Source organism: Carettochelys insculpta, chromosome 7 (genome assembly GCF_033958435.1).
Source record: "Carettochelys insculpta isolate YL-2023 chromosome 7, ASM3395843v1, whole genome shotgun sequence".
NCBI lineage: Eukaryota > Metazoa > Chordata > Testudines > Carettochelyidae > Carettochelys > Carettochelys insculpta.
In genome coordinates this window covers 7,056,861-7,128,029 of record NC_134143.1, presented here as the reverse complement: position 1 = coordinate 7,128,029, position 71,169 = coordinate 7,056,861, and the positions used below count along the sequence as shown (strand labels likewise).

Below are 71,169 nucleotides of genomic sequence, written 5' to 3'. Positions count from 1 at the left end.
TAGATATGTGAGCAGAGACGGCAGCGAGGTTTGTTGCAGGGATTGGTTCCAGGTTTAGAGTTACTGTGTTGTGGTCTATAGTTGCTGGTGAGAATTTGTTTAAGGTTGGTGGGCTGTCTGTAGGCCAAACACCAACTATACGAACAGGGGCTCCTTTACCTGCACATCTACTAATACAATATATGCCTTCCTGTCCCAGCAATGCCCCACTGCAATTTACATTGGCCAAACTGGACACTTCCCTCATGCGTGCAGGAGATGGTTTATGATGAGACTGCTACCCATGCAGGGCAACGGGTAAAAAAGAATTTCTTTCATTGTGGGCACTCCGTATATTTGCACACCTGAGCACTGATGAACTCAAATTCAAATTTAATCCAAAATTCACAGGCTTCCTGTGACCGCCTTCCTGCGCACCTGGGTGGAGAGCGGTGGAGAAGGAGGCAGCCATCCTTGGCAGGTAACCATGTAGCTTTGTGGGATACACACGGGACACTTCTGGAGGCTCATAAATTCAATGTAAAGACATGGCGCTTCCACACTGGCCTTTATTTGAACTTAATCCTGCACCCGCCCAGTTCTGACGATATTGTATCGATATTAGATTGATATGAGTGCTTTCTAAATCAAGCGGATGGTATTTATAGTGAAGAGAGTCACTTGGTACAGTCATGCTAGCTGGCTTAAATTCAAGTTTATCTCATAGTGTAGATGCAGCCTTAGAGTCACAGATTCCAAGGGCAGATGGCGCCACCGTGATCATGTAGCCTGAGTCCTGAAGAACACAGACCAGGGTAATTTTAGAGCAGAATTTTTAGAAAAACCCTCTCAATTTATTAATGTGCTGCTTGAATTAGGGACATCATAACCGGTCTCAGGATTCCAGCAGCTGTCTCACCAATGCAGAGTACATAGATAGAGTCACCTCTTTATGACTATTCAAGATTCCCCTGTTACTGCATCTCAGGATCACATTAGCTCTTTTGGCCACAGTGTGGAACTCACGTTCAGTCGATCCTCCATCAATCTCCACAAATCTTTTTCAGCATCACTTGGTGGATGGCCTTGAGCAAAGCAATGTATTTCTTTGGCCTCAGTTTGCCCATCCGTACAATGACAATTGGACCTTCACTACCACGCAGTTTCGAGTGGTCTAGTTACAAACCCCAGTTAACCAGCATTGGAATCCTTGGATGAAATCTACTACGCAAGTGCAGACTGAGTAATATCAGTAATATGAATAGGTCAACCCGGGTATTTGAGGTTAGCTTTGTATGCTCATCATTAGGCACCCACTGGTTTGGCAAAGCACCTGTCCTTGGAGAACTTCAGGAGTTTGCCTTCTGAAAATTAGGCCACTTTTACTTATGTGCCTAAACGCAGAGTCGGAGGATCTCACGTTAAGCACCCAGGTTTAAAATGTTTGGCTGTAGTATATTGGGAGAATTATTAACATTATCTGGGTTTTAAAATGTGCAAGATTCCAAAGAATTTATAAATTGAGTGAAATCAGGTGGGGCCAGTACTCAGTTGGAAGTAAATACACAGAATAGCGATTAGCTGGCAGAGTGTTTGGAGCAATTCAGGACACAATTCCTTTTCCTCTGAGCCGAGAACCAGTGCTCCTGGCTGGTGGTAAGGGGTGCCGTACGGCAGAAGGGGGCTATCTTTTGGGCAAGAACTAAAAAGACAGGCTGCCGATGTCTTGCAGTCGCCAAAGATTCACATGACATGGTTTTATAAAGGGGTTTTAAACACAGCACTTGGGTGAGAATCATTTGGCCACTGCTGCTCTGCTTATCTTAAATCTGTCCCGCACTTGCAATGGTAAACAGCATTCTTCTTGGTTTCCTTCCTAACCATTGTGTAGCATTGCTGTGCTCGGCTATTGATTTAGGAAGAGTTCCTGTAGGGTTTTTGATGCTAGGTTAGATGATAACTCAACAAACCATCTCAATGGAGTAGCTGTGTTTGTCTGTAGCTACACACACACACACTCCTGTCATACCTAAAAGACTAACAAGTTTCTGTATTAGGTAATGAGCTTTCGCAGGTAAGATCCACTTCATCAGATTCTGGAGCAGAAATGAACAAATGCGGTACATATATAGCAGAAAAGATGAGCAAAGAGGACTAAAAAGGTGGGGAGAATCACCTAGTATTCCAAGTGAGAAGTGGGTCTGTCCCATGAAAGCTCATTACCTAATAAATTATTTTGTTAGTCTTTCAAGTGCTACAGGACTGCTGTTTTATCATTCAAAGGAAAGAGTAAATGCAGTGAAGTGCCATTCCTGAGACTATCAAAGCTGGGGAAATTGTCCCTGTCATGGGTAAGATAACTGAGGTCTCTGTTAAGCCCCTGGTTAAATGCGTCAAGCTCGCAATTTTTAAAAAAGAAACAGAAGCATCTTATTCCTGGTCCACCTGAGGCCTGACTCTGCCTCTTCTATTTCTCCTGCATTCCTTGCATGCTGGGGTATAAGGCAGGCAGAACCCCATTTATCTGTCTTCTCTGTTATTCTATTTGTGGGAGTAGGATGCACACACCTCAGAGAGCTGGATGGGACCTCCAGAGGTCATCAAGTCCAGCCTCCTGCCCAGACCAAGAACCATACTTTTCTTAAGGAGAGAAAGAACCCACCTCTTTGCCTCAGATCCCTAAATGGCCTTTTAAGAGTGAACTCACAACTCTGGGTTTAGCAGGTCAAGGCTCAAACCACTCAGCTATCCCTCTTAGCCCTTCTAGGGTTGTCACTACATACATTCCAGTTTGGCTCCTGCTGCTGCCCCATTTGGGAAGGGCCTTGCCAAGCAGGTGGACTGCAGAAGCCTAATTTGAATTTTGTGGCCCGCAGGTGGAAGGGATAGCTGATAACATTAACATATCCCACTCAGCTTCTTGTATGTTATCAGGGGGAAGAGGGAGGGGTCAGACCATTCAATGGAAACCCTCAGCAAGCCCGACGTGAATCAGCAATTTCAGGAAGGTTCGTGTGACTGGGGTGACAAAACCTTCTTTCTCCTGCCCAGCCTGTAACCCCTTCCCTATCACATCCTGTGGGTGTTCAGTGCCTGTTGGGGCGAGCCTGACAATTTTATTAGGTGATCAGCTTTTGTAAGAGCCATGAAAGCTCATTACCTAGTAAATAAAAGTGTTAAGCTATGCCTACACTAGAAGCATCTGTCCACGGAAGGTAATGTCGACAGGGAAAACGCGACAGAACCTCTGACGACAGATTGCAGCTACACGCAACTTGCTCCTTGCACCAAAGCCCGCTGCCAGCTTTGTCCACATATCTTTTCTGGAGATACCATCACTGCACCTAACCAGGCTATTCACAGAATCACCGGCACATTCTCATGCTCCTCTACTAACATCATATATGCCATTGTGTGCCAACAATGCCCAGATGCTTTGTATATTGGACAGACGTCTAACTCCCTCAGACAAAGGGTCAATGGGCACAAAACAGACATCAAAACACTCCAGATTCACAAACCTGTTAACCAGCATTTTAAGGGCGTGGGCCATTCAAGAGTTTGCGTGTTACTGAAGAAAAATTTTCACACCACTTGAAAGAGAGACTGCCGAACTGTCTTTTATATTCACATTCAACACTTTAACACGTGGTTTGAACCGGGATGGGAATTTTCTGAGTCACTGTGGCTACGTCTACACGTGCACCCAACTTCGAAATAGCTTATTTCGACGTTGCGACATCGAAATAGACTATTTCGATGAATAACGTCTACACATCCTCCAGGGCTGGCAACGTCGATGTTCAACTTCGACGTTGCTCAGCCCAACATCGAAATAGGCACAGCGAGGGAACGTCTACACGCCAAAGTAGCACACATCGAAATAAGGGAGCCAGGCACAGCTGCAGACAGGGTCACGGGGCGGACTCAACAGCAAGTCGCTCCCTTAAAGGGCCCCTCCCAGACACACTTTCATTAAACAGTGCAAGATACACAGAGCCAACAACTAGTTGCAGACCCTGTATATGCAGCACGGACCCCCAGCTGCAGCAGCAGCAGCCAGAAGCCCTGGGCTAAGGGCTGCTGCCCACGGTGACCACAGAGCCCCGCAAGGGCTGGAGAGAGAGTATCTCTCAACCCCCCAGCTGATGGCCGCCATGGAGGACCCCGCTATTTCGATGTTGCGGGACGCGGATCGTCTACACGTCCCTACTTCGATGTTGAACGTCGAAGTAGGGCGCTATTCCCATCCCCTCATGGGGTTAGCGACTTCGACGTCTCGCCGCCTAACGTCGATTTCAACTTCGAAATAGCGCCCAACACGTGTAGACGTGACGGGCGCTATTTCGAAGTTACTGCCGCTACTTCGAAGTAGCGTGCACGTGTAGACGCAGCCTGTAGGGGCTCGTTTGCATACTTGGCTTAATCCTATTCTTGACCCCCCTGCCCGCCTTTCTACCTCTCTACTCTCTGATTTGCTCACCTTGATCATTTTTTTTTCTGATTAGTCCACCTTGATTACTGTGTTTGGTTCTCTATGCCTTAAATATTGAGTCTGTTCTGGTACAGCTACGGGCTGAAGAAGTGGGTCTGTCCCACGAAGGCTCCTCACCTAATAAACTATTTTGCTAGTCTTTGAAGGGCTACTGGACTGCTTTTTTGCTTTGACTACTTGCTCTGCAGACAGAGAGCTGCCAGGCTGTGCTGCCCTCTGGTGGCAGAAAGTGGAATGGCAGCCCTGCAAAGAGGGCTGCCCGGCCACCAGCGGTCCTATCTGTTGACAGAGATGGCTACGCTGCATTTCTGTCGACAGCTTGCTATGCACCAAATTTTCGAGGGCTAATAGTGTTGAGACTAATGCAGAGTTCTGTTGAGACTCTGTCAACAGAATGCTTAAAGTGTGAAGTCACTGCCGGAGTTAAGTCAACAGAAGGCCCCTTCTGTCGACAAAACTCTCCAGCGCAGACACAGCCTTAGTCTTTAAGGTGCAACAGGACTGCTTGGGTTTTTTTGTGAAGCTCCAGACAAACGCGGCTCCCCCTCTGGGAATAGATTGCCCAGTCGTGGGTGGTCCTCTAATGTCTCAGACACCATGCCTGTCTATTTCAGAAGGGTGCAGGGGGTAGGACTGAGGGAGAGCGTTATTCAACATCAAAAAGAAAATTATTGAGTGGTAGTGGATCGCTGTCCCAACAAGGAAAGCACAGGAGGGAATATTCCCAGGTTTCTCCTCCAGGTCACCAGAACACACTGCTAAACTTGATGGCCTGCCCCCGTCTATCACATGTAGGGGAAAAACTGCATGATCATAAGGGCCATTGATGTGAGCAAGGTGGGAGGAGGCCTTAAGCTGCCTGCACGAAAGCATTTTGAGAATGTCCACTAGAATGTATTCTAATTGGCAATTTCCTAGCTCAGAAAATGTCAGGTCATACACAAGGAATTCTGTGTTGGCGCTCAGCTTGCTACATCAAGAGGAGAGGAACTGTTAAAAAAAGAAAAACACCACAAATATGACTGGATGCTTAGGGAGACAGGGTCGTCTCTTGACCAGATTCGGTATGTGCAAACAGAATACAGTGCAAGCCAGTAATATGTACAGACAGAGAAAGTGTCTTCAGTTCGCAAAACAAGCTTTTTAATGCAGTTATGAGCCAAATCGGTTGGGAGAAAGAATTTAACCCAAAAAGTGTGAATGCTAATTATTAGGCATACAAAAAGACACAATAACAATTGAGAAAGAAGGCCACATTGGTTACACAAAACAACCTAGCTTAGAACAGAAGGGAAGGTAGCTACAAAAAAAAAAATCCAGCAAATGTGGGAGGGAGGGAAGCTAAATAAGCAAGGGGGTATACAGAAGGTAGGAACCACAGAACATCGACAAGGTAGGTAAAGAGATGCAAGGGAAAACCTGTGGCCACCTGAGTTGAGAACGATAAGGAATTTTTAAAGTATATTAAGAAATCTTATTTTAGTATTCTTGAAAATCTTAAACCTATTGACTGTTGGGAGTGTCAGAATTGTCAATAATAATGCAGAAAAGGCAGAAATGTTCAATAAACATTTCTACTCGATTTTGACCAAAAAGGCAAATAATGTATTTCTATCATTGGATTATAATAACCTAAATTCCATTCCAAGAGTAACTTGAGAGCAGCTAGATAAAATAGCAGCCAGATAAGCATGTCTGAATAATTTATTCCAAGAATTTTAGAAAAGGGATGGTCAAGGAGCAGTCTGCCCCATTCCTGTTTCTCAGTAAGACTTGGAACCCTGTCCAAGTTGCAGACGAGGTGAAGAAAGGCTGATCTGCCAAAAAGGGGAACCAGCGTGACCTGTGTAATTACAGGCCTATCAGGTTGATAACAAGCTCCTGCAAAATAATGGAGTGGCTGATACAAGAATTAATAGAGAATTCGAGGATACTATGATTAATACCTATAAGAATGGGTTTATGGAAAACAGAATGTGTCTAACCTCTCTTTTTTGTTGGGATTACAAGTTTGTTTGAGAAAGCTAATAATTCTGGTCAAGGGCCCCTCTATTTTTTTTCCATCCATGGGCAGAATAAGTTTTGTGCACAACCAATAGAAACACAAGTTGCCAGTTACGGTCGCTCTGCTAATCTTCTGGGCCGCATTTGACTCTCTCCTGGGCGGGCGCCCAAGCACTCAGTTTACAGGGAACACTGGTTGGTGATGAAATAGACAGTGGCTTCTGGGATGCACGTGACTGGGTACTGCATGACATTTTGACTAAAACTACAATAGTACCAAGTCAACACTACACATTAAGTCTACGTCTACACGTGAAGCCTACATCGAAATAGGCTATTTCGATGAATAACGTCTACACGTCCTCCAGGGCTGGCAATGTCGATGTTCAACTTCGACGTTGCGCAGCACCACATCGAAATAGGCGCTGCGAGGGAACATCTACACGCCACAGTAGCACACATCGAAATAAGGGTGCCAGGCACAGCTGCAGACAGGGTCACAGGGCGGACTCAACAGCAAGCCGCTCCCTTAAAGGGCCCCTCCCAGACACAGTTGCACTAAACAACACAAGATCCACAGAGCCTACAACTGGTTGCAGACCCTATGCCTGCAGCATGGATCCCCAGCTGCCGCAGCAGCAGCCAGAAGCCCTGGGCTAAGGGCTGCTGCCCACAGTGACCATAGAGCCCCGCAGGGGCTGGAGAGAGAGCATCTCTCAACCCCCCAGCTGATGGCCGCCATGGAGGACCCAGCAATTTCGACGTTGCAGGACGCGGATCGTCTACACAGTCCCTACTTCGACGTTGAACGTCGAAGTAGGGCGCTATTCCCATCCCCTCATGAGGTTAGCGACTTCGACGTCTCGCCGCCTAACGTCGAAGTTAACTTTGAAATAGTGCCCGACGAGTGTAGCCGCGACGGGCGCTATTTCGAAGTTAGTGCCGCTACTTCGAAGTAGCGTGCACGTGTAGACACGGCTTAAATGGATTAAAAACTGCCTAACGGGTAGGTCCAAACATGTAATAGTAAATGGGCTCCTGTCCCCAAGTAGGTGTGTTTGTGCATGACTTGGAAAAAAGCATAAAATAATTACTGGCAAAGTTTTCAGGTAACACAAAGCTTGGAGACGTAAATAATGAAGAGCGCAATCACAGATCCTCAGTGATCTGCATTGTTTGGTAAACTGGGCTCAAGCAAAGCATATGTTTCAAAATATTCAAACAGACAGTCATCGGACACAGCATTCCAGCTACAGTCTGTCAGTGCCAAATGCAGAGGGAAAACAATCTCTTTGCTCCTAATCAACATTCCCCCATTTTTGCCTCCCGGGATCATATTAGCGCTTTTGGCCACAGCTTTACAACTGGAGGTTACACTGACCTGATTATCCGCCATAAATGCCAAGTCCTCTTCAGAGCGACTGCTTCTTAGAATGCATGCCTCCCTCCTGTACCCATGGCTTACATTCTCTGTTCCTCGTCTGGGCTGTCTTCTAGACCCAGATGCAAGCTTGCTAAGGTTTGAGCATTGACCTGCTAAACCCAGGATTGTGAGCTCAAGCCTTAAGAGGGCCATTTAGGGATCTGGGGCAAGTAGATTTTTAAAAATAAGGGATGGTGCTTGGTCCTCCCGAGGCCCTTTCCAGCTTTATGAGATGTGTACAAGTGACCAGTGATTTAAGAGTTGTGGAGTTTTGTTCACTGCCCCAACATCTAAGCAGGTGAAACCAGACACCTGCTCTGCTTTCAAATGAATTCACACACAAAAATAATAAAGGAAAAAACCCTAATGATCATCATCATCTGTCCCTTGACCGAGGTTGTTGGAGCGCCTTGAGGCGTGTCTTGGGCAGATTTCAAACCTGGCACAGCCCATCCCTCTCCAAGCGCCCAGAGCCCCATTAGCCTGCCTTTTCACGGAGGCCGTCTCCAGTCTGCCCCGCGAGCAGGTGGGGTTGACTTGTGTGGACACGGGTCATCAGCAGGCTACAACTTTTCACTCTCCCGCGGTGGGAAGAGCGAGCTGATCCTGACGCTGCTGGCTGCAGGGCCGAGCGTACACCCCACCTTGCAGACCAATACTATTAGATACGGTTAGTTTAATCAGATCACCGCTGGGCAAGTACTCTTCACAAAGTGATCCCTCCAGATCTGACCGGCCGCCCCGTGTCCTCAAAGGAACCTGCCTCGCACCTTCAAGCGAGGAGCCTGGGCAATTAAATCTGAGCACCAGTCAACAGCTAGCCTGTGGCAGCTCATGCTGGGCTCTCCAAAATGGAGGCATCCAAGCCCAGTGTTGACTTCTCCAATGTTGCCTTTAATCCCTCAGTCCTTCAGCCTCCTCCTCTGTAAAATGGGAGCAATAGCGCCCTCCATGGGCAAGTGAAGCTCAACTAAGGAGTGTGCTGAGCACCTCAGAGAGAAAGTTCTCTAGGAATGTAAACAAGGGATACCGTCTTAGGGGTTTACACCATGGCCTGTCCCTGCAGGACCTAGGCTCCTTCCACACAAATTAATACACACCGAAATCAGACTGGCAACCAGCTTTCAGTGCCCTTCCCATTTCTGGACATTGCCCACAAGGCTGTACCGAAGCCAAGGGAATAGAAACCTCAGCTCTCCACAGACAGACATCCGACACAGCAATTACACTGGGGCAGAGGTTTCACTGCCTAGGCACAGAGGCTGAGCCTCAGGCCTGCGGGGCCTGTGGCGGGGACCCAGGGTGGCGCTAGAGAGGCCTGGCGAATGTGTGCCGGGCAAGGAGCGCTCCGAAGGACGTGTGCGTGTGCGAGAGGGAGAGAGCGCTGGAGAACGCCGGGGCGTAGGTGTACATTCAGAGCGTCTCCAGGGCAGGGGTGGCCAGGCAGTTAGGGATGAAGACCCAGGGACAGAGTGCAAAGAGCCACGTATTATATATTTATTTGTATTTATCTAGCTAGCGAGAGACGTTTTATCTAGATAGATCAGATGTGGCTTAATGTTCTTCTCCAGAGCCGGACACCCCCAGCCCCCTCCTCTCCCCCAGCCCCCCTCCCCTCCTCCAGCCCCTGACACCCCGAGCCCCCTCCTCTCCCTCAGTACCCCTCCTCTCCCCCAGCCCCAGACACCCCCGCCCTCCTCCCCTCCCCCAGAGCCAGACACTCCCAGCCCCCTCCTCTCCCCAGTCCCCCTCCCCTCTTCCAGCCCCAGACACCCCCAGCCCCCTCCTCTCCCCCAGACCCGCTCCCCTCCCCCAGAGCCAGACACCCCCAGACCCCTTCTCTCCCCCAGACCCCTCCCCTCCCCCAGAGCCAGACATCCCCAGACACCTCCTCTCCCCTAGTCCCCCTCCCCTCTTCCAGCCCCCAGCCCCCTCCTGTCCCCCAGCCCCCCTCCCCTCCCCCAGAGCCAGACACCCCATCTCCCTCCTCACACCCAGCCCCTCTCCCCTCCCCCAGAGACAGACACCCCCAGCCCCCTCCTCACCCCAGACCCCCTCCTCTCCCCGAGCCCCAGACACCCCCAACCCTCCTCCCCTCCCCCGGAGCCAGACACCCCCACCCCCCCTCCTCTCCCCCAGCCCCCTTCCCTCCCCCAGAGCCAGACACACACACCCCTCCCATCCATGGCGTGAGAGCGCTGGAGGGCATGGGGTGGAGGGGCCTGGCCTAGGTGGGGGGATGGTTTGGGGAGGAGGGGATGGCTGTGCGTAACATGGGCCAAGCTGAGCAGAAGGTGGGGGGGGGGTGCAGTCTCCAGGGTGGTGCCCCACTGTGACCTGTGTGGTTAGAGGTGGGATCGGTAGCAATGCGTGCCGGATTCAGGGGTGAGGCCCGGGGGTGATTGCTTAGGGTGTGCAGGGCTGTGGCTGATCCGAACAGTGTACGCTCATCCCGCCCAAGACGAGCACGAGGGGTTCCCACCTTTCTAGCTCGCAGGCGAAAACTCGTAAGAGGGACACTGAATTCCCATCCAAACATGTGTGAAAGGCTCTGATCGGCGAAGGAGTGGCAGCTTGCGGAGCGCCTGTTGAAAGGAAGGAGACCCTTGGGTTGAAGGGGGGGAGTTTGAAGGCTGGGGGCTGTCTGGGGCCATGAGTGGGAGGGAGGGTTAAAACCCAGTGGCGGGTAGGGTCCATGGGGCAGGTGGGGGGGTTCAGGCTGCTGCAGGTTGTGTGGGGGGGGGAGGTCAGGCTGCGGTGGGTTAGGTCTGAGGGCCAGCAAGGGTCTATGGGGCCGGTGTTAGGGGGGTTGGCTAAGGCTGCCAGGGCCACAGGGCCGGCGGGGGTCAGACTGCCAGGCTGGTCTGTGGGGCTGGCGGGGAAGTCAGGCTGCCACAGGCTGGGGCCGTGGAGCAGACGGCATCGGGGGCGGGGCCGGACTGCGGTGGGTTGGAGCTGGGGGGAGGGGGGTGAGGCTCGTATTAGCGGGGGAAGTCCAACCATCCAGTGAACAAAGGTAAATCTGTGTCCCCCTTGTTTCAGTGAGCACTTGTAAGTAAAGGACTCGTTCAACGAGGGCTGAGTGCAGACAGCTTTCCGCAGGGCTGTGAAGGGTTGCGGTGTGTGCCTGACGGGGTGCTGTGCGCACAAAGGGGGCCAGAGCGTACGGATGAGTGCGCAGGGGTAAACAGAGGTGTGTCTCAGGCTGTGTGTAAACCTGCTGGGGTGGAGATGTTCAGAGCTGTGAAATGGGTACATGGTGCATGCCGGCGAGCGATGAGGCATGGTAGGGCCGGGGGCTGCCATAAGGGGCTGCGTGGGTCGGGCAGGGTTGTTAGGGTGTGGGGGAAATCTACTGAGGGAGTACAGGGCTGGGTGGGTCGGGCGGGGTTGTTAGGGTGTGGGGGAAATCTACTGAGGGAGTACAGGGCTGGGTGGGTCGGGCATGTGATGCGTACAGAAGAGTTGTGAGCTGTGGGCTACAGATAGTGGTGTGAACCAGGATGTGGCTGGGGTGGAGGTGGTTGGTCTAGGCCGTGGTTCCCTAATTGTTCGGCTTCACACACCCCTTTTCTATTTCTGAGACATCCTCACACCATCCCCGCCTCTTCTTTACCATCGTCCCCCCCCCAACAAGCAATTCAACTCATCATTTAAAATAAACACAAAAACGTGATGTAAAAATGTTGCTTAAAATGAAAAATAAGCACAAATACTTTTTCTTGGCCCCTTGCAGGTGCTCAGTGCAGCCCCAGCTGCCTGCCTGCCTGAGCCCCACGCTGCCAGAGAACCGACCAAGCCCCGCGCTGTTCAGGCCAGCCACCTGAGCCTTGTGCTGCTGGGCCCAGCCGCCAGCCGCCAGCCGCCAGCCGCCCACCTCAGCCTCTCCTCTCCTCCAAAACCAGGCACCACCAGCCCTCTGCTCTGATCCCATCCCCCTCTCCCGAGCCAGGCACTCCCCAGCCCCCATCTAACCTATGCTCCTCCCCCTCCCTCAACCCACACTCACTCACCTTTGCAGGAGGCACCTGGCTCCATGTGGGTCTTTGCTGGCTGCCTGCTTTTTATAGCGGCTGTGCTGGGTTGCCCATGTAAAACGGCAGGGGCTGAGATCCAGAAGCAAAGACGGACTCTTTCTCGGGGTGAGGGGAATAACTGGGGGGGGGGCTGGGTTGCCTCTCACCCCCCCCATAAATTTCTTCATACCCCCAGAGGGGCACGTCCCCCAGTTTGGGAAACCATGGCACAGAGGGTGAGCCTGGCTCTGTGTCTTGGCATTGGGGTGGTCACCCTGTGCAGGGCTCTGAGTGAAGGCGATTTGGGAGGGGGTTATTTTGGTAGGCAGGGCTGTGTGGTGGGGTACTCAGAACAGGCATGGGGGGCCTGGAGGGAACGCCTAGGCTTGTGTGGGAAAGGACAGGAATCATGTGGGTTTGTAGGGCTGTACGGGGTATATGGTGGTTGTTAGGGGCATGTAGGTCTGTAGGTACAGGTGGGGTAGGGCTAGCAGCTGGGGGCAGGGAAGGGTGCACCTCAGAGGGGTGCAAGACCTGAGGGTGTCTCTCGGGGTGGAAGGGGGCTTAATGCGGGAGGGGTGTAGCTCAGGGCGCAAGAAAGGTCTGTGCACCAGGATGGGTGGAGCCAGCGAAGACCTGCAGGAGGCAGGGCGAGGGGTGCGGCTGGGCGCGGGGAAGGAGCCAGGGCTCGCACAGAGGAGGGGTGTAGCCGGCCGCGGGGCGGGGCGGCGGGGCGGGGCCCCAGGGGGCGGTACTGCGGCCGCGCTGGGCGCCCAGTCCCCACAGACACAGACGAGCCCTTCTGCGGCTGGTGGCTGCGCTCCGGCCGGGCCATGCCGTCCTACACCGTCACCGTGGCCACCGGCACCCAGTGGTTCGCGGGCACCGACGACTACATCTACGTGAGCCTGGAGGGCACGGCGGGCTGCAGCGAGAGGCACCTGCTGGACAAGCCCTTCTACAACGACTTCGAGCGGGGCGCGGTGAGTGCGCGGCGGACGGCCCCGACCCTGCGCCCCCGGCCAGCTCCAGCCGTGCGCCCCGCGCCGCGGACACTCCAGCCCTGCGCTATGTTCCCAGCGCCGCGGAGAGCTCCAGCCGTGCGCCCCCTGCGCCGTGCGCCCCGCGCCGCGGACACTCCAGCCCTGCGCTATGTTCCCCGCGCCGCGGAGAGCTCCAGCCGTGCGCCCCCTGCGCCGTGCGCCCCGCGCCGCGGACACTCCAGCCCTGCGCTATGTTCCCCGCGCCGCGGAGAGCTCCAGCCGTGCGCCCCCAGCCCCGGCCCTGCGCCCCGCGTTGCGGACACTCCAGCCCTGCACCCCCTGCGCTATGCGCCCCGCGCCGCGGAGAGCTCCAGCCGTGCGCCCCCAGCCCCGGCCCTGCGCCCCGCGTTGCGGACACTCCAGCCCTGCGCCCCCAGCCCCAGCCCTGCACCCCGCGCCGAGGACACTCCAGCCCTGCGCTCTGCGCCCCGCGCCGCAGAGAGCCCCAGCCCCGGCCTTGCGCACCGCGCCGTGGACACTCCAGCCCTGCGCCCTCCGCTGCCCCAGCCAGCCCCTGTCCTGTGCCAGGCGCTCTGCTCTGGTCTGGCCTGGCCAGCCCCAGCTATGTGCCTTGAGAGCCGAGCTCTGGATAACCCCTGCCAGCCCCTGCTCAGGGTCCACTCTGCCCCCTTCTTTCCTCAGCCAGCCTGGTGTCCCCTTGCCCCAGTCAACCCCTTTCCACAGGGCAGCTCCTCCTTCATGGGACTGTGACCCTTTCCCATAGCCCCCAGTACCTTTTCCACGCCCCTTTCCTGTTGTCCAGGCTGGGGCCCTCTGCGCCCTCCCCAGCTCTGAGACACCCACCTCTTGGGACAGCGCCCCCAGCTCTGCCTCCTGCCCCTGGGCCAGTGCCCTCTGCCTGCTCCGGCTCTCAGGACTGTGGAAGGCATCCTGTTCCCTCCCCTGCCATTGGTGCTAGGCACAGTTGCAAGCCAGTCGCCCTGCCTCAGTTTCCCCAGCCTGCAAAAGATGTCAGAATGCTTCACTGGAGCGCTGTGGCGACAGATTTGTTAAGATTTGCAAAATGCGCTGGGAGCCTCCAAGGAAGGTGGACATCAAATCTTCCCATCTGGAACACACAGCATCTTCTGCCCTTGGGCTAGAACTTCAGCCTCACTTGAACACGGTTTAAGCTGCCCTCCAGGAAAAAAAATAAAATGAGATGTGCTCTCGGTGTGTATCATTTAATTCGGGACCTGGAGCAACTCAGTAGGTGTAAGGGTGTAACTTGGTCTATGTAAATATGAAATGAGACAGTTTGTGTGGTTTTTATCCAATTAAATAATCTCTTGATGACTCTTGGAATTATGTTGGCAGGTGAAGACCAGTCTTGGTACCTCCCTTGAGGTACCGGTTGGTTCCCTTGGCTGTTCCTCTCAGGAGGGCAATGGGTTTACCTGAGTACCCCTTCTGGGGGAGAGCCATGTTAATACAAGCTTTCAGGCCAAGACAAGGGAGTTACCTGCCAAGAGAGAGATTTGCGGCACCTTCTGGGGAACTAAGCCATCGGGGGAGGTTTATTTTCCGGGAATTTTCACACCCCTCTGTGACGTAGCAAGGTCGGCCTAATTTGTTAGTATAGTCCAGGCACTTGACACTTGTGCCTTGAGTGATTTAGTTGCCAAAGTCCTATTTTCACCCGTGATGTGGGCACATGGCAGCCCCAGACTCATACAGAGCGAATGGAACTTGGATGCTTTGGAAAACGTTACTCTCCGGTGTGGAAGTCCCATAGACTGCCAGCAAGATCGCACTCCCAAAGTTTGAAAATGCGACTCAGTCACTTAAAAAAAAAGGATCTGGTACTTTATGTCACATACATGGTTTGGTAAGTCATAACTTTCTGGGGCAGAAGCTGCCTCATTCCACATACCTGTGAGCATGCAGCACCAGCATTGCCTGTAGTCTGAGCGCTTGGTTGGCTAGCCAGGAGAGATTCAGACACTGCCCCACTGACAAGCAGCATGCCCACAGCCAGCAGTATGTGTTTCTACTGGAGGTGCACATCCGCACATCCCTTGCTGAGCATTAAATTTATTCTACCCATGGATGGAAAAAGTTAGAAGGAACCCTGCTCAGCACAGGGGCTCCCAGACTTAGGGGTCTGGACTCCAACTGAAATACAGATAAATAACTTAATCGTCATTAATCTCCTCCAGAGGAGACCCTGGCAATTACAGACCAGTAAGTCTAACATCAGTAAAGGGCAAATTAGTAGAAACAATAGTAAACAATAAAATTGTCAGACACGTAGAAGAACATGATTTGTTGGGCAAAAGTCAGCATGGTTTCTGTAGAGGGAAGTTGTGTCTTACTAATCTATTAGAGTTCTTTGAAGGGGTTAACAAACATGCAGACAGGGGGGATCCAGTGGACGTAATATACTTAGATTTCCAGAAAGCCTTTGACAAGGTCCCTCACCAAAGGCACTTATGTAAATTAGGTGGTCATGGGATAGGAGGAAAGATCATTTCATGGATTGGAAACTGGTTAAAAGACAGGAAACAAAGGGTTGGAATAAATGGTAAATTTTCACAATGGAGGGGGGTAACTAGTGGTGTTCTCCAAGGGTCAGTCCTGGGACCAATCCTGTTCAACTTGTTCATCAATGATCTAGAGAAAGGGGTAAGCAGTGAGGTGGCAAAGTTTGCAGATGATACCAAGGTGTTCAGGACAGTCAAAACCAAAGTAGATTGTGAAGAACTTCGAAAAGATCTCAGCAAACTGAGTGACTGGGCAGCAAAATGACAAATGAAATTTAATGTGGGTAAGTGTAAGGTAATGCACATTGGGAAAAATAATCCCAATTATACATACAATGTGATGGGGGCAAATTTAGATACAACAGATCAGGAAAGGGATCTTGGAATTATAGTGGATAGTTCTCTGAAGACATCCGCGCAGTCTGCAGCGGCAGTTAGTAAAGCAAATAGGATGTTAGGAATTATTAAAAAAGGGATAGAAAATAAGATAAAGAATATCTTACTTCCCCTATATAAAACTATGGTACGCCCACGTCTTGAGTACTGTGTGCAGATGTGGTCTCCTCACCTCAAAAAAGATATACTGGCATTAGAAAAAGTTCAGAAAAGGGCAACTAAAATGATTAAGGGTTTGGAAAGGGTCCCATATGAGGAGAGGCTAGAGAGGCTGGGACTTTTCAGTCTAGAAAAGAGGAGACTGAGGGGCGATATGATAGAGGTATATAAAATCATGAATGGTGTGGAGAAAGTGAATATTGAAAAGTTATTTACTTGTTCCCGTAATATAAGAACTAGAGGACACCAACTGAAATTAATGGGTAGTAGATTCAAAACTAATAAAAGAAAGTTTTTCTTCACACAGCGCACAGTCAACCTGTGGCACTCCTTGCCGGAGGAGGCTGTGAAGGCCAGGACTCTAACAGAGTTTAAAATAGAGCTTCATACATTTTTGGAGGTTAGGTCCATAAATGGCTATTAGCCAAGGGTAAGGTATGGTGCCCAGCCTTTGGTCAAAGGCTGGAGACAGATGGCAGGAGACAAATCACTTGATCATTGTCTTCAGTTCACCTCCTCTGGGGCACCTGGCGCTGGCCACTGTCAGCAGACAGGATACTGGGCTGGATGGACCTTTGGTCTGACCCAGTATGGCCGTTCTTATGTTCTTATATATTCACTATCCCAAATGATTTTATATGGTTCATGTGACACAATCGGTAGGTTGCCATTTTTACAGCATGCATTTGCTATATAGTACCTTAGAGTAAATATAAACCTAAGTTCCTACAGGCAACTGTATTGTCAGATCGTTGCAATAGGATGTGCTCAGGTTTTGTGGTTAAAGTCAATGTTTTCATGCCGAATACTTGATATCTGTCTAGGCACAGGCATGACAAACTGTGGCGAAGGCTGCAACATTTATTAGGTCAGTGACTTGCAAGGTAAAAAAGACCAAACAAAATCAAACAAAGCTGAACTGACACGGTCTCTCTGCATGTTATGCTTTTCCATATGGCTGCTGACGCCAGTCCTTTGCCAATGGCTTTTTTTCACAGTGGATTCCCCCGAGTAATTTTTCACCCCGAACGATGCTGTCTCAAACGCAGGCTGCACAAGGCAATCCGTTCTGTACTTAAAACAGAGCATCCACTGTGGAGTTTGTTAATGAAAACAGCTTTATCTACTGGTGTAGTCCCTTTCCATGTGTAGGCCAGGGGAATTGTCACTGTTACCCTGACACTTTCTTCCTCTGAATTCATTCAAATCAGGGTTATTGTGCAGTACAATGACTGAAGTCTTGGACAATTTCAGTGTAAGAGGTTTGCATGGCAGATGTGCTGTGAGGGAGGGAGATGGAAAGCAGGAAGAGACGTATACGGTGAAAGCCCCAACTCTGATATCCGTCGGACTCTCTCCTAGTATCGGACACAAACTGTTTAGAAAGTGGGTTTTAACAGGTTGCTTTTGAGTAAGTTCCTGTTAGTGCATAGATGTGTCACAGTTAAGTGTTGCAAGTTCCCCATTTGCTTCCAATTTCTCAATTAAGCCCTGTCTGTCTGTTTGCTGCTTGTCAAGTCTGTTCCCTGCTCTGAGTACAGAAGCTGGGGACCCACAAGAGACCTTAAAAATACCTCACCTCTATAGGGTTCTGCTTCAAAAACTTCCCAAGGTCACAGAGTCCTTGACCTGGGAGGTAGCAGCCAGGACACAAGTAAGAAAACACCCTTTAGAACCCACAAAAACATACTCCCTGTGGGGTAACCACAAGCTCTTTAAACCTCCCTTAGGAGAGAGCTTTAAAACAAACAGGAAGAAAGTAAGCTGCACTCTGATAGTGGACCTTGTGGTCTTAAGCAGGAATATACACAAATACTCCTCTAGGACACAGGAATCAAATCATTGTCTTAAAAAAAAGTAATTTATTAACAACACAAAAGATAAAGCATACTGGGAAAGTGATAAAGCATAGCTGGTTGTTAGGTGTTACAAGCAACAACAACAAAAAATGTTAGAACACAGAGAATTACTTCCGTTTAGAAGTTACAGTGTAGGTGGGGGTCCATCAGCCAGCCTGAGAAGTCCCACACCATACCCAAAATAACAAAGAACCTGATTGCATCTAATTAAACATTTACTTTCTACTTACACATCTGTATGCCCAGGTCATGTTGTGGCCTGAGCATTTACTGGATTCGTTAAGCCTGCTCAGGACTAAACATCTCAGGCTCCCTGCTTTAGCCAGAAAGAGCAAAAGACATCCTCAGCAGGTAATTGCTTCAGTTTAAAAGATCCTCTTCCCATTGGCTCACCCGGCTGCTTGCCAACAGAGAACTCCCTCTCTCTGGGTTTAGCCCTAAACAGGCATTCATTCATGACGTGCTTCCCAAATTACAGCCTTGATGGAAGTAATTCTCTGTGCGTTAACCTCTTCCGTTGCTCATAACACCCAGATCTGAAATAACATTAGTTCTGTGCTTCAATTCTGAGTCTTTCTGCGCAAAAGCTTCCTGGCTCAGAGCAGCGTCTCCTGTGGCAACAGGCTGAGAATGGCAGCCCCAGCCTGTACAAGCAGGTTAATTGCTATATGCACTGTGAGCGCTTAGGCCTACGTTTGGTAAAACATAAGTAAGGTGAACGTATGAACTCTGTCAAAAACTTTGAATTAAAGGCTGCTTTTCTGCATACAAGGAGACTGACAGAATCATAGGAGCTTAGCAGTAAGAGGGCCTACAAGGGTCAGCTAGGCCTGCCAGGATGAAGGATTTATTGGGTCTAACCCATCCAAGACAGAAAGCTCTGCAGCTTCCTTTGGAAAACCTCCAGTGAAGGAGCTAGAAGTTATGGTGGATGAAAGGCTGGATATGAGTAAACAGTGTGCCCTTGTAGCCAAGAAGGCTAACGGCATACTAGGGTGCATTAGGAGGAACATTTCGAGCAGATCTACAGAAGTAGTTATTCTTCTTTATTTGGCACTGGTAAGGCCAAATCTGGAATATTGTGTCCAGTTTTGGGCCCCCCCAGTATAAAAAGGATGTGGATGTGCTGGAGCAGGTTCAGCGAAGGGCAACAAAAATGATTAAGGCTCTGGAGCACAAGACCTATGAGGAGAGGCTGAGGGATTTGGGCTTGTTTAGTTTACAGAAGAGAAGACTTAGAGGTGATTTAATAGCAGCCTTCAACTTCCTGAAGGGGAGCTCTAAAAAGGAGGGTGAGAAACTGTTCTCAGTGGTGTCAGATGGCAGAACAAGGAGTAACGGTCGGGAGTGGAAGAGGGAGAGGTGTAGGTTAGATATTAGGAAAAACTCCTTCACCAGGAGGGTGGTGAAGCATTGGAATGCGTTGCCTAGAGAGGTGGTGGATTCTACATCCCTTGAGGTTTTTAAGTCCCAGCTGGACAAGGTCCTGGCTGGGATGACTTAGTGGGGGTTGATCCTGCTTGAAGCAGGGGGCTGGACTAGATGACCTACTGAGGTCCCTTCCAGCTCTGTGATTCTGTGACCTGCCCATGCAACCTGTTCCATTGTCCTACTGGTCTTAGAGTTAGGAATTTTTTGAGGTTTAATCTAAATCTGCTCTACCGTAGTTTGAACCCACTGCCTCTTGCCCTGCCCTTGTTGGCAAGAGAACCATTTTTCTCCCTCTTTTGTGTCAGCCTTTCAGTTATTTAAAGAACACTATCATCTCCACCTTGTCTCCTCTTTTCCAATCTAACCTATCTAGTTCCTTCAACCTTTGCTGACATGGCTTGTGTTCTATCACTTGAATCATCTTGGTCGTGTTTGCCTGAATCCTTTCCAGATTTTCTTCATTCGTCCTACACATCGGTGACCAAAACGGGCTGCAGGACTCAAGCTCAAGCCGAGCAGAGCAGTACTATCACCTCCCATGCCATGTAGGTTATGTCTCTCTTAATACTTCCGAAAAGATCATTTGCCGTTTCATGACCACATCTTATTGCTGATGAATGTTGAGATTATGATGCACCACAACTCCCACTTCGTTCTCAGCAGTGCTGCTGCCAAGCCATTTACCTTCATTCTGTGTTTGCACATTTGGGTTTTCTTCCCTACATGTAGCACTTAATTCTGTCTTACTTGAATTTCATTTTGCTGTCTGTAGCCCTGTTCTCCAGGTTATCAGGATCCCTCTGGATCTTAACTCTGTTCTCCAGAGTGTTAGCAACACCCCCAGCTTTGGGTCATCTGCGAACATGAGCAGTGTGCTTATTGCTACACCCACTTCAAACAATACCACACCCAGAACAGATCACGGTGGAAACACACATGAGAGATCCTTCCACTCTGACATCACTCCATTCATAGTTACTCTTTGGTTGCGGTTGGTTTTTTTTACCAATTCTGTATCCACTTAATGGTCATTCTGCCGTGCCTGTATTTCTTCAGCTTACATATCAGAATATCAGCTTGTGATGCTGTTGCAAAAAAAAAAAAAAAAAAAAAGACCAAACATGATTCTAGGATGCATTAACAGGTGTGTTGTGAGCAAGACACAAGAAGTCATTCTTCTTCTCTACTCTGCGCTGGTTAGGCCTGAGCTGGAGTATTGTGTCTAGTTCTGGACACCGCAGTCCAAGAAAGATGTGGAGAAATTGGAGAGGGTCCAGAAAAGAGCGACAAGAGTGATCAAAGAGCTAGAGAACGTGACCTAGGAAGAAAGGCTGAAAGAATTGGGCTTGTTCAGTTTGGCAAAAAGAAGATTGAGGGGGGACATGATAGCGGTTTTCAGATATCTGAAAGGGTATCATAAGGAGGAGGGAGAAAACTTGTTCTTCTTGGCCTCTGAGGATAGAACAAGAAGCAATGGGCTTAAACTGCAGCAAGGGAGGTTTAGGTTGGACATTAGGAAAAAGTTCCTAACTGTCAGGGTGGTCAAACACTGGAATAAATTGCCTAGGGAGGTTGTGGAATCTCCATCTCTGGAGATATTTAAGAACAGGTTAGAGAGATGTCTATCAGGGATGGGCTAAACAGTACTTGGTCCTGCAATGAGGACAGAGGGCTGGACGCAATAACCTCTTGAGGTCCCTTCCAGTCCTGATATTCTGTGAATCTATAAATATCCTGTGGGAATGAGTCAAAATCTTTGCTAAAGTCCCGTTACAGTATGTCTGCCACATTCCGTTTATCCACCAAGCTATTTATCTTTCCAAAGATGGAAGTCATGCTGGTTTGGCAGGATTTGTCCTTAGCCACCAGAAGGAAAATATTGAACTGTTAGGGTTCAAGTGTTACTAATATGGCACAATAGGTCATTTACTGTCTGTAGGGCTTGTTTAATAGAAATAAATTTTACATTTTTTGTGTTTAATTAAATGCCAATTTCCACCCTTATGTTGCTTGACACAAATCATGAGGAAAAAGTTAATTATCTAGTAAATAACCAATATATCATTGACCAGTTTCTAAAATATTAAAAATGCACAATTAATTAACAGGGATCTGAAAATAGTAAGCTATATAATTGCTTAAATAAATGGATATAGTTATAGTATGCCCTTCTAGAGAGCAAAAAGATGTACTACTTCTACAATAAAGGTGCTGTTCAGTTGTAAATCAACATATTCGTGATTCTATTAACCAAAGAGAATGCACGTGTTTAGAAAATCACAGAAGTACTAATGTTTAAAAGTAAACTTTACCATTACAGTTAAAATTAAAAATTAAAATTCCTGATTTAAATCAAGGTTTTCTACTTGGTGATTTCCCCTGCAATACGTTTTTGAAATGCTCGTGAAAAGACAAAAATAATTGGGGTCTGTTTAGGCTAACTGGGTAAGCCTTTTCTGTTACTTGAACTTGTGTGTGTATTTGACAGCTCTGAAATGAGTAATTTCCACCATCTGAATGCCAATGAGTCAGTGGTGGTCGTGTTATTTCAGTTGTAACTCTTTTTCAAGTCAACTTAACATTGTTCTGTATTTTAAATCTTTGATCCGTCTATTCTCTGATGGTGACAGTGAAAGTCAACCAATTCCTGGCTCTGTCCCAGACTTCTCGTGAGAGTCTGGAAGTGCCACTTGTTCTCTGCCAGCTTTGTCCACATATCTTCTCTGGAAATACCATCACTGGACCTAACCAGATTAATCACAGGCACGTTCTCATGCTCCTCTACTAACACCATATATGCCATCATGTGCCAACAATGCCCAGATGCTTTGTATATTGGACAGACTTCTAACTCCCTTAGACAAAGGGTCAACGGGCACAAAACAGACATCAAAACACCCCAGATCCACAAACCAGTTAGTCGACATTTTAATGGAATAGGGCATTCTCTTCATGACTTAAGAGTATGCGTGTCACTGAAAAAAAATTTTTGCACCACTATTCAAAGAGAAGCAGCCGAACTGGCTTTTATATTCAAATTAGGCACATTAACATGTGGTTTGAAACGGGATGGGAACTTTCTGAGTCACTATAGGGACTCATCTGCATACTTGGCTTAATCTAATTCTTGACCTTCCCCCCAGCCCCTCCACTCTCTGATTTGCTCACCTTGATCATTTGTTTTCTAATTTGTCCTCCTTGCTCACTGTTTTTGGTTCTCTGTGCCTTAAATATTGAGTCTGTTCTGGTCTGGCTATGGTCTGAAGAAGTGGGTCTGTCCCACAAAAGCTCACCTAATAAATTATTTTGCTAGTCTTTAAAGTGCTACTTGACTGCTTTTTGTTTTCACTTGTTCTCTGTGTGCCTCAGTTCACCACAGCGCTTCAAAGGGGAAGAATAGAGCTCTTCGCCTCCCATGCTTTGCCTGCCACGTCCGTTTGGACTGCGAGTTGCCTGCATGGGTAGGGTGACCCTTTGAGCTGAAAGGGTAATGCCAGCTTAAGGAGACATCCCTAGCTTGATTCTGAGCTAGTGTGCTAAAACGAGAGTGCAGTGGGTGTCTCAGTGTGGTTCCGTGGTGCTTGGAAGTATGTGGCCCAAGGCAACAGGACAATCGCCAACCCATGCGATCTTACCAGTTTGCACCAGCTCCAGAGGTTACTGCTATGCACATGTCCTGAAAGGGTCTTCAAAGATGGGACTATTGTGTCCAGTTTTGGGCCCCCCACTGCAAAAAGGATGTGGATGTGCTGGAGCAGGTTCAGCGGAGGGCAACAAAAATGATTAAGGGGCTGGAGTATGAGGGGTTAGCTGGCCCACGTATGCACCCGTCCAAGAGGCTAGGAATGTCTTCAGCGTGATCGGTCCCCTCCTGCCACTCATATTGCCACGACGACATAATTTGTGGCTCACTGGTATGATCAGAGTGGGCAGAGGTAAGTCTCCTTGAGGTGAAATTTACGCCCCTATTTGTGTTCTTCAAGTGCCCAGTGCCCTGAGGCCCTGATCACAGCTGGAGCCTCTTATTGGCTGTGTAACGCCAGCAAATAATGTTAAATAACATTGGCAATAATCAGCATAAAACCCTGGCACTTGCACTGTGGAATTATTAACAAATCCCTGACTGGATTTATGAGCTTTCTCTTAGCGGTTGTGTTGCTCAAACACACCGGATCGGTGCATGGCTGATGAATGTGCCACATAGCTCCTGAGAGCTTTTACAAGTGCATTTAAGGAGAATGTGCCCGCAGAACATGCTAATGAGTACACACCCGCTGCAGGTGCCAAGAACATGGCAAGTCCATTCATGCAGGACAAGCCAGATGGATGAGTCGGCTAGAACTGCTGTACGGTTGTGTTTTGTGGTAGTACTGGGAAAGCAGTCATAGAACCATAGAATCATAGGGCTGGAAGGGACCTCAGGAGGTCATCTAGTCTAGCCCCCTGCTTCAAGTAGGATCAACCCCAACTAAGTCATTCCATCCAGGACCTCATGAAGCCGGGACTTAAAAACCTCTAGGGACTGAGAATCCACCACCTCTCCAGGCAACACATTCCAGTGCTTCACCACACTCCTGGTGAAGTAGTTTTTCCCAATATCCAACCTACTCCTCTCCTCCTGTAAATTCAGACCATTGCTCCTTGTTCTGCCGTCTGACACCACTGAGAACAGTCTCTCTCCATCCTCTTTAGAGCTCCCCTTTAGGAAGTTGAAGGCTGCTATTAAATTACTCCTTAGTCTTCTCTCCTGTAAACTAAACAAGCCCAAATCCCTCAGCCTCTCCTCGTAGGTCATGGGCTCCAGCCCCTTAATCATTTTTGTTGCCCTCCACTGAATCTGCTCCAGCACATCCACATCCTTTTTGTACTTGGGGGTCCCAAAACTGGACACAATATTCCCACCTTTGAAGACCCTTTCAGGACATGTGCATAGCAGTAACCCCTGGAGCTGGTGCAAACTGGTAAGATCGCATGGGTTGGAGATTGTGCAGTTGTCTTGGGCCACATGCTTCCAAGCACCACAGAACCATGCTGAGACAGAAGAAGAAAAATCTGCATTTGTGCCGTTTCAGGAAGGCGTTTGTAGACGTAAATGAGCTGAGCTGGAAACAGGCCTACATGCGTTAGAAGCCGTATTATAAAGCCACTGTGAATAGCATGGTCTGGGCTGAAGAAAATGAGTGTGATGTTGCTAAAGTCACGCCCATGAGGTGTGAAATACAGGTCTGGTCAGGAGCTTCTTATAGCAGAGGTGCCTTCAGGAGGGCCTGTGGAGTAAACTGGGAGGCGCAGGCAGAGGTGTACGTAGCAGAAACAAGTCAAGCATTGTCATTTTTGACAGGAACCTTGAAAAGCTCGGAGGGGAAATATTTTGCACCCTGGTCCCTTCAGTTCCCAGGTGTGACCCAGAATCCTTTGCTCAGGCTGATGGACAAAGAAGCAAGACCTCTTGTTGGTGCTGGAAGATGCCACTGGGTTTGAACTGAGGAGGGAGAGGGTTGGGTGGGCAGATAAGCAAAGGGCACTGGAAGGCAGCTGCTGTGGGAGCGTGGGACCTGGCCGTGCTGCAAAGATAGTGGAGGGGTGGCCTGCAGTCGGCGCTGCCAGAGCTGGGAACTAGTTGTGGCTGCTCTAGGTGTTGGGGGGAGCCTTTAAACATGTTTCCCTATGCACAGCAGTACAGGCAGCTGGAGGCGGTGCAGTGGGGCATATGGAGAAATACAGTCTATCAGAGGAGTCCGTTATTCAGGAGTGCACCTGCTGGTGAGGCTGCAAGGGTTATTTCTGGTCTGCTTGGATGTGCTTTTGTTTGTGGGAAAATACTCGGCATGACCTGCAGATTCTGACGCCTTGATCTCGGCAGCTGTGCTCCCATTAACTTCAAGGGGAGCAGGATTTTGCCTGCTGCCCATTAAAGGCACGGGGGTTTGATTCTTTTCCTGATGTGACCATTGGCTTAAGCAGAGGTTGATGAGGGAGAGGTAGATTGGATATTAAGAAAAACTATTTCGCAAGGTGGGTGGGGAAGCACTGCAATGCGTTACCAAGAGAGATGGTGAAATAACCCCAGAGGTTATTAAGTCCCGGCTTCGTAGAATCATAGACTCATAGGACACGAGAACGGGAAGGGACTTTAAGAGGTCATGGCAGGACCAAGCACTGTCTCAACCATCCCCAATAGATGTCTCGCTAACTTGCTCTTAAATATCTCCAGTGATAGAGATTCCACAACCACAATTTATTCCAGTGTTTGACCACCCTGACAGTTAGGAAGTTTTTCCTAATGTCCAACCTAAAGGTACCTTGCTACAGTTTAAGCCCATTGCTCCAGGTTTGACAAAGCCCTGGCTGGGATGATTTAGTTGGGGTAGATCCTGCTGGAAGCAGGGGGCTGGACCAGATGACCTCCTGATGTCCCTTCCAGCCTGAGGATTCTATGATTCTATGATTTATGTTCATCTTACACAGGGCCAGGCAAGTCACTAGCGCTTAAATGTTCATGATCAGTGCTTGCAATTCCTCTGCCCTGTTCCTCAGATGCAGAGCAGCCACCTTCTGCCCTGGCCTGGATGGCCTCAGGTCTTCTGTCTGAGTACCGAATTCAAATGAGCTCTTTTTCCTCATCGGTGGAGATAACCCATGTTCTTCAGAAGCAGTAGCACCTTCTAACTTCCTCTGTCTGTGGCTGTTCTCAGAGCCGGGATCCTGCTGTCCTAGTACCTCAGGAGTGAGGGAAGAGTCAGACAACCCTATCATCAAAACCTGCTCCAACAGGACTTCTAAGAACCACTCCAGGGAACAGCTCGAAGGGGGAGACACTCTCCCTGGCTCCTAGTGGGTTGGTTCAGGAAGTTGCTAGTTGTTGGGGAGATTGTCTGGAGGAGGGAAGGGTAAATAGCTTGAGACGTATGACTTGGGTGAGTAGGGTTGGGGAGGCAGAGCAGGAGGACTGGGGCTGAAGGTGATACATAACAGCTATTTGATGGCCTTCGGGTAGAGAGTGAAGCTGCTAGGATGGGAGCAGGAGTGCAGCAACTAACATCAATGGAATGCAAGAAAGGGAAAGTGGATCTGAGTATGCGAAGGCGTTTCCTGTTGATGAAATCTTTCAGTCACTGCGTTACTCTCCAAAACAATTGCTGGGAAGCAATGCAAACAGGACTGGGGAAGACACCTGGAAAAGCACTGGCAGGAACAGCCTTGCCTGGCTTGAGGGGCAGAGCAGAGGGGTTGAAACGCTCTCTCTTTTCTAACTGCCCAGTCCCCGGCAGCGATGTGGGACAGGCGGCTGATACTCTGGTGCTGCATGAAGTGCAGAGCGTGTACGTGTGACAGGCAGCTGTCGTGACACAGATTGAGCGTGTATGTGACAGTGACTTGGAGAGGTCGGGGGGACTGGGTGTGTGTCACAACGTGCTGGGTAAGTTCCTGAGCCTCTTGAAGGGAAATCCGTCCTGCTGTGTTCGCTGCCCTCCTGAGTGAGTCACTGACCATCCACGTGTCTCTCTCCCTCTCCCTGACCCCTGCTCTGCAGGGTTGGGGTACAGGGGCAGGGGAACACCCTGACTGCAGCATTACCCTCTCCCCTCCACCCCCGTCCCTCTGCACAGCTTGCAGGAGAATCCCAGGAGCAGCTCGGCTGCAGGTGGAACCGGGTAGAGCAGCGGTGTCCAAGAAGAAGACACCCAATTGCCACATGCCCTGCACCCCCTAAGCCAGGCACCCTATCCCCCACCCGACCAGAAGCCGTATCCCTTCCACCTCCAGCCAGGAACCCTACCTCCCTACCCCCGGTGGCTCATCAGAGCCAGGCATTTGGAGCCACCCAGCCACGCTGTCCAGAGAGCCGATGCACTGGCTCGGGCAGTGGCATGGCAGCTGCTCGGGTGCCACACAGCAGCTGTGTGGCTGGCTCAGGCCGTGTGATGGCTCCGCTCTCGGTGCTGGCCCCAAGCCAGCCACGAGGCGCCCAAACTCCCCGGCTGCCGCCACCAAGTGGCAGCTAAGGAGCCTCCTCATGAGCCGCCACACCAGCCCACTGACCTGCATTGGCCACCATATGCTTCGCCGTTCACCACGTGTGGTAAGCAGGGAGCGTGTTGGACACCACGGAGGGAGCAGGAGGGACAGCTAAGCACAAGCTGCTGGCTGTAAGCGTGCACCCTCTGATAATCAGCTGGGTGGGCCAGAGAGAAACGCTTGGCATGCCAGATCCAGCCTCTGGCCGTGATTTTGCCCACGCCTGCACTATCAACTGGTATCTCATGGAGTTGGTTGCAAAAATAAAAGCCATCCTGAAGTGTTTTAAATCAGACCCCTTTCCCCTCTCCTGGTTCGACGGGTGTTTGTTGACATTTGCGGCCCGTTTCTGACCTGATATTTGTGACTTCGTCTTGACCCATAAAAAAATGGGAGGGCTTGAGTCAACTGACCTCAGAGTGACTGGAAGCATCAGTAAAAAGCAAACCTGGAAAGAGCAAGCGGAGAGCAGTTTGTAGCCCACGGGCAGCCAACGTGACAGGTCACAAATATGCAGCATCATAGCAGAGGGCGCTAACCTCAGCGGAGGAGGAGTTTGTGTTGGTTTCTAAGAATACCGAAAATATTCAAAAACCACAAACTGGGGAAGTTCCATTTTGCAGCCACATCAAGGAACACATTTAAAACAAAGTCTGATTCCAGCACTGTCTCTGCCCCCAGCTTGTCTTTCTGGGAATTCTCTGCCTTGCTTCTTCTGAGGGGTCGTGGGAACAGCTTGGACTCGACTCCAGTCACATGATGGTCCTAGCCAGTTCCGTGTGGCTATGGTCAACGGCTTGTTGTCCTGCACCTTCTGCAACAGGAGCGTCAGATGCTGCCGTTCTGACTTGCCTAACTCAGAGATCAGTGCCCCGACCTACAAGACATGGCCCATCCATAGACTAAGAGGCAGTCTTCACCCTAAAGACCTTGTCGTTTAAACAGATGAGACGGAAGGGGGTGGGAGAAAGAAACTAGCGTTATCCCTCGTTTTCACTTGGAGACCTGAGACACACAAACCAGAGGTGGCTTCTCCCAGGATCTGCGCTATCTCTGTCACAGAGCTGGACCATGAACCAAGATCTGATTTCCAGTCCAGGCCTTCATCCCCAAACCAAATGTTCTCTCAGTATGCGTGACGAGGGCCAGAACAGTGGTCTGGCTGGTGGGGCACCCCTGCATGTCTGAGCATGACTGCTGACTATTCTCTCCTGCCCTCTGCTGATGGCTGCTGCAGCCCTGGGGCAGTCCCCTCATCTCATGGCTCAGCCAGCCAGGCCGTCACAGTAACTCCTGCTCCGCAGGGAAGAGAGAGGCCAACCAAGCCAAGCATCCAGGCTGGCCTGCCTCCTTGTTTCTGGGCCCAGTGAGCTGAACACCCTCTCTTAGAGCTCCCAGGGATCCCTATCACCTCCTCAGGGACTTCCCATCTCCTTGCCAGTGGCGGATGGAGGAGATCAGGGTTGCCTCTGCCCTGGGTTCCAGACCAGGACAGGCCGTCAGGGATCACTCCAAAGGTCTTCTTGTTGCCACCTCCCTGGACATCTTCCTACCGACCAAGCCTTTCCCTGGGCTTTTCTTCAGGGGGCCCCTCTTTTAGGGCTGGGGCTTGCAGGGCTCTGCCCTGGAATCCCCCAGCAAAATCCCAAACCAAATAAAAACCAGCTTGTGCCCTTCTCAAGCTTGGCGGTTCATCCCTCCCATCTCCTGAGCCCCATTCCTCAACTGGGCACTCCCTGCAAGTCCAGATTCCCCACTTTTACCAGGTTTCCTGACATTGGATCTGCTCCCTCACATACGTGGCTGTTCCGTGTCTCTCCTGGCACCCACACATGGACATCTCTGTGCAGAAGAGGGTCTCAGGTCCAGCCTTCCCCCGGGGGCTTTCTCCTGAGCTCACTTCTCCCACGTCCCAGAGTGACTACAGAGATCCTTCCTCCAGCTCCCTTCTCTGCGCCAGGCTTCCTGCCTTTATCCTCACACCCAGCTCCTCTCCCAGCTGGGATTTTCCTTTCGTTTAGGCTGGCTGGCCCATGCTCTGGGTGCAGCCAGGTGGGTCAACTGGCTTCTCAGACCCACTGTAACACTTATAATGCTCTGTGTGTGTGTGTGTGTGTGTGTGTGTGTGTGTGTGTGTGTGTGTGTGAGAGAGAGAGAGAGAGAGAGAGAGAGAGAGAGAGAGAGAAAGAGAAAGAGAGAGAGAGAACATTCTTTGCTGGGATGCTGTTGGAGTGGGTCTAAATATTTGTACTGGCTGCAGGTTTGCTTGGAACTCACAAATGCATTGGAGAGTTATCAAGTCCCCAAACAAAGTAATGTTGCTCATCCTGTATTTCTGGGGTTCCTGGGCACAGCGTGTTCTTAGATTTCCTGCCACCCATTTGTCTGTTAAGTCTGGAAATAACCCTTGATCTTCTCCCCTTTGCAAACACAGAAGTCCCGTCGTGGCCAGAGCCACGCGATGTGAGCACGTGGCAAGGACCCCTCTGGAGCTGGGTGTGCTGCCTGGGTGTTGAGCTGGTTTCCTCTCCACAGGTTGACTCCTACGATGTGACTGTGGCAGAAGACCTGGGCGAGATCCAGCTGCTAAAAATTGAGAAAAGAAAGTACTGGGTGCACGACGACTGGTACCTCAAGTACATCACCGTGAAAACACCAGTAGGCGACTATCTGGAGTTCCCATGTTACCGATGGGTTACAGATGATAAAGAGATTGTCCTCCGAGATGGACGAGGTGAGCGCCCCGAGGGAGCTGCTAACCTTAGACGAGTGCGCTCAAGATTATAAATTTTGCTGCTTTTGGAGGAACACGTTTGGTGCCATTGCTCTTGGCTCCTGCACCAGCCCCTGGGCAGAGGAGCTCTGCGCCCCTCCCAGTTATTGGAGGAACCCATGCCCACTGCCCAACCTTGTGGTCTGCCTCTAGCGCAATAAGGACTCCCCCTGTCTTTCGCTCTCCTCCCCGAGGCGGCCAAACCTTTCTCCAGCTCCCCTTCCTTCTCGCCCGCCTGCAAACTACCACCCACCCCTTGGTGCTAGCCCCCATCCATACACTGGAGGTGCCCACCTGACTGAGACCTCAATGCTGGTTTATGAACCATTCACTTGAGGTCACTAGGACCATCTCCCCAGCACACTGGTCCTAGACTTCAGGCTGGCCTCTAGAATCAGAGAGCCCTAGGGCTGGAAGGGACCTCAGGAGGTCATCGAGTCCAGCCCCCTGCCTAAAGCAGGGTCAACCCCAGTGCTGTAACTAGCTCATTTTGCACCTGAGGCAAGAACATAAAATTGCACCTCCTCATACATTCACAGTTGTTATTTTGTAGAAAAAGGGGAAATACATAAATATTAATAATAATACCACACTGCTTACGTGGGCTGCAGTTAGAGCAGGGACCTGGGGGTGCCTGGCTCTGGGGGAGAGGGAGAGGATTAGGGCGGGGGCCTTGGGGTTCCTGGCTCTTGGGAAGGTGGAGGGCATGGTCCCTCCTGAGCCTTCTGAAAAACTGGCAACCCTAGCGCAGTGGCCTGGCCTCCCACGTGGCTGCTGGGGATCCCCTGGGGGAGAGATGCCACCCAGGACAGCCACAGCCAGGAGCCTCTGTGCACCTCACAGGTGGCCACTACTGGTCTGTTCCCCTGCCTGACCCTGTGCTCAGCACCACCCACACACCCCACCTTTACACACACACACACACAGAGCACTACCAGAACCTCCACACACGCCCTCAGCCCTACACACCACATCACCTCCCACTTTCCTATCTCGGCTCTGCACCCAGTGCCAGCAGCGCCCACGCCCTGCGCCCCTGCTTCCTGTGCAGCCTGGCCACAGCCCGCCACGAGCAGCCGCTATGGGTGTGGGCCCCGCAGAGGTGGGAGAAACGGGCATGGTGGGTCCCCCACACACAGCCCCCGCACCTGCCAGCAAACCCAGGGGAACCAGAAATGGCACCCCCTGGGCTCCCCTCCACCTGCCATGTCCAGTGCGGGTGCAAGGGAGCAGACCTGCAGAGCTCCTGGCCCACTGGCAGCCAGGCTGGGTGCATTTACTGTCCAACCTGCACTCCCTGGGGGAACAGGCCAGTAGCAGCCACTTGAATAAGGCTACGCACATGGCACACGGAGGCTCTCAGCTTTATTTCAACCCCCGCTTTCCAGAGAGCAAAGCAGTGGGTGGATTTCAGCTTCTGAAGAAGTCAAGAACATTGGCAAGGTCCTACCAGGAGCTGAATCATTCTGGCAGCCAGACCCTGACTCCACTGTCTGTTACCAGTCCTGGGCCAGCTGCTGTTTCCACCTCTGAACCATAAACTGACATTTCCTTACAACCCCTAATGGGTTTATTTACATTCCCATTTGTGTATGCAAAGCAGGCCTTGTCCATCACTTTTCTTGTGGGTTATCCTGTTGCTTCTCTTCCTGTTTGGTTCCCCCATCCTTTCTGAGGAACTCATTCAGTAACATCGGGGTCAAATGTTCAGAGTCTCTCTCTTTCTTCTGATCCTAAGCTCCTGGCCAGGAACATGGAGTGAAAGAAACACTTGTTCTTGCCATGTAAGGAGAGAGAGTATGAATCTAGGAGAGGGATGTCAGGACATTTTCTAGAGTCATGGTTCTTTAGCAGAGAAAATTTAACCAGGCTGTAGCCTCCTTGGTTGCTGATTGAGCTTCATTCATAGAATCCTAGGGCTGGAAGGGACCTCAGGAGGTCATCTAGTCCAGCCCCCTGCTTCAAGCAGGATCAACCCCAACTAAGTCATCCCAGCCAGGACCTTATCAAGCCGGGACTTAAAAACCTCCAGGGATGGAGATTCCACCACCTCTCTAGGCAACGCATTCCAGTGCTTCACCACCCTCCTGGTGAAGTAGTTTTTCCTAATATCCAACCTACTCCTCTCCCTCTGTAACTTCAGACCATTGCTCCTTGTTCTGCCACCTGTCGCCACTGAGAACAGTTTCTCACCCTCCTCTTTAGAGCTCCCCTTCAGGAGATTGCAAGCTGCTATTAAATCACCCCCTCAGTCTTCTCTTCTGTAAACTAAACAAGCCCAAATCCCTCAGCCTCTCCTCATAGGTCTTGCGATCCAGCCCCTTAATCATTTTTGTTGCCCTCTGCTGAACCTGCTCCAGCAAATCCACATCCTTTCTATACTGGGGGCCCCCAAACTGGACACAATATTCCAGATGTGGCCTCACCAGTGCCGAATATAGGGGAATAACCACTTCTCTAGATCTTTTCGCAGTGTTCCTCCTAATGCACCCTAATAGGCCATTAACCTTCTTGGCTACAAGGGCACATTATTTACGCATATCCAGCCTTTCATCCACCAGAACCCCTAGGTACCATTCAGCTTTAAAACATCTTTCTCCCAGCAGAGTGAGGACCTGTCTCTGCAGTTGAAGAGGTAGAACTAGTAGCCTTGGAATTCAGGGGTCATAGGTGCATATATCACTGGGGCCCAGGTTGAAGCCTTCACCAGTCTTCTTCTCCCTCTTCTGAGGGGACCTGGGGCCCAGCTCCACAAATGGGAATACGCATCCTTCTGTAGTTTGGTGTGCATGTTTTATTGTATCCGTCGTGGCAGGGCAGTAATTCTGAGGATGCAAACAACCCTTTTGTTTTTCAGACCCATTGTCTTCCACTTGGCAATGGGCAAACGCCAGCCCAGTGGAACCCAGATAGGGATTGACAATGAGTTGGAAGGTGCAGAGTAGAGAAACCTCGTAGCACTGTTTCTCCGTTTTTTTCACAGCAAAGCTGCCCCGAGATGACAAGACTCAGATCCTCAAGCAGCACAGACGCAAAGAACTTGAAGAACGGCAAAAAATGTATCGGTGAGTTTCGTTTAAGTCCAGCTGTGTGATGTCAGCTGCCCAGGGATGTCTAGTTCTGTTCCTAGCAGGTGAGTGTTCCTGGCCCAAAACCACCCTGGTGACCAGTGACTGTTTGTAAGCAGCGGCTGGATAAGCCAGTGGTGCCCTAGAGACTGCAGGGGAAGCTTGTATTTGCTAGACATGCTTACTCTGCACAGGTGTCCAGCAGACAGAGCTTCTATGCCAAAGGGGTCAGTTGTGGTTGGTTCAGGGGAAATAAAAATGTTGTTACCTTCATCTTCCAAGTATAGAACAGCAGAACTGGGATTAGTCCACCCTGACTGAAAGATTTACCCTAACCTGAATCTCACCGAGAGGGCAGGGTTGCCACATCCCTTTGAGTATGTTTACTAGAGCAGCCCAATTTAGAAATAAGCTATTCCAAAATAGCATTGCTGCACACACAAATGTATTTCAAAATACGTCATCGACACATGGGGAGCCTATTTCGAAATAAAGCTATTGGACGCACTGTGGCTTCTTTCGAAATAGATGCTATTCCCTGCCTTAACAGCACCTCTTTCGAAAGAGCTATTTCGAAATAGGTGCCATTCCTCATAGAATGAGGGTTCCCGATGCTGAAAATAACTCAACCACTATTTTGAATTTATTTCGAAAAAGCGGGTGCCTCGTGTAGATGCTAGGATACTTATTTTGAAATAATAGCTGTTACTTCGAAATGACTATGCTGGGTAAACCTACCCAGCGAGAGCTGGAGGGTTAGTAGCAATTGCCTAGAGTCAGTCCTAAATGTTTATCAGAGAGGTAGCCATGTTAGTCTGTATCTTCGAGAACAGCAAGAAGTCCTGTGGCACCTTATAGACTAACAGATATTTTGGATGAGTGGGGGCTCAGATGCATGAGTGGGGGCCCACAAAAGCTTATGCTCCAAAATATCTGTTAGCCCTAGATGTTGTTTGGCTTTCTCCTCCCTTGGGAGGTTAAAAAGAGAGGTGATAGCACCCAGCTGAGATCCTTGTCTCTGTTCAGTGAATGGTAGGAGTGAAATCGCTGATGAGCACAAGGAGGTGCTAACCTGTAGATCTGGCCAGGGACACGGTTGCAGTGAAAGACAATGAAGAGGCAGCATCAGGAAGGGTCCACACCAGGCAGGGGACTGGCTAAGCGCTGAGCTCCAGGGGGAACCTCAGAACACGGCTTTGCAAACGGGGTGGTGAGCAGCGAGCAGGGCTATCAGTGGTTGAGATAATAGCAGCAGCCAGTGGCTGGCAGCACCAGAGTTAGTGGCAGGGAGACACAGACACCCTGGGGCGTCAACAGCCACCGCAGGCCCGGGAGTAAGGGGGGACGGGACCCAGTTCTGTGCTCAGGAAGGGGTGGGGTCAAGGGAAGAAAGGGTGAGGCTGAACACTCAGCCCTCAGCATCCCTCACATCGCAGCACTGCCCTGCCAGAGCCATGCAGAACGGCGCATCCGCACCGGTGCAGCTCTTCAACGGGGCCTGGATCTCCAGCCATCGCCACCACTACAGGCCCCTTTGAAATGCCGGGCCCAGGGCGACTGCCTCCTTGCCTGCCTCCGCCTCCACTGTTGGCACCTGCAGATAGCAGCAGCCCCTGAGGCGCAGCTCAACGCTCCCATCTTCCCAAGGGTGGGAAATTCATCCGAAGAACTAACAAAAGGATTTTGTGCCATTTTCACTGTCCAGTCCTCCAGGTGGGCAATGGGAGATAACCGTTGTGTCACTTGCCACCTGGGCTCTCCTGCTACCTGCTGGAGCAGATCAGAGAATCAGAGAATCACGGAGCTGGAAGGGACCTCAGGAGGTCATCGAGTCCAGCCCACTGCCCCAAGCAGGATCAACCCCAACTAAGTCATCCCAGCCATGATTATGTCAAGCCGGGACCTAAAAACCTCTAGGGATCGAGATTCCACCACCTCCCTAGGCAACACATTCCAGTGCTTCACCACTGTCCTGGTGAAATAGTTTTTCCTAGTATCCAAGCTACTCCTCTCCCTCTGGAACTTCAGACCATTGCTCCTTGTTCTGTTATCTGACACCACTGAGAACAGCCTCTCCCCATCCTCTTTAGAGCTCCCCTTCAGGAAGTTGAAGGCTGCTATTAAATCACCCCTAAGTCTTCTTTTCTGCAAACTAAATAACCCCAAATCTCTCAAAATCCTATAGTCCTCTCTAAGTCTACATTTGCACAAGACAGTTTGCCTGGAAAGAGCATGTCTGAACAGGAACAGGGTTGTTTTCATCCTCCTGCAACCAGGGCTGGGATCTCTAAGAAATCCTTAACACGTCAGACTACAGTGGAGTAGTCATCCTACCATGAGGAGGTTGCTGCTGGAGGATGCCACCTTGTTAAATTGTTTTGGTTGGAGACAGACATCCCTTTCCTAGATTCATACTCATTCCTGTTATGCGGCAAGAACAAGCGTCCATCCGCTCCAAGTTCTGTGCCAGGAGATCAGAAGAAAAGAAGATCAAATTCTTCGGGATCAGAAGAAAGAGAGGAGCTTTCCAGACATGATGGCTTGATATTCTGCCCAGGTGGCCTTGATGCTATCGAACGAGACAGAAACGGTGGGACACAAACTAGAAAGAGCAGCAAATGGGACCAGCCCCAAGACCTGCTTTACATAGACAAATGGGAATGCAAATATGCCCTTTTGGAATTTGAGAGAGAAGGTTCAGAGGTAGAAGCAGCAGCTCTATCAGAATGGAAGGTATCGCATGCAGTCTGCATCTGGCTGGCAATCTGACAGGCTTTGTAATGTTCTTCCTTCTTTACAATCCATCATCTGTTGTTTTGAAATAAAAATTCCCTTGCTCAGATGCCAACACAGTGAGCACAGGAGAAGGACTTAGCATTTTCCCCTTCTTCAGGGAGCACTGATTCTCTTCTAAGTCTACAAGCAGCTAAGGGGGCATGGACTCCCTGGCAATGTTGACTCTTGGGAGAGACCAAACTCGTCCGAGAAGCTCTTAGAAACTTTGTGACCATGTGATGACTAAGTGTGGGACATCCCAGCCACATGTGCCTCCCACAAAAGGATTTCTGCAGTTCCAGCCAGATAAAGTACTGTTTATTTCCAGCTGAGAGGCGGGTTGTGGGCATGGGATGCAGAGAGCAGGGATATCAGAGAACTTATCCCAGTTCTCAGGCATGTCAACTTGCCCTGTGTTTCTTTATCTGCAATATGGTAAAATTGTATTGCTGTGCATTGGCCAGTCCCATCCCACTGCAGGCTGCATGAGGCAGCAGGGTGCATGAATGAGCCTGCATGTTATACTTGCATATCCAAATGTTACGCTGTCGGGCAAGATGGACCATGGTCTGACCTGAGGTAGCAGCTCCTCTGATAGCCTTATGGCAATAGAAATAATTAATAATAATGTTCATGATACTGTGCTATTTACATGGCTGATGAAAGTTACGTGGTTGACACCTCTCCTTTTCCCCTTTTTTCCTTCTTCTCTCTCTCTTAGGTGGAAGGAATGGCATCCTGGCTTTCCTCTAAGCATCGATGCAAATGCTCACCACGAGTTGCCTCGGGACATCCAGTTTGACAGTGAGAAGGGAGTCGATTTTATCCTGAACTACTCCAAAGCGTACGTGTTTGTAGGGTCACCGAATTCTGCCAAAACACTGATCAGAAAAGGGCGGGGGTGGAAGGCCTGTCTGACTTTGTGTTGTTAAAGAGGTTTCCCTTTGTTTAAGTTGGAAAACTCTAAATTTCACTGGGATGTGGAAGTTGGGCAGAGGCTTTATGATTGGTCGAAAACCTGGGAAAATACTGCAAATTTTCCCTGCCCCAAACTTGTCTTTTTTTATATATATATAAAATTCGAAGCATTTGGAGATTTGAGTTGGAAAAGCTTCAGGCATCTCGCTCGATAGTGATTTGCGACGAAGGGGGAGGGAAAAAGAGATGGTGCCAAGCCAGGTAGAGGGAGTGCCTGCTGAGCAAAGGCTGGCCATGCAGGGCACAATACCTTTTGGGAGGATCACCCACAAGGAAGCATAACTTATCTGAAGCATGCAAGTTCGTGAGCTCTCCTGGCACCACCCCAATACTGGCGTGTCTCACTCATGAAACATGGCCTTCAGCTTTATAGGTCCCAGAGGGCTTTTAAAAAGGAATGAGACAATGACCCACGGATAGATGGTCCTACACCCCAGGTTGGACTATAAAAGCCAGTCTGATTCTATTAGTCATTTAGTATCTTAATGTTTAAAAATGCGGGTTACGGATGCGGCTGCCGCCAGCAGGCCCGGCCCCAGGCTTGTGGATCCTTACAAGGAATAAGCTTGGGATTTTCCAAGAGGCTTAACGGACGTAGTAGTCAGCAGTCGCTGGTGTGGGGTCCTGACACATCTCCTGCTCTGTCAGTGATGATAATTGTTCACCTGTGTGCACACACCCCAAATTGGATATCACACCAGCCCTGCACAGATGGCTGATCTGGTAGACTGCAAGGGAACCTCCAATGACCAAGTCCGATAAGTTTTGACAGCACCCAGGGCAGGTTGAGTGTTAAACAAAGTACTGGAATAGTTATCAGCAGACTGTCATGAACCACTGCAAATATGGACCCCTGACAAGGGACTCAACTCAGGTCAGTGAGGTGGGATCGGTTGCTGCCCCCTCGGTTGAACCATGAGAACTCATGGTGGGACACTGTTTTATACAGGTACAAACACATCACACGTCACTCCTGACACACCAGGCTGCCACCTCCTGTTGCTTAGTTACCACCCCTTCCCTCCCTGAACATGGGGGTTCAGCCACTCTCATTACAGGATTGTCTGGATATGTGGATTCTCTCCTGAGACCCCAAACCCCCCAGCACCCCCAGCTTTCTTCGAGATACCACCGACTTCCTCAGGAAACTACAATCCATTGGTGACCTTGCTGAAAACACCATCCTGGCCACCATGGATGTAGAGGCCCTTTAACACCAATATCCCGCATGAGGATGCACTCCAAGCTGTTAGGAACATTATCCCTGATGAGACCGAGGCACAAATGGCAGCGGAGCTTTGTGACTTTGTCCTCACCCACAACTATTTCAGGTTTGAGGACAACTTATACTTTCAAATCAGTGGCACTGCTATGGGCACCCACATGGCCCCACAGTATGTCAACTTTTTTATGGCTGACCTGGAACAACGCTCCCTCAGCTCTTAATCCCTGGTGCCCCTCCTGTACTTGCGCTACACTGATGACATCTTCATCGTCTGGACCCATGGGAAGGAGGGTCTTGAAGAGTTCCACCGTGATTCCAACAGTTTCCACCCCACCATCAACCTCCGCCTGGACTAGTCCACACAAGAGATTCACTTCTTGGACACTACTGTGCAAATAAGTGATGGTCAAATAGACACCACCCTACACCAGAAACCCACAAACTGCTATGCTTACGTACAGTCATCTAGCTTCCATCCAGGGCACACCACACAGTTCACTGTATACACCAAGCATACACTCCAGTCCCTCAGACAGAGACATGCACCTACAAGACCTTTGCCAAGCTTTCCTCAAACTACAATACCCCCCTAAGGAAGTGAGGAAACAGACTGACAGAGCCAGACGGGTACCCGGAAGCCACCTGCTACGAGACAGGCCCCACAAGTACAACAACAGAACATCACTAGCCATCCCATACAGTGCCCAGCTAAAACCTCTGCAGTTCATCGTCAGTGATCTCCAACCCATCCTGGCCAACGATCCTTCACTCTCACAGGCCTTGGGAGGCAGGCCAGTCCTCGCCTACAGACAGCCCGCCAACCTGAAACAAATTCTCACCGGCAACTGTGGACCACACCACAGTAACTCTAAACCTGGAACCAATCCCTGCAACAAACCTCAGTGCCACGTCTGCTCACATATCTACACCAGCGATATTGTCACAGGACCTAACATCAACCGTACCATCAGGGGCTCATTCATCTGCACATCTACAAATATAATATATGCTATCGTGTGCCAGCAATGCCCCAGTGCAATTTACATTGGCCAAATGGACAGTCTCTATTTAAAAGAATAAATGGACATAAATCAGACATCAGGAACGGTAACACTTCAATCTCCCTGGACGCTCAGTGCTGTAACTGATTTTAAAGCAGCCATCCTGGAACAAAACAACTTCAAAAACAGACTCCAAAGAGAAACTGCAGAGCTGCAATTCATTTGCAAATTTGACACTCTCAGCCAAGGATTGAACAGAGACTGGGAGTGGCTGGCCTATAGCACAAGCAGTTTCTCCTCACTTGATGTTCACAGCTCCACATTGGCTACAATGGCCCACACCCTTCATGACTGCACTGACCTTGCCAACTCTGGCCCTCCCCTTGACTGTTCTCTGTTCATTCCCTCCTTTCCGTGAGCCTATAAATTTAGATCCTCCTCTGGAACCACCCCCCGACCACTCATGCGTCTGACAAAGCAGGTCTTTGCCCGCGAAAGCTCATGCCCCAAAATATCTGCTAGTTTATAAGGTGCCACAGGACTTCTCGGTGTTTCTGTCGTGCTGTCAGATTAAACCCTGGGCTGGGCTGTCTGGTATCTGTGGGGAGTGTGTGGAGACCAGTGTGTTTCTTCATGAGGTGTTCTGAAATGTGCACCCACTCCATGCCCAGCTCTTTATACGGTTTGACACCACGGACCCCATTTGTGCCAGATGTGGTTAGCAAAGCCTTGACCTTTGTGGGTTAGGCCTGAGGCCTCACAGCAGGCTGTACTGCTAGGCTTCTGTTTCAGGCCCTTATCTTTCTACAAGGGGATTAGTTGCCCAGATGTTGGTGCCTGACTCCCTCAGTCCCTCAGGGAAGTCAGGGGCAGCTGCTTGTGAGGGACTGGGGAGGAAAGCTAAGCAAAGGAAGTTGCAGGCAGGCCCACGGACAGGTGAGGGTGGGAGGCGGCACAGGGGGCAGTTGCCCCGGATCCCTTTGAAGGGCCAGTAGTGCTGTCCCACTGCTCTGCACAATGGTGGGGGGGCCACCAGTGGTCCCAGAAGCCCTGAGGGTGACTGCCCTGGGCCCCGCTCCTTCCATCCTTGAGCCAGGCCCTTTGCACTGTCAGCCCCCCTGGTTGTAGGCCATGCAGGTACTCAGAGCTCAAGCTGCTTCAGAGATGCCTCGACTGGTGAGGCGGAAAGAGGACCCCAGAGATCACAGTCAGAGGTCCTGCACAGCAAAGGCCAGCGAATGCCTGCTTCTGCATTGAATCCCTACATTCTGGCTGAGCTGCGACTCATTTTAGAAAGATACCCCATGCTGATTTGAAGACTTCCAATGATGTCCCCGGTTAATTACCCTGATGGTTACAAAACAGCACCCGGTCTTTAATTTCAGTGTTTCTAGCAGACCTTCCACCATTGCATCTTGCTGGGCTGTGCCTTTGTGTGCTGGATTTAAGAGTCCTCCCATACACCCAAGGCCTCTCTGCTCCGCAGCTGGTGGCAACAAACTGTAAACGCTGAGCGGAGGAAGGTTTCATTTCTCCAAAAAGGCCGGCTTTGTCCAGGGAAGTGGATCTGTTTGTGTTGGGCACAACTCTGCGAGCCATTGTCACGTTGTTAGTTGCATGGTTGTGTGCAGAGGGAGAGGTGTAGGTTAGATATTAGGAAAAACTACTTCCCCAGGCGGGTGGTGAAGCACTGGAATGCGTTGCCTGGAGAGGTGGTGGATTCTCCATCCCTGGAGGTTTTTAAGTCCCGGCTGGACAAGGTCTTGGCTGGGATAACGTAGTGGGGGTTGATCCTGCTTGAAGCAGGGGGCTGGACTAGATGACCTCCTGAGGTCCCTTCCAGCCCTAGGATTCTGTGCTTCTGTGCTCTGTATATCTATTGAGCTTTTGAAGCATACTCCTTTCACTTCCTGTCAATGCCATACCCATGAGGTATTTCAGAGAGATAAGAAGGGCGAAGTAATGTCTGTTATTGGATCAACTTCTGTTAGGGAGAACGGCACTGTTGAGCAGCATGTACCTTTCTGAGCTTCCCACGGGGTACCATCAGTGAGCCCGATGATGAGGAATGTGATGTACCAACCTTCCAATGTTGCTGTTTCACCATGAAGGCGACCTCTTAAGAATATACTCTTGTATTTATGCAAAGCCAACGAGCCTGCTGGAGCCCAAAGCATGATATAAGCTAGACACAAGAATCATTCCACACTGCCGATTGCTGTGGTGCTGATTGGTGCGGCTGGAGAATTGGGGAGAGTTTCTTTTTTAAGGACTCAGGCTGCATAATAACTTGGGGCTGAATTTTCTAAGGCATGTAGGTGCCTAAAGATGCAAACAGATGTCTAGATGGATTCTTAGAAGTGCCTAATTTCCTCTGAAATCAATGGGATTTAGGTGCCTCACTCACTTAGGCACTTACGTAAGTCCCACTGGGTGTAAAGCAGCAGCAGGTACATGTACTTAAATTCTCTTCGAAATGCAGTCCCTAGGAACCCAAGCTTGATGGACTTGCATGAGACTTAGGTTCCTAATTCACTTAGGCACTTAATATTTTACTTAATAGACACCCTCTGTTGGTCAGAGCAGAACAGGTCTAGGGATTATCAATGAAATCAGGCATTAGCTGCCACAGGTGTGCTCTGTCTCTTTGTAAAGGGAGTGGCAATGTCCCACTCAAGTGCCTGGGCCAAAGTCAGGGGAAGGGACTGTGTTGCTAAGGTTTGAGGACTGTCAAACCGGAGTTCCCACCATGGACAATGCTGGGGTAGGGTGTGGGATTTACCCGATACCTGGGTCCCTTGGTTGCAACATGCAAATCATGGATGCTTAACTAGAGCAGGCGCGTGTGGGCTGTGCCAGCCTGCACTGACGTCTCCTTCACAGTCGATTGTGCAGGATGCCTAGGGCCTGAGGTTAGCACGTGACACTTAGTGAAAACAGCTGCTGCGTCTTTTCCCTGCCTTTGCACCAGAACCATGGGAAGGGACACCCCTGTGCCAGATCTGCACTGGGCCAGCAGCCTGGCTGTGACCGTTCCATATTGCAAACAATTCCCTAGGCCTTTTGCCTCACTCCCCAGCGGTGCCCAGATTGCTGAATGAAGCAAAACTGTTGTTCTGATTTCAGAGGAGGGGGAAGTTGTAGAAGCAGGGGACGCACTGTGGTTTCCTTTCCAATGAAAACAGCTGGGCATGGCGGCATGCGTCACTCCCTGTAGCAGAGCACAGGGGCATGATACACTCATGCTCTAATAACCTAAGGCCAGGAATCGCAAGGGTGGCAATCACGCAATGATTGATACCGGCACCAGCATTCGTGAGTGGCTAGAAATACGTTTCTGCCGTTAGTTTCCTCGAGCTGGTTCTGAATCTGCAGAGACCATTTGTTTCTGCTTTCCGTTCGCTGAGTTATATAATCTCCCCTCCCTGTTTCGGGACTCAAGTGCATTGCTCCTGTTGGCATCGTTAAAAGCAGCACGTAAAACTTTGCAGGAACCGAGGTGTGGGGAGAAACCCCGACATTCTTAGGTTGCAAAGTGAGTTTATCCAGCCAGTGTATTGGGCTCACATGCAGCCAGGGCGAATTTTGGACGATGCCCTTTGCAAATGCCTAGCCCTATGGCACTGAGGGCCTGACTCTCAGAGGTTTTGCACACCCAGAACTCCCGCGGGAGACGTTGGGTGTTTGGCCTTCGGAAAAATCTGGCCCCAGGATCTCCAACTGCACACCCAAAATCAATGGCCGCGTCTGCGTAGAGCATGTTGGAGTGTCTGTACATGGGTGTCTCGTTCAGATCCCCGACAGCTGTGCCTCCTCCATGGTGGACCCTCCCCTGCGTTCACAAGCTAAGCAAAATCAAGGCTGGTCAGACGGAGGTATGGATTCTGGTGGGAGGGGTGCAGTTCCTTCCACATCTGCTGAAGCTGGAAGCTATTGCTTCTGGAGGTGCCGTCCTTTTGCCTTCTGCTTTATCCCCTGTGCTAGAGCAGCCATGGAATCGACGGAGCCCATGGCCCAGCTTGCAATATGGGATTTACATCCTCTATGCTTTCAAGCGGGTGTGATATTCTGCATGTCCTATCTTAAACTAGTGTATCATGTACACTGCTAAAAAGCAAGAGTGTTCCACCCCAGAGGCAGCTGCAGTTCAGTAGCACATGAAGGGATTTTCTGCCTGTTTACCTTGTTAAAGTTTAAGTGTTTTGTTAACTTGCTCTAGACAGAGCTTTAGGACATGCTGGATCTGACTGGACAGGAAGGAGACTGAAAGTTCACTTATACTTTTTGGTCACTTCTTGCTTCTTCATTCAACGCCAAGTTCCCCTCTGCAGGAAGCTGTCCTTCCTGTTACTCAGCCTCAAGCTAAAGTCATGACTGTGCTTTACTCTCTCTTCTTGATGTTCAGAAAAGGGTCTTCTCTGGGGGCTCCTGTATGACCCCTGAGGGCTCTCTGGTCCCTCTAAACGAGGATCAGATGTCTTGTAAGTCACCTCTTTCCAGACCACACCGTTCCACCTGCCTTCCCACTTAGTGCGATGCTCCGATACTGCTTGTCATCTCTTCTGATATAGCCGTCCTACCCAGAAACAAATGGATTGTTTCACAGCACTCCCTGTTCAGTACCTTATCTGCCTGGAGTCACAGATCAATTCTCTTCTCGGTGCAAACAAGCATCTTTTTTTATAAATCATTTGCTGCCATCACATTCTGGGGGCCCTTTTGCAAACAATTTCTCCCTGCCCCCCCCCTGCCCCCCAGCCTTTTGGCCTCCCTCTTAGTCAATAATCTGACTTTAGTAACAGTGACTTCACTCTTCTGGCCACTGTTCCTCAAGGTGAGATCCTTGGGTAGCCTCTGCAGACCTCCCTGGCCTGTTTCCTGGTTCACCTGAGTATTGCTTGTCAATTTCTGCCAATAAATTGTCAGCGTCAGAGCCCCTCTTTTGTTCAGTTCAGGAATTCTAAAGCTTTGCATGTGCCTCAGACGTCTCTGACTTTAAGCTCAAGAGGTAAGGCAGTCCAACGAGCCCTGTTTATTGGTGGGCAACTGACTCACAGAGCAGTGAAGTGACCTGACCAGCGTTCCCTCTACTTTTTCCCATCCATGTGTGGAATACATTTTGTTATGCACACGGAGGAATGTGCACCACCAATAGAAGGGTATACTGCCAGTAGCGAGTGCTCTGCTCATCAGCTGGGCAGCATTCGAATCTCTTCTGGGTGGCTGACCACGCTCACAGTTTAGGGGGAACACTGGACTTGACCAAAAGTATAAGGGAAGCCTGTGTCAGAGCTGGGGTGAGAACTAGGGAACATCTGGCTCCCAGCCTGTGTTCAAGCCTGCTCTTAAACCAAACTATTTGGTTCTTGGGACTTTTTGCTGGATTAACTAGAGCATCGTGTTGTCCTGCTGACTGAATAACATGGAAACGTCCCAAAGCACCCCACCCATCCTGTCCCATGAACTTGTGTTATCACTTCATTACAACCTCTCCCCAGCTTTTTCTGCCACTTACTAAGGTCATTCCACCAACTGACCTGGCTTCCTATATGCTGTATTTTTAGCTAGTTCTCTAGAATAGTGCTTTCCAACCAGGGATACATGTATCCTGGGGGGAACATGAGGGTCTTCCAAGGGGCACATGAGCTCACTTAGATATTTGCCTAGTTTTACAACAGACTTCATAAAAACACAAGTAAAGTCAGCACAGTCTAAAAGCTCTTTCAGACCATGACTTGTTTCTACTGCTTCATATGCCGTACGCTGGAATACAAGTACAATAGATCTATTCCAATTCATTTATTTGATAATAAGAGGGTAAAAAGTCAGCAAGTTTTCAGTAGTCATCTGCTGTGATATTTTTGCGCGCTTGTGTAAGTAAGTCGTTTTTTGAGTGAGGTGTAACTTGCTGTGCAAAACAAGTCTGTCTCCTGCAAAGGGGAGAGTAATCTGGAAAGGCTGAATGGCTCTTGTGTCAAGACCTGAGATGACTTTAGGACCACGTTTCTTAACCAGTGGTACATGTACCCGTAGGGCTACATAAGCGAAGTCCGGGGGTACTTCTGATTTTTGTTTTCGTTTGAAAAAGGGAGACTTTATTTAAAAAAAAAGATTGAGAAACACTGCCTTAGAGCCCTCCTGGACTAAGTTTGGGGTGCGGGTCTTGTCCGCATTTTTAAAGTTCATTTCGGAAGGTTTCTCAGACCAGCTTAGACTAGTGGCCCATTGAGTGCACCACCCAGCTTCTGTCCCCACCACATCCCCACTGCAGAAGAAAGCAACGCAAACAGATGGTTCGTTCTATTGCGGTAACACCTGTGGACGCCAGTTGGACATCAGGACCCTGTCGTAGGGATAAGTGACAGAGAGCTGACGGGGGCCACAACTTAGAGTGCATTTAGAAGAGGAATGTGTGCCAGGGAGCAAGGTAACAATCAAACAAGCCTGTTCTGGATTTAGGCACAAGGGGGGGTGCTCATGCAGAACTCCTGTGATAATCACGTGGTGTCCAGACAATGAGACTCTGGGCCTGCGACCTATGTAGAATGCAAAGGATTGACAAAGGGCATCAGGTACCTAACTCACTTAGGCATGACTGAAAGCCCCCAGCTGATTTAAACCTGCAAGTGACTGGTATCCCATGCCACAGAGCAGGGACGGTCTGAAAGATCTGGCTCATCCTTCCCTTCAATCCCCCTGCAGCTTCCCTGAGCGCTGGTTGGTCCCTATGGCTCTCTGCATTTGGGGGAGGCGGGGTTGTGCACTCTGCCAACACCCCCAGCAAAATCTCTCCACTCCTATAGGCCACAAACCAGCTGTGCTACGGGCGGGGACAGTGCAGCACATTTACCAAGTTCCCATTGGTTAGTTTCTGGCCAGTAGGAGCTGAGTGATTTTGCAGGGCTCAGGCAGCCCGTGAAGCTTCCCCCTGTAGCACAGAGAGCCACATGGACCATCCGTCACTTTGAGGGGTCGGAGGCTGCTGGCAGTCAGGGAAGTGCCTCCCAGCCAGAGCCTGCCTCGGGCAACCCACCCAAACTCCCTCCAGAGCCCACATGCCCTCATAGACCCCCCTTCCCCAGACCCAAATCCTCTCCTGAACCCGTACCACCTTCCAGAGCCTGCCCCAGGTCGCACCCTTCCTCCACCCAAACACCCTCTCCTGCACCCCAGCCTTCTACCCCCAGCTCCCTTCTGCACCCAGCTTCCATCCCAGACCCCGCGCCCCCTCCATGGAAGAGTGCGGCCCTTGACCACTTACCAAAGTCTTGGAGTGCCCCACCTGCCCCGCATCAAAAATGATTGCCCAACCTCGCCACAGGGGAAGGCAGAACCCCTCTGGATTTTAAATAGGAGCTGAATATCCTCCCCTGTGTAGAGGAACCCCACCTGCTCTCAGCGTGAGGCTCGTTGCTGGGGCGCTATGGGAAAGCTGGGGTTGTGCCTGTTCTGGAGACCACGTTGGGTGACATGCACGGGAAGGTGGTTGGAGTGGACTAGGACTTGGAAGACCTGGCTTCTAGTGCAGTCGCTGCCACAGGCTTCCTGGGTGAGGACCTTGGGTGAGTCACGCACAGCAAAGCTTCAAAGATACTCGGGGCAGGTCTACTCTAGAGGGACAGGTCGATCTACCCCTGGAGGTTTTTAAGTCCCAGCTTGACAAGGTCCTGGCTGGGATGACTTAGTGGGGGTTGATCCTGCTTGAAGCAGGGGGCTGGACTAGATGACCTCCTGAGGTCCCTTCCAGCCCTAGGATTCTATGATCTAAGCAACACAATTTGAGTTATGTAGCTTAGATCTCCTCACCATGGGCTCCCCACCGCACCACGTCAGCAGAAAATACTCTCCTGTCTCCTCCCTTTACTCATCACGTTCTGGAGGAGTACCAGAGTCGAAAGGAGAGCCTGCAGCGGTTGATGTATCATGCCTGTGTTAGATGCAATAAACTGCCCTTTGGTTCGGCAGGCAGTGTAGGCATGTCAAATCAACATGTGTGAGGCACCTAAATCACTTTGAGGAGCTGTGCCATAGCTGCTGTGTGCCTCACTTCCCAGTGGGGAGAAAGACACTGCCCTACCCCAAAGGTGAGCTGTGAGCAGAAAGCCAGGATGGGTGGCTGGGTGCTACAGTGACCAGGAGGTGGCACAATAGATGTACCTAACAGTGTCTCATCCATAGGGACAATAAGGTGTCCTGTGGCCCCTTATAGACAAACCGATATTTTGGAGCATAAGCTTTCGTGGGTCTTTGCCCACAAAAGCTTATGCTTCAAAATATTGGTTTGTCTATAAGGGGCCACAGGACTTCTTCTTGTTTTTGAAGGTACAGACTAACACGGCTACCCCTCTGATACTTGTCATCTACAGGGAATGTTTCTAACAATTTTCCAGCCATTGGTCTAACATCCAGGTCACTCCCCCATGTTACCAGGAGCAGGACGACTCTGGACATAGGCATAGTTAATAACCCTTCGCCCTGACAGTACTTTTATTCCAAGGCCAGCTAGACCTGCATTTGATGAGGTTAAGCAAAGTGGCGTGAATTTGAGCTGCCCTAGTCCCTCTGCTGTTCCTAACACAAGTGGCCACATATTGCTAGGTACTCCCAGCCCCTCCTATCCCGGCAATCTACCAGAGGTGGGAGGTAAGTGCACAAATGTGAGAGAGGCTGCAGATGGCTTTCTAGTCTTGTCCTTCTAGGCTTGTCCTCTTTCCCATAGGATGGAGAATCTCTACGTCAACCGTTTCATGCACATGTTCCAGTCCTCCTGGAGTGACTTCGCCGATTTCGAGAAGATCTTTGTCCGAATCAGCAATACGATCTCCGGTGGGTTGGGCTGCACTTTTTTGGTGATGACTTCAGAAACTGACAAATTGTTCCCCTTTCTGAGTGCTAACTGGAACGGAAGTGGCTTGTGCCTGAGCAGATCTGTCTTCTCATCTGTCTCAGCCACATGCTGTCTGAAAAGCACAGTTTAGACAAGCAGCTGGAACGCTAGTTTACAGGACCAAAGGGATGCCCTTCAGCTGGGAAACTCAGCGCCACCTCAAACACAGCTTGCTGGGCCAAAGGTGGGATTCCCTGGGGAAGGTTCTCTGCCCTGGCTAGACAGGAGGTCAGACTAGAGGGTTCCTTCTAGGAAATCTGTGAACGCTGTCAGGAGTGCCTAAGTCACTCAGGGACAGACTTTCAAAGGGGCTTAGGTATCTGAAGATACACATTGGCACTTAATGGGGTTTTCCAAAGCACATAGGTGGGTCAGGGATCCAACTCCCAATGATTTCAGGGGAAGTCAGGCAACTAACCTACTTAGGAGCTTTACAGAATTCCATCAGGCACCTGACTACATCTTTAGAAGCCTAGAGACATCTGGCCCTTGGGGACCTCTGAAAATTTTACTCTTCAAGTTCATTGAATTTAAGGGACTGATATGGACATCTTGCCTGGCCCAGGCCAGAGAACCAAACCCAAAGCCCCATTTTTCAAAAGTGACTTAGGCTCCTAATTCTTACTGAAAATTAGTGGTGCACAGAAAAACAAGTGACTTAGGCACTTGTGAAAATTCTACCTGCAATCTAGTCAGTTTCCAAAAATGAATCAAAAGTTGTTTTATGAGTTGGTCCTGCCTTAGCATGGGAGGGATGAATGTCGTGACCTCTTTATAGGCCTTTTCCATGCTGACATTTCAATGATGGCACCTGCCCCCAACGTTCAGGGCTTTATGGTCACCTTTTAAAAATGCTTTCCTTGCCGAGTTGCTGTCTGAAAGACCCCTACAAGCAGGGAATCTGACCCCTGGCCCCCCCAACCTGCTGATGAAAGGAAACTGACTCCACACAAAAAGTGCTCTCACATACCAAAGTGAAATGCATTTATTTCTAATCCTTTTCGGTTAATCATAATAATCCCCACTGGTCCTTGAAACATTAGTAGTTAGGCGATGGTCAGACATAAGAACAGTTGGGATTTTTTTTTTAAATTAACTATGTCCCCTTAAAAACAAGCAGAAGTCCTGTGGCATCTTCTAGCCTAACAGATATTTTGGAGCATAAGCTTTCATGGGCAAAGACCCGCTTCGTCAGACAAAGTGGGTCTTTGCCCACAAAAGCTTATGCTCCAAAATATCCGTTAGTCTAGAAGGTGCCACAGGACTTCTGCTTGTTTTTAAAGATGCAGCCTAACTCGGCCACCCCTCTGATACATGGCCCTTTAAACGTTCGTAGGTGCTAGTTAAGAATTTTATATGATTCCCTGATGCTATTAACTGTTTAATCAGGCAGAAGGGGAATTAGCAAAATTATGGGTAATGGCTCTGATTCTTGAATACCAGAGACAATGGCACTTAAAACATGCTGAGCTGGTAAAATCTATTTACAGCATTCTGTTACTGGCGATAAGGTTGCTTCTTATTTTTATTTTATTATAGATCTATGCTACATACATTAAAGGTAACTTGTCTGCCCTAAAAAGGCTCTCAGTTTCTGCAAACTGTTGTCTATGTGCTTGGCTTTGATTGCATGTATCCATTCCACTGCGCAGGTATGCATGTTGGCAGAATCAGGACCGATAAGAGGATGAGTTCAAGTTATTGGTCTTTGCAATCCTGTGTTTTCTGTCCCAAACATGAGCAATGTCGGTGCCCTCATCCCAGCTTGCCGTACAGATGCATAATCACTGTGCAGTTCACGAGCACAATGCAAATATGATCTCAAAGCAAGCCACAATATTTAATTTCTGGTCGAAAGCAACTGTGGGCTTGAAATATATTACTTTTCAGAGCCCTTCAGCTATTTCCATCTGTCTTTGACTTTGCTTTCAGTGAGAGAAGACAAGGAGGGGCTTCTCATTTAAAAAAAAATCATTTCTCGCTGAAAATAAGAATTACTGGAAATCTTTTTTCTTTCACCCCCGCCCATGAGGCACCCACTAAACTTTCACTTTGATGTAACCCGGTGTTGAAATGTGAATAACTGCATGTTCCTGCCCTGCCTGTCATTGGCTGGAATGGCAGCATGACATTATGAAGTCCACAAGACAATGGTGAACAAACACCCCCAGTGCAACCCAAAAGAAATAGTATGGGGGGAAAAAAAAACTGAGTGAATTTTCCAATGTTGCCTAATCTGGTACAAGCAGATGCAGAAATCTCCATGTATGATTACAATCCATTCACATGCTTAATGAGCTTACATCTTTACAGCCCCAGAAGGTTCCCAAAAAGCCTTGCAAGCTTTCTGTGTTGAAGGATTGCTTCACTCCCTCCTGAAATACAGCCACAACTGGGTGGGAAGAGAGCACGTGTTTAATGACATAATGTGCGGTAGCTTAGCACAGAAAGTGACCAGTGAAGATATATTGTCCGTTTGCAGCTACCAGGGCAGTTTAATTTGAGTGACTGCTATAAATCCCTGTTGCATGGTGGATGCAAAAGAGGACAGGCCCTCAAAAAAAAAAATTCCTTCTCTAGATCTTTCATTCATGCACAGTGTAATGCGACGCCCATCCGCCGGCAGTGACAAGGGTCTTGTATGTTGCGTCTCCTGTAGAATACGTAATGCAGCACTGGCAGGAAGACTTTATGTTTGGGTACCAGTTCCTGAATGGATGCAATCCTGTCATGATCAAGAGATGCAGAGAGCTACCCAAAAAGCTGCCCGTCACCACCTCCATGGTAGAATGCAGCCTGGAAAGGAACCTGACGCTGGAAGAGGAAATAAAGGTACATAAGATCGACCACACTGGGTCCATTCAGCCCAGTGTCCCATCTCCTAGCAGTGACCAAGGCCAGGTGCCCCAGAGGGAGTGAACAGAACAGGGAATCGCCAAATGATCCCTCCTCTGTTGTCCATTCCCAGCTCCTGGCAAGCAGGGGCGAGGGACGGCATTCCTACCCATCCTGGCTAGCAGCCATTGCTGGACCTCGCCTCCATGAACTCACCTAGTTCTTTTGTGAACCCTGTGAAAGTTCTGGTCTCCTCCAGCGAGGCATGCTACAGGGTTTGATTCTCTCGCTTTCTCTCTCGACATTTAGAACCACACTCCAATCAGCGCGCCATCCTGGCCTGGCTCCAGGCAGCTCCTCTCCTGTGGTCTGTAAGGGCAAAGCTTGTGTTTTAGACTAGAGCACTTCTGCTCGCATTTTTTTTTTCCCACCTCCTGGGAAAAATACGGCAACAAACCAGTAAAAGGTATCGCTGCACATGCCCTGTTCTCCTCCCGGCCTGCTTCAAGCTAGGAGGGAATGAGCCAAGCGGTCTGACTCTCGGCTCACTCCTAGAAGTGGCGTGTTCGCCTCTGTGAGGCAGAGAAGAGTCAAAATGGTGATTAAAACCCTGGGGTTCACAGCCACCACAGACCTGGGGCAAGGTGGGAGAGGTGCCAAGCTCTGAACCCCTGCAAAGGGCCGAGCCAGTGATGGAGAGGGTAGGGCCTAGGGCAGTCATCCATTAGCCCTGCTCAGATGGCAGCACTAAGCCGCATCCTCAGAGCCACGTTGAGCGGCATCGCTGTGGCGTTTCGAGGGGGTCTGCAGCTCTGCCGCTACCTCGGACGAAGTAGCAGCAACAGGCAGAGCTCCAGACCCTTCAGAAATGCCAGGCCCAGTACAGCTGCTCCCCATGCCCGCTGCTGTTGGCAGACCAGGGTAGGCTCGAGCCATTTCTCCCGGCATAGTCTGTCCTGGGCTGGCAGCGGGCAGCCTCAGCCTCTGTCACAGGGTCACAGTGGAAATGCCTGGAAAAAGCACAGCTCTTTGCTGAAGCAAGGCCAGGCTGTCGGGCTCCGAGGACGCCAATCAGCCAGCCCCGGTTAAACGGGGCAGCCACCAATGCCTCACAGCGGCACGACGCACGTGTCACCCACGTGTTGCCTCAGGCGCGCCAAGCTGGCTAAAACACTGCTGTGCTCCAGCAAGGTGCGTAACTGCTAAAGCAAACAGCCCAGCTAGAAAAGAGCTCGGGCCTTCGACCAAGGCGCAGCTTGGGGCTCAGCAGAAACGTCCCAGCTGGGCAAATTATTCTTTATAAATCCACTTCTGGGGAGGTCTTTCTTCTTTACCAGAGCATCTGCTCCTGGCTGCTGTCCTGGCAGGGTACTCTGGCCTACTAGGGCAATTCCCTCCCTCTGCTTATGTGTGTTGCCCCCTTTTCTCTTTCTGCAGGAAGGGAACATTTTCCTGGTGGATTATGAGCTATTGGATGGTATTGATGCCAATAAAACAGACCCATGCACCTTACAGTACCTGGCCGCGCCCATCTGCTTGCTGTATAAAAACATGGAGAATAAGATCGTCCCCATTGCGATCCAGGTGGGGCTGCGTCTGCGCTGGGAGCAGGGTCCTGGGCATTTTTAGGAGCCGTGGGTTTTTACAAATGCATTTTTAACCATTTCAGATCAATCAAACCCCTGGACCCGAAAATCCCATTTTCCTCCCATCGGACGCCAAATACGACTGGCTGCTGGCCAAGATTTGGGTGCGCTCTTCAGATTTCCACGTGCACCAGACGGTGACCCACCTGCTGCGGACGCACTTAGTTTCTGAAGTGTTCGGCATAGCCATGTTCCGGCAGCTGCCTGCTGTGCATCCCCTTTTCAAGGTAGGCGGTGATGAGCAACTGCGAAGGGTGAGTGGGGTACATGAGTGACACCCCTTTGCTTACAGGGGCTACGCCTGCAGCCCTGTGACCACCCCCAGCACATCCCCTTCCCCCACAGTTCTGACACACTGGGGCACCAGTGTACTTCCCAAGCCTCCCTCCCAGGACTTTTGCAGTGGGATTTGCATTCTGTCCCCTCTCCCCCAGACCTGGAATGCCACCAACAGCTGATTCATGGCAATCCAGCTCTGAGAGGGAGGGGGATGAGAAGGGCTCCAGAGACCTGGTGAGAGGCATGTTGAGGAGGAGGTAATCATGGGGTCCATGGGCCACAGGTAGAGCCCCAGTGGGTCACATGCCAGTCACCAGCGATGTGTTACCCACCACCAAGGTAGGCGCTAACAATCAAGCGACATCAGTAACGCTCCAGCGAGAGCAGGTCCAAGAGACGCAAACGCCCCGCTTCTCCACTGAGCGGACTGAGAGGCCAGGCCTCCAACCTCCCAAAAGTTTGCAGCTTTCTGGGCACATTTCTCCTTTCTGTGGGCTGAATATTATGAAGACCCGGGAGAAAGTAAACTCATACTGGTCGTCCAGATAGTTCGGCTGCTTGCGTGCTGAGATGACAGAGCTACAAAGGGATGTTGTCTGACAGATGGGGGCTTTAGGCTTGTCACATAGTAAAGCTTCGATTTTGCTGTGGGTACTTTAATTAAAGTCCAGGGCTGGTCACAGGCAGTGACCAAAATTCATGGAAGCTGTGACCTGTCCCAGACGTGTACGAAAACATCCCAGAGGAGGGGCCAACACCCAGCCTAGCTGCATGCAGGGCTGGGAGCTGGGGCGGATCTTGCATTGCCCTCAATGACTGGGAATTGCAGGGTCCCCCACCACCCATGCGGGCTGTAAACTGGAGAGAAGGGAATGGTCCCCCAGCCCTAGTGGCCGAGCAGCTGCCAGCTTCCCCCTGCCACCCGCAGGGCTTGGGGAGCTGCCAGGATTCCCCTGCTGCCTGCGAGGGCTGGAGAGCAGCCTGGATCACCCACTGGCTCTTCGGGGGGTACCCCTGCCACTGCAGTGGCTGAGTTGGCGCTGGGCTGCTGAGGTTGCCCCAGTGTCATGGAGGTATCTGGAAGTCATGGGTTCCCTGAGGTCTGCAGCCCCCAGAACATAATTAGAGCCTTATCTAGAAGATGAAGCCATAAACACCCTGCTCCGTTATCTCTCCCTGCACAGCTCCTGATTCCTCATGTGCGCTTCACGATAGCCATCAACACCAAAGCCCGGGAGCAGCTCATCTGTGAGTGTGGGCTCTTTGACAAGGTGAGTCAGCCTTGCTTTGCATGCTCCAAACCCTACCCTGCAGCCCATGCCCTGGCTGCAAGACATTCGCCCTTCTCTGTGGCACTGTTTCTTGTGCTAGAGGGTCACCAAAAGTTGTGCGAGAGATTAACATCGCTTCTTGCCTTCACTGACCCATTCAGAACTGAGCAGGGTCTGTAGTAATCACATATCAGACACACTGGTGGGTGTATGGATTGCCTGAACTGAGCTTAGATCGAACACAAGCACATGCGTCCGTGTATGTATGTAAGCGCCGGCTGGTGGAACAGAACCTGGGACCTCTGGAGCTTAGTGGGTGAGCCTTTGCTGCTTGAGCTAAAAGCCAGCAGCCTTGCAGGTAAGGCCCTAGAGGAGCCTCATGCTTTCGCTCTGTAAATCTTTGCACAGCAGCATTTTTTTTTTTAAATAAGCTATTCCAGAAGAGCTACACCAAAATGTATATCAAAACAGCGCTCCACTATTTTGAACAAGCGCACCCAGACACAATACAGCCTAGTTCGGGTTGGAGCCCTGGGATGAACTACAGCTTATTTTGAAATAGCCCCCCTACTCCGAAATAGCTATTTCAAAATAGGTGCTATTTCTCACGGAATGAGGCTTACCAAATTTGAAATAAACTGCCCACTATTTCGAAACAGCGGTTGCGTTGTGTAGACCCTCACAAACTTATTTCATAATGGCGTCCGTTATGCCAAAATAGCTTTGCCGTGCAGACACACCTTAAGTGGGATAGTCAATGCACCATAGCGTGTGGGTTACATTCTTCCCCTAGCTGCGAAAGCACATCCCAAGCTTTGGAGACCCAGCCGAAACCCTCTTGTAACTGCTGACAGCTGGAGCTGAACCTGGGACCTCTGGGACTTAGCGCATGACCCTCTACCACTTGAGTTAAAAGGCAACTGGTGCTTTCTCTCTGGGATAGTGACCCCCCCGCCCCCCCAAGCGTGAGTTACATGTATACACAATTCTACACACACAGGGGTAATTGTACACGTCTGTGCCCTCATGCTAACCTTATTTACATGTCATTCTTCACGTTGATTTTTGAAGTGTTGGGTTATGTGTGCGGGTGGTGGCTCACGTACTAAAAACAATTTGGGTCTGAGAAGCAAAGAAGATTAAATCAGGTCCCTGCTAGAAGTGATGCTGACAGCAAGATAGGGTTCTATGGATCAGCTGTCCTCTGTATAATCCTGACCACCATTTCCTTCAACTGCAAAAGCCAGCCACACTGCACTGTGTGATGATGAATTTTGAAGCTGATGCTGCTGTGAGCGTGCAGCCATTTTACTTTGGGCTGCAGATATCGCAGCTGTTGCTAGCTCGGTGTGGCTGGATCCACTCTGAACTTGCCAGCACCCTGCCTGCGCCACCATATTGCATACGGGCCACAAGCAATCGCAGGCAGAAATTGTATGTGTACCTGCTCCCTGAAGGACAGAGATCCTGCTATGCATTGGCAGAGAACCAGTCAGACAGGAGGGCAGCTGGTAAGCAATGAAAATAAATGTCATGTGGACAGCTGTGGCTTGGAAAGGCTACAGATAATGCATGTGATGTCTTTGAGAAAGGGAACCTGCACTGATAGCAGTTTCCATTGGGGGGCACGGGGAGTCAAATTCAGCTGATTAGATTAAGAAGTGACTAGAATTCAGTAAATGTAAGATGAGTGATCTGAAGATGATGGAGCCGTATGAAGAGAGGGAGAGAAACTTAGCATGAAGAATGTGACATAAAATGTTTAATCACAGGCTGTTCTGATGTGGCCTGTGGTAGACCTGGTACACTTCCACATGAGATGTCCTCGACTGCTCCTGAGGTGTCCTACTGCATGACTCATAAGCTGTAAGCCAGTCGGTTTTGCCATATTCTAGTTTGGGTAGTTATCTAGTATCTCTCTAATTACCCCTCAGATTGGATGCTGTGTGTGTCTCTTCAACTCCTGACCTACCCCGTTAGGTAGGTGCATGGTTAGGCTGCTGTAGTGTTCCACCCCAGAAGTGACTGCATTCTGGTGACAGGGCAGCTGATTCTGGCGTGTGTACATGCATGTATGTAAGAACATAAGACTGGCCAAAGGTTCATCTAGCCCAGCATCCTGTCCCGCAACAGGGGCCAGTACTAGATGCCCCAGGGGGAAATGAACAGAACAGGTATCCAGCAAGTGATCAGTTCCCTGTAGTCCATTCCCAGCCCTGACGAAAAGAGGCTAGGGACAACCATTCCTACCCATCTGGGCTGATAGCTATTGATGGACCCCATTAAAGGCCTGGTCGCCGCAACGTCCCTGGGCAACGAGTTTCCTAGGTTGCCAAAATATGGGGTTTTTTTAGATGAGGTGACCACATCTGCATGCTGTGTTCAAGAGGTTGGTGTACCACGGATTTACATGGGAGCCAATAAAATATTCTCAGGCTTATTCACTATTCCTTTTTCAGTGACTCCCAGCATCCTGTTTGCTTTGCACCTGCTGCTGCACATTGTGTAGATGTTCTGAGTGAACTATCCACAATGTATCCAAGACCTATTTAACACACCAAAATGGAGCATAAGGCAAACAGCCGTATAAATAAATCAAAGACAAGGTCATTAATTAGCAGCTAATTTAGTCCCTGTCATTGTATAGGGATAGGTGGGGTTATGTTTTCCAGTATGCATTACTTTGCATTAAGAGCATCACAATTCATTATATGCAGGGCTTTGCGGTCCTTTGTCAATAAGTGTAAAGAGTTTTTCAAGCAATGCTGGAAGTGGGAGAAAAAACAGTCTGGAAAAAAACCATGGCCGTTCTTGTGTTCTTATCCAAACCCAAGTGTGCAACCTCACTCAGTCTGGTTAAGCCAAGAGTAATTAGCGTGGCGGTCTGCGTTTCCTCCTGTGCCCATAACAGCTGCAGGGAGATGAACAGGACAGCATGTGAGACCTCAGCCAGGGCAGCCACCTTCTCCTGTTGCTTCTGAGTCTCATTTTCTTACATTGAAGGCGAACGCCACAGGCGGAGGTGGACACGTCCAAATGGTCCAGCAGGCAATGAAAGACCTCACCTACAGTTCCCTCTGCTTCCCGGAGGAAATCAAAGCCAAAGGCATGGACAGCAAGGAGGACATTCCGTATTATTACTATCGGGATGATGGCATGAAAATCTGGGAGGTCATAAAGAGGTAGGAGACACTATTGTGTCTAAGACACTTCTGCTCCAAAATGGAACGGTAGACCTTACACCTTGCGGGGGGCTGCAGGGTTATGCCGTCTGTCACCTTGGATCAAACCTGCCTGTCTTTTTCTTACGTGTGTGTGTGAGAGCGAGAGACAGAGAGAGAGAGAGAAAGTAGAGGGAGGGTGGCCAGCCCTGAAAGTTGATCTTGGACTCTGGGAGCCAAGCTGGGTATTTTGCTTCTTGTGTGTCTTGACCAGCCACCGAGATTTTGTCCCCAGAGACACCTGTGCTTTCCAGTAGGACTGTGTGGGGTTAAACAAGGGTGGCTTTGGGCTCCAAGATGGAACACAAACAATGGTTCTTTGTGTGCTGGATGAGCTGGAATAGAATCCAGCTCCCCGACCCAGCATGGATGACCAGTCTCGTGCACACCAGAGCTGTGATTTCAAACCCATGCGGGGACAGTCTCTGCTTTTGGCTTGCGGGACTTAAACCAGTTAGGCTTCAGCTAAACTGAATTAAAGCCTTCTTGCAATGAAAGCAGAGTCCCCACAGGGATTTGCGCTAGTTTGAAAAAACAATTTAAATTAAACCAGCACAGCTTTCCCATGTAGACAAGGCCTGAGTTTTTCCAGTAGTTTGGACCATGGCCACACACAGAAAGGCAGGTGCACTGAGGGAGAAGTTGCATTCTTAATGCTTGTTTGAACTGACTGATTTGCTTGGCTATTCTTCCTCAGATTCTGCTTCATAATAATACTTGTTTTTTCCTGCTAAGGGTTTGTTTGTTTGCTTGCTTTCAGACCTTTTTATTTCTGAGTACTCGGCATTGTCGAGTGAATTCGAGAAAGATAAAGCCATACTGATTGTTGGGATTTTTTTCCGGTGAAAAGCATTAGTGCATATTCTTCATCTCCTGTATATTTTAGAGAGCTTGTGCATCTGTCTGTGAGTCTGTCGTTCTGTCTGTCCATCTGTTTGTTCAAGAATTCCTCCTAAGCAGGAAAAGCTAGGACTGCCCAGTTCAGAATGCAGTTTTCTCTTATCAGCTACGTCTACACGTGAATGCTACATCGAAATAGCTTATTTCAATATAGCAACATCGAAATAAGCTATTTCGATGAATAACGTCTACACGTCCTCCAGGGCTGGTGCTGTCGACGTTCAACATCGACGTTGCGCAGCACTACATCGAAGTAGGCGCTGCAGGGGAGCGTCTACACACCAAAGCAGCCCACATTGAAATAAGGGTGCCAGGAACAGCTGCAGACAGGGTCACAGGGCGGACTCAACAGCAAGCCGCTCCCTTAAAGGGCCCCTCCCAGACACAGTTGCACTAAACAGCACAAGATCCACAGAGCCGACAACTGGTTGCAGACCCTGTGCATGCAGCATGGATCCCCAGCTGCCGCAGCAGCAGCCAGAAGCCCTGGGCTAAGGGCTGCTGCACACGGTGACCATAGGGCCCCGCAGGGGCTGGAGAGAGTGTCTCTCTACCCCTCAGCTGATGGCCGCCATGGCGGACCCCGCTATTTCGATGTTGCAGGACGCGGATCGGCTACACATGCCCTACTTCAATGTTCAACATCGAAGTAGGGCGCTATTCCCATCCCCCATGAGGATAGCGACTTCGACGTCTCACCGCCTTATGGCAATTTCAACTTCGAAATAGCGCTCGTCACGTGTAGACGTGGCGGGTGCTATTTCGAAGTTGGCACGGCTACTTCGAAGTAGCCGGCACGTGTAGACGCGGCTATCATAACTTAAAGCCATGTCAGGATTTGGTTGCGCCAGGACAGTGGCATGTGCCTGGAGTGGGATTTTCTTATCAAACGGAAAGGGAGGGATGTTCCTGCTAACATTTTCTGTTGTTGGGCGGGTTGATTTTTCCTTTAGGTGGGTTGAAATTTCTTATGTGCAACCTGCCCCATTATGATGAAAAAACTTGGTTTGTTGGGGATATCAGCTGTACCCAAGCAGAAGATTTGCTCTGCGGAAAACCTGATGGCGCGTTTTTAGTTTGAGAAAGTAGCGAGAAAGGATTTTATGCTTGTTCTGTGGCGAAGTTAAACACTGTGTCTTTGGCCAAAACTTTGAAATGGCCATGCTAATGGCCAAATTGGAGGATACTACTGAGGTGCTGAAATGAATATTCAGCACCTCTTTAGCATGCTGCCAGCCGCGGCACTTCGAAAGGGCCGCATTTTGCTCACGCACGGCTCGGCTACATGGTCAAAAGGACCCCGCAGACTTCGAAATCCCCTTATTCCTTTCAGCCATTTTGAAGTTTTGGCCAAGTGTGTGGCCACAGCCTGTCTGGGCCACAGCACTCCAAGGGGTTATGGATTTGCAGAATCATATAACCTGTACAGCACACTTAAGGCATTAGTCCTTCATTACCAGCAGACGTCCCTCATCCAACACGATTCCTTAAATGTCGGGCTTGCTTATCCTGTCTATGCACAAATGCCGTCCTCCCTTTGCAGATAAATTCTGGACAGGTGGAATGGGGTAGCTATCTTGGATTCTTTTCTACGTTTTTTTATTAGAACACTGAGGGCATTCTTTCACTTTAGACTGCTTGTTTTGCACAAGAAGCGATTCTCTGAATGTGAATCAATGAGGCCTAGTAGCAACAAGACAACAACCTGGGCGGAGGTGTCCTGGTGCTGCCTAAAGCTGAGCTGTGCTTTATTTATTTATATTACACTGAGGTTGTGTGTGGATGTACAGCATTAATACAAATTAGCAATAAATATGGTTTTCAAACAGCTTGTAGCTATGGAAAAAGATGAATATGCAGATGACTATTAAAACAAGGGATAATTAACAAGGAGCAAAGCTTAAGATGATAATTTTATTTTTGTTTGATTTTTAAATAAACACGACCCTCGGAGTAGGATCACCCTTTCTAACAACTCAAGCTAATTAACACACCAACATGAGACAGACCAAACTGAAACCAGCTCTATAAATAAATCAAACACATGGCCATTAAGTAATAGCATAAAGACTACACACCAGGCATCTACAACACTCCAAAAATATTCTGTTAAACTACAATAGAACCCCAATTATCTGAACTAAATGGGACCAAAGGATGGTTGGATAATGGAAATGTCAGATAATATGGAATACTAATGAGAAAACAGGTACAAATTTCTATAAACTCAGTTGATTACTAATTCCACTGAAAGCACAGAACAGATTCTTAAAAATTCTTTTATTCGTCATATTGGATAAAGCTTAATGTTGGGCACTAGTTGAATGGCCCCCAAGGTGCAGTTCTGGGTCCTGGTTTGTTCAACATATTTATTAGTGACCTGGATGAGGGGTTGGGTTCCACCCTCAGCAAGTTTGCAGGTGACACTAAGCTAGCGGGAGAGGTAGATAGGCTGGAGGGTAGGGGCAGGGTCCAGAGTGACTTAGACAAATTGGAAGACTGGGATGCAAGAAATCTGATGGGGTTCAATAAGGACAAGTGCAGAGTCCTGCACTTGAGCCGGAAGAACCCTAAGCATTGTTACAGGCTGGGGTCCAACTGTACAATCCACCTTGAGTCCAGCAGCCCCCACCCTCTACTTTGAGCCCCCTTGCACCTCCCAGCTCCCCCGACCCTGAGCCCCATCAGGACTCAAACAATGCCAGTGAGAGCCTCTAGCAGCAGTAATATTTGGATACTCTGGCTTACCGTCTTCTCTCCCATCCTCTGCTGCTGGTTTGGCAGCTGTTTGTCTTGCATCTCTCGTGACACTATTAGTTCTCCTATGACAGGCAAGGAAGTCTCACCTTGCATGTGGTTGTTTTCTTGAGACGCTGGGCTGGGGGAGGGCGTCTGTCTCCCTTTTCCTGAGGAACCTCCCTTATTGGCTGTTTCAGCTCCTGCTTTGTCCTGCGTTCCATCAAAAGCTAAAGGTGCTAGACTGCAGGGGAGAGGGAGGCGAACGCTGGTCCTCAGCGAAACGTCCTTGGTTAACGAGTAGCTCAGCTTGTGAACTCACAAGCTGCATGGGCTAGAGTGGCCATGCCACACCCACCTGTGAATGGATTCCTCAGCCACTGTCAGTGCCATTGTCTGTACGGTTTGCTCTGCTCTGGAGTGGCTTGGAGGTGGGATGCAGATACAGGACTCTCTTCAGTCACATGCTTTGCTACGTGCTTCTGAATTGAAGGCAAAGTGCCACCCAGTAAAAGACAGTCAATTGTGACATAAAGGGCTCGATTTTTTTGCACCTTGTGTCGTCCTCTACATCTGTAAGGGCTGGTTCTGAAAGGCAGCCAGTGGGGTTAGTGAAGAACTGGGAGCATTTGACACCCCCTCTGCACCTCTGTTACAAGAGAAATGCGGAGAACGTTATCACTGGCTGTCCCCCCTCTTTATTAGGATTTGGTGAGGCCGCATCTGGAGTACTGTGTCCAGTTCTGGGCTCCCAATTATAAGAAGGATGTGGACACACTGGAGAGGGTCCAGCAGAGGGTGACCAAAACAATTCGGGGGCTGGAGCATATGACCTATGAAGAAAGGTTGAGGGAATTGGGACTGTTTAGTCTGCAGAAGAGAAGACTGAGGGGGGACTTGATAACAGCCTTCAACTTACTGAAGGGAGGCTGCAAAGAGGCTGGAGAGAGGCTGTTCACAGTGATCACGGATGGCAGAACACGGAACAATGGTCTCAAGTTGCGTTTGGGAAGGTTCAGGTTGAACATTAGGAAAAACTTTTTCACTAGGAGGGTGGCGAAGCATTGGACTGGTCTACCCAGGGAAGTAGTGGGGTCTCCGTCCCTGCAGGTGTTTAAGTCTCTCCTTGACAAAGCCCTGGCGGGGCTGATCTGATGGGTTTGGTCCTGCTTAGAGCAGGGGGCTGTATTTGATGGCCTTTTTTAGGTCTCTTCCAGCTCTATTGTTTGTGATTCTAGGAACACTTGGCAAAGGCAGCCCTTGCAGAGGGACAGGGTTGCACAAGAGTGCCCTGAGAGGATGGCTGCTTAGTGCTCTGGGGTTGGAGGCAGCTCCAGGCAAAGAGTGTGGAGATAGAGAAGGGAGGTTTGGGCAGCGCAAAGGGCGTGTGAAGAAATGTCATCGGAGACCTAGGCAGGAGTCACACCTCAAAGGGGAGAGCAAGAAATGTGGACTTGATTGAGGGGGCCACAGAGAATGACGGTGTGGGGGGAGGGTGTTAGAGAACAAGGGTGGGGATCAGGGAATGGCGTCTGGGAGGCTGAAGAAGTGGAAAGGCCAGAGGTAATGCCAGGGCTGCAAGCGACTAGGAGCTCCTGGAGGGACTCCCCACCCAAGTCATGTTCTCTTCCACGAGGCCCTCCGAGATCATGGAGCCCTGCTCCCTCGAGTGCTTCCCATCCGGGGAGCCAGGGCGTGTTCAGAAAGGTGCCTCGGCAGGTGCAGTGTTTGTGGTGTGCTCTAAGTGGCTGGGCAAAGGGTCTCCAGGAAATGACAGGGCTTTCCCGTCTGTCCTTTGTCCCCTTGCGGCGGCGGAAGCTTTACAGCGGAGGTGATCGACATCTATTACGCGAGCGACGAGGTCGTGTGCGAGGACGTCGAGCTCCAGGCCTTCGTCAAGGACGTCTATGTCTATGGGTTGAAGGGCAACAAGTCTTCAGGTGAGATGCGTCAGCCTGGTCAGGGCCGAGTCTTCCGTGGTGCCAGCCACCACTCAAGGCCACATACCCCTTGGAGGGTCTCTCCTGGCTGGTCTTGTGGCTAAGGCACTGGGCTGGAACTCAGGAGGTGGGATTCTAATCTCTCTGTCTCTCAGCTCCTAGCCTATAGGTTGAGGATAATACCACTCCAGCTTCTCTGTTTGCCCTGTAAAATTCTCAGACCAGGTGCCGTCCCTTGCCAGCGCAACGGGGCTGTCGTCTTGGTTGGGGCTTCAGGACGAGACAGAGAATAAATAGAAAAATCCAGGCCGAACCCTCACAATGCTTTTGAAGCTGGGTTCTCCTTCACTGTCTCTTCTCTCTGTTGCCCTGTTCTGGGAAAGTAGCCAGCTGGGACTGGACTCTCACCCTCCACCCTATCCATGTATCGCTGTTCCCTCTCCTCCCGGGTCTGGCCTCAGGAAGGGTGGGGAAATCTGTGCTGAAGGGAGGTGCGTTCTGCACAGGAGAACTCTCCTCCCCACCCGCCAGCTCCCTTTTCTTCCCCCAGATGTCTCCCGTAGGTTAGCGTAAGTGAGGCGACGTCTCTGGCACCAGCCTCCTCGCGTAATGCAAGGCACGATGGAGGAGGCTTCTCTGTGGCCATCTCTTCACAGCACCCCTGGGTTCTGGCCATCCCTATGGGTGTCTGATGTGAACATTTCTGTGGCTCCTTCCTGTGTGCCCCTGCCCGGGCTAGAATTATCCTTTCCCCATCATCCACCCTCACTTCAAGGATGCCGTTTAACTAATCCACATCATTGTCCCGCTGCCTCCTGGGTCGCTTACCTGCCAGATTTTGCCTCCTTTTAGGCATAGCTGGCCAGTGTTTGCTCATGTACACTGTTGCCCTGTTTGAGTTGTAGTATGAGGAAGAGCAATGGCGACATAAGCCCCTGTATCAGAGGCCTGGTACGTGGCAGGAGTCGCTCAGATAGTCTGCCGAGAATAGGGCTGAGAGGGATGAAGTATACAGCCCTAAGACATGCTGGGCACAGCCTGCCTCCCTCAAACACGCCCCATATCAGGTGGGGCCGGAACAGCCCGATCTCAAGGACGGTGCGAATCATTCCCCAAATACAACAAGAACACACTGAGCTCGATAGTACGTAACAGAGACATTTTGCTCAACCCATCTCGTACAGGTGATAACGAGCCACATTAGAGGACACTAGATATGTCAGAGGGACAGGATGAACTCGTTTGCGTCAGGCTACAAAGCTGTACCTCAGAGGAAGTAGCTCTGTCTGGCACGTTGTGGCATTCACTGAGCCAGCCCATTGTTGTGGTCATACATGTAAAGCCTGTGAGACGCTAGAACAAGGCTTTGTCAACACTAAAACCGTCTTGGCCCCTCAACTGCCGTTGTGGTCATTGGGCAGTTTCCTCACAGTTTTCTGTGGCAGCACACAGCGGGAACACACACACGCAGCCAAACATCTGTCAACATCTAACCCCAGGAGAGAAGCTGTGGGCACATAGCTCTGCTCGGTGGCCTTAGTGCAGGGATTCCCAAGCTCTGGGTAGGGTCCCAAACATGGGTCTCAATTAGGTTTGTTAAGGGTCACCAGCATCTCGGACCTGCAGGTGGCTCTTAAAGAAGCCATTTGCAGTTCCTTAACACTACCACCTCCAGCAGCTCTCTCTCCATCAATAGAGAAGCAATTACGCATTACAAAGACAGCTTCTCCACCTTTGCTATTCGTCGCCATCCCAGGCAAGCCACTTAATATATTCTTGCAGTAGGTAAGTTTGCACCCCGCCCCTGCCCTTTTGCCCTCTCTTCTGTTCCATATACCTGATTTGTCAGTTTTCCTTTTCTGTTTTATATCTTACCCCAACCTGAGTGGGACTCCCCCAGGCTCTGAGTGTGACCATCCAAGCGCCCCAGCCCCTAAGTGAGACTACCCCAAGCCCCTGAATGTGACCCCCCCCAGCCTGTGAGTGTGATGCACCCTAGCCCCCCGACCCCCCCAGCCCTTGAGTGAAACACCCACCCCACCCTTCCAGCCTCTGCATGTGGGGTTTAAGCTGGGGAAGTTGACGGGCGTGGTTTGGGGCTGAGGGCCTTCCCCCAACCACAACTGATATCAACTATAATAATAATAATAATAAACTATAAAGATGCGGAGAAATTAGAGAGGGTCCAGAAAAGAGCGACAAGAATGATTAAAGGTCTAGAGAATGTGACCTATGAAGAAAGGCTGAAAGAACTGGGCTTGTTTAGTTTAGAAGAAGGAAGATTGAGGGGGGACATGATAGCGGTTTTCAGGTATCTAAAAGGGTGTCATAAGGAGGAGGGAGAAAACTTGTTCTTCTTGGCCTCTGAGGATAGAACAAGAGGCAACGGGCTTCAACTGCAGCAAGGGAGGTTTAGGTTGGACATTAGGAAAAAGTTCCTAACTGTCAGGGAGGTCAAACAGTGGAATAAATTGCCAAGGGAGGTTGTGGAATCTCCATCGCTGGAGATATTTAAGAACAGGTTTGATAGATGTCTGTCAGGGATGATTTAGACAGTTCTTGGTCCTGTCATTGGGGCAGGGGGCTGGACTTGATGGCCTCTCAAGGTCCCTTCCAGTCCTAGTGTTCTATGATTCTATAAGAAACATAAGGTTATTATTTTATTATTAATGTATTTTCCCTTTTTCTACACAATAACTGCTATGAATATTTAAACATGAGGGGGCACAATTTTATATTTTTTGCCTCAGGTGCAAAATTAGCTAGTTACCACACTGCTTCCACCCACCATCCCCCCTCGTTTTTGAATCACCATGGGTCTCCGAGTCTTCCTGAAGCATCAAAATGGGTCCCCGTCTTGAAAAGACTGGGACCTGCTGCCTTAGCAGCTGGGGACTTGGTTGGAAGACACGGAGTGGAACTGGAATTAAATGTAAAAATACCCCTTTGCCTTTTCAACTGAGGAGCTCAAAGGACCTTACAGAACCCCTGTGAGGTGGGTCAGGGGAGTCACCGTTTCACAGGTGACAAGTATTGAGAGGTAGCTGAGCTAGTCTGTAGCTTCAAGAACAACGAGAAGTCCTGTGGCACCTTATAGACGAACAGATATTTTGGAGCATGAGCTTTCGTGGGCCAAGACCTGATTCAGGTCTTGGCCCACGAAAGCTCATGCTCCAAAATATCTATTCGTCTATAAGGTGCCATTTTACAGGTGGCACCTGTAGAGGAGGAAAGGTTCCCAAGCAGATCAGTGGCAGAATCCAGGAACAGCGTGACACGGGCACTTCGGCCTCCCACTGGCCAATAACTCTGGCGTGCCGTAATTGATCCAAATCATCTTCTCCGCTGCCTTTTAGGATTTCCAAAGACCATCAAGACCCGCGAGAAGCTCTCGGAATATCTCACTGTGGTGATATTCACGGCATCAGCCCAGCACGCGGCAGTGAATTTCGGTCAGGTACGGCTGTAGAAGAGGTGGGCTCGTTGCTGGAGTGGCCCCTCATAGCAGGGTGTGGTGCTGCAGCTCCCTTCGCACTGGGTGCCCTGTGCGGACAGTTGCTCAGGTCCTCCAGCAGCCTGCCTCTTCTCATGACTCAGCCACCCGGTCAAGTCATGTTTAGTCCCCTGTCATTTGGAGAGTCTATCAAGGAAATGCCCTATGTTCTTATGGCAGGTTTTTGGCCCCTACCCTGGACCATGTGGCCTTTGCACCACTTTGGCTCAGGGCTTTCCAGTGTCCCTATCTCCTTATATCAGGGGACTCCATGGTCCCTTCCCCAGCAGCTGGTAGGCTACCACCCAACAATGCTGGTAAACTTCATCTATACTAAGTGACAAAGGGCCTTTCAAGTCATGTTAGCTAACCTGTCTAACCTCCAACGCTACACTCCCTCGCACCTGTTTTCTTCCTCTGGACAAACTCCATGTTTTCTGCCTTTGGGCCTGGTAGAACCCAAAAATTGTGCCCAGCCAGGAAAAATAGCATTGATGTATTATACAAAGCAGATTGCTTTCAGTATCCCAAATATTCCAGGCCAGCGCACCTCTGCTCTGGCGGGATTGGAAAGAGACCACAGTCTCCCATGGGTTTGATTGTGCACAAATGTTTTTGCATACCTAGTGGTGGGATAGCCATTTTGACCCCCAGGAGAGGGAGATAAAGCTGGTGTGGTAATATCTTATCTTGGGCCAAGTTCTGTTGGCCAGACAGACGAGCTTTTGACCTTCTTCAGGTGACCTGAGAGAGCTCTGTGTGAGCGCGAAAGCCTGTCTCTTGCCAACAGAAGCTGGGCCAATAAAAGATACGACCTCACCCACTTCACTGGTGACTTTCCTAAGTGCCAGTGGCTGTGGTTTTCACGGCCCAATCTTGCTTTGTCTTGCCTTGATCAGTATGACTGGTGTTCCTGGATTCCCAACTCCCCTCCCACCATGCGGTGCCCTCCTCCGACGGAAAAGGGGACCGTCACAATCGAGTACATTGTGGAGAGCTTGCCAGACAGAGGTCGCTCTTGTTGGCATCTTGGAGCTGTCTGGGCCTTGAGTCAGTTCCAGGAGAATGAAGTAAGTTTAAGGCCCTTGTTTGCTCACTCTTCTCGCAAGACGGGAAAGGCTTCGTGTTTCTGCCTCGAATACGCTCAGAACCACTGAGCCAGGTGCTTTGCCAGCTCAACCCTGTGACGGGCCTGCCGGCAAGAGGGCTGTGCATTTACGTTGCCAGGTGTCCGATTTTCCAGTGGCACGTCCAACTGCAAAGGGAAGCTGGCCATGTCCAGGCAGCACAGCCAACCTGACGCTCAGAGTCCAGTTGCTTGCAAGCAGTACCTGGCCTCTGCCACCTGGGGGTTGGAAGAGCAGAGGAGCAGCCTGACAGGGAGACCTGGCTGGCCCCAGATGGCTCCGAAGTGCCTTCTGGGGGGAAGTGAGCTGCCTGCCCCACTGTCTCCCTGTGTCCTGATTTTTCCCTGGCTGTCTGCTCTAGGAACACGTCCCCCGCATTGTCCTGATTGCCTCAGCCCCTTGCGCCAGGGAAGGATGGGACCTCCAGCCTTGCAGTGCCCCAGCTTCCCTGGCACCTCACTCCAGGGGCAGACCCCCCCACTCCACAGTATCCCTACTGCTCCTCCCTGCCCCCACAATCTGGGGGGACCCCCATCCCACTGTGCCCCACCCAATTTCCCCTCCGTGTCCCTGCAAACTGGGAGGACCCCCCCTTTGCACCTCACTCCAGGGACAGACTTCCCTGCCCTGACCCAGTTTGCCCTCTCTAGCCCCTCACACCAGGGATCTCCCCACCCCACTGTACCCCCATTTGGGGGCTGGAGTCAATGACCTCCTGAGGGCTCTTCCTGCCCTAGGAGTCTATGATTTCTCCTCCCTGCCCCCCCTCAAGCCAGAGAGACCCCTGCCCTGCCGTGTTCCAATTTCCCCTTCCCATCCCTTCGATCCAGGGACAGACACCCCCACACCCTACTGTGCCCAGCTTTCCCCACCTCAGCCAGCGGCTCGGTAGTGGGGCTTTACCTTAGACTCCAAGCAGAGCAGGGTGGCCAGCTGCAGTCCTGATGTACTCTGGGGCTCTCGGCCAGGGGTGGAACGGCTTGTTTAATTCCCAGCAATCCCTTTGGGTCTTCTGTCCCTAGCTGTTCCTGGGGATGTACCCGGACGAGCACTTCACAGAGAAGCCGGTGAAGCAGGCGATGATGAAATTCAGCAAGCACCTCGACGAGATCGTCAGCGCCATCACCGAACGGAACAAGAACAAGAAACTACCCTACTATTACCTTTCCCCCGACCGCATCCCCAACAGTGTCGCTGTCTGAGCAGCGCTCGGGCGAGGCTGACGCCTGGGAAAGCGCCATGATATGCGCGGCCCAGGAGTGAGCCTGTCAACAAAATTAGAAGCGCCTCAGATCTGACTCCGCCAGGACCCTGAGAGGTTTTTGAGTTGCAAAACAAGTTTGGTTCTTACTAATCATTTTCCAGGTTAATTATTCTTGAGAAACATCGGTTCAAATGGGCTCAGAAGTTTGCCTTTCATACAGAAGCTTTTAAGGCCCAGCAGTGTTTACCAGCCCACTTGTGAGAGATTGCCACCATTTGGAGGATTAGGAACTGACTGAAAACAGCAACTGACTGGTGTGTTCACAGCTTGCATTTCCCTCAGCTTGGTCACTGAACATCAGAGCAGCAAGTACATTCGATTGTAGTTCTTCCTGTTTTAATAAATAACAGTGGCCTCAGGAACACCACAAAGCAAATTTCCTTTTTAAAAATAGGCCTTTTTAAGCTGATTTTAACATCTTTTGACTCTTAACCATAAACATCTTAATTGAGACCAGAACTAGAAGCCAGAAGGTATCACCATGTGCTCGTATGAAGTGGTGTGCTCTTACATCAAAGGAGGGTTTCAGTAAATTTTTTTTAATCAATGTGTTCGCTCTTTCTACGTGAAAGTTGAAAAGTTTCTCCTTTCAGTGCCTTTCAGCAGCTGAATTGTCTCTTTGCAGCTGGACAAACTTTTCACCAATACGGTAGTAAACGCCGACAGAGAAGTGCTTTTGCGTAATTTATGTCCTCCTGCGTGAGGGTTTGGTTCTCCTTTCTTTTTCTGTTTAGTGATGTACAGTATGGCTTAATGCAGTGGTTCCCAGCCTGGGGTCCATGAGGGTAGTGCAGGGTGTCCATGGAAAAAAACAAGATAAATAAAATGAACATAGACATTATGCTTTAAATAAATTGCAAAGTTGCCCTCTATTACTTTTTTTAATTAAATTTGTTCCAGCAATGTGATTGATTGCTGTCTGAAAAAAATCTATATTATGGGTTCCTTTTACCTTGAATGAAGCGTGCACAGGGGCTAGAATTGGTTTTGATAGGAGTCCACGAACAGTTTTGGAGTGGCGATTGAGAGTCTGCACTAGTGAGAAAGTTGGGAACCACTGGCTTAATGTTTAGAAACGAGACTCTGAGGCTGAAGTACTAGAAGGCTGGTAGGTGGCTAGAAACACCCAAGCCCTTCTGAAATCAGCTTCTCAATAGCCACCAGCTTTATCGGAAAGTCTCTTTCATTTGGGAACTATTTTTGTCTCAGACGCATTAAGACCAGTTTCTGTGGCATGTATGTCTACAAGCGGCAGACCTGGGCCCCTGTCCTGCACTTATAAGGATGCCTAAGTGTTAGCAGGATGAGGGCTGCAGAAATCTGTGTTTTGCTTCCCTGGTCTTTAAGCTGAAAACCCCCAACCTTGACCTTGGATCATCACAATACCTAATCAATAAGTAGAACAGCTTCTGTCTGAGAGCTTGGGGTGGCACTAGTGTGTGAAAAGCCCCTGGACTGGTTTGAGCAGAGCTATGTGGTGTATCTAGCACATTACTCCACTTCCTCTTTGCACTCTGTCAAAGTAGCTGGACTTGAACAATATATGAGTTGGTTACTGCGGCGGGACAGGATGTGTTTTGCAAGGGACCTCTGGGAAAATGGAGCTTTCCTGTGGTCCATAATGCACAATGCCTTTAGAATCCAAGAAGAGAGCAAAGTCTCAGTACAAAAGGCAAATGTATCTGGGGTGTAACCTCACTGGAGTTACACCAAGGGAGACGTTTGTCCACTTGTTTTCCAATGCAATATTAATGACGGTGGAAATGAAATGACAGGAACAAGGAAGGTTTGTGCTTTTGTTAACACCACACTCTTGATTATTTCTCCCAACCTTTGTTCCCTGAAATAAACCCTTGTGCTCTTGCTGTACATATTCACCATAGATGTTCTGCTCATAGAATAAAGCCAAACAAGAAAATTGGTCATTGGTCAAAAAATTGGTCATATTTTTTTTGCCTCCACAATCAGCTGTTACAGAGGCTCCATTGTTTGCTGAAAGCCAGCAAATGCAGAAGTAGTATCACAATTTAGAGGCTCCTGCAGTTAAAGAAATACGGTTCTTTTCACCATTAACATGAATTTTAGACAATGGTGCCATTAAAATAGGTATATTTGATGTCCCTCGGTGGTGCATATTTCCAGCTCTGTCTTGTGGAAAGGGAAGAGAGACTAGTGTTCATGTGCTTTACACTGCAGACTGTTTTCCCCAGCCAACTAATATCTGCAAATGGGGAAGGTAAAAAAACCCACTTCCTCCTGGGCGCTGGTTTATTTTAAGCTGGTGTGCTTTGTTTTGACCACAGGGCCAAAAAAGTGATGATGCTAGGCATAAAGACATGCATTTGTTTAACAGTCGCAGGGGACCAGCTACATTGTGTGCAAGTCACACAAAACCAGCTATAACCAAACTAACCTGCAAAATGCCACAGATGCTATGTGCTCT

The 71,169-nt window shown here is 50.0% G+C and overlaps 1 protein-coding gene across 1 annotated transcript; it reads left to right on the top strand.

Annotated features, from left to right (window-relative positions):
* Positions 1 to 12,750: 12,750 nt before the first annotated feature.
* ALOX5 (arachidonate 5-lipoxygenase) lies at positions 12,751 to 70,663 on the top strand. Its single transcript, XM_074999843.1, has 14 exons — positions 12,751 to 12,900; positions 29,843 to 30,041; positions 33,064 to 33,145; positions 36,645 to 36,767; positions 47,847 to 47,953; positions 50,674 to 50,846; positions 52,287 to 52,433; positions 52,519 to 52,722; positions 53,959 to 54,045; positions 57,049 to 57,227; positions 62,721 to 62,842; positions 66,199 to 66,299; positions 67,235 to 67,405; positions 68,485 to 70,663. Exons 1-14 carry the CDS (start codon positions 12,751 to 12,753, stop codon positions 68,662 to 68,664), a joined length of 2,025 nt encoding a protein of 674 aa, XP_074855944.1. The 3' UTR covers positions 68,665 to 70,663.
* Positions 70,664 to 71,169: the final 506 nt, after the last annotated feature.

Excerpts from the sequence above, each read along its gene's own strand:
- ALOX5 (XM_074999843.1), top strand. The coding sequence starts at position 12,751 with ATGCCGTCCTACACCGTCACCGTGGCCACCGGCACCCAGTGGTTCGCG. Across the intron at positions 30,042-33,063 it reads TGTCCTCCGAGATGGACGAG|CAAAGCTGCCCCGAGATGAC; the intron begins GTGAGCGCCCCG and ends TTTTTTTCACAG. Across the intron at positions 62,843-66,198 it reads GAAGGGCAACAAGTCTTCAG|GATTTCCAAAGACCATCAAG; the intron begins GTGAGATGCGTC and ends GCTGCCTTTTAG.